This window comes from Lynx rufus, unplaced genomic scaffold (assembly GCF_022079265.1).
Source record: "Lynx rufus isolate CCGP_SWC_20201006 ecotype Redwood Valley unplaced genomic scaffold, mLynRuf1.p SCAF_5, whole genome shotgun sequence".
Taxonomy (NCBI): Eukaryota; Metazoa; Chordata; class Mammalia; order Carnivora; family Felidae; genus Lynx; species Lynx rufus.
The window spans coordinates 156,351,896-156,420,899 of NW_025814867.1; the positions used below are offsets into that span (position 1 = coordinate 156,351,896).

At 62.4% G+C, this 69,004-nt stretch overlaps 1 protein-coding gene across 1 annotated transcript; it reads right to left on the reverse strand.

Moving 5' to 3' along the window:
- Positions 1–20,016: 20,016 nt before the first annotated feature.
- SIK1 (salt inducible kinase 1) lies at positions 20,017–28,745 on the reverse strand. Its single transcript, XM_047099605.1, has 13 exons — positions 28,590–28,745; positions 28,045–28,161; positions 25,573–25,636; positions 25,234–25,395; positions 24,946–25,070; positions 24,721–24,844; positions 24,058–24,281; positions 23,636–23,785; positions 23,045–23,167; positions 22,711–22,927; positions 21,833–22,111; positions 21,015–21,249; positions 20,017–20,620 (listed from the first exon to the last, which is right to left on the reverse strand). Exons 1-13 carry the CDS (start codon positions 28,743–28,745, stop codon positions 20,260–20,262), a joined length of 2,337 nt encoding a protein of 778 aa, XP_046955561.1. The 3' UTR covers positions 20,017–20,259.
- Between the last annotated feature and the right edge of the window lie 40,259 nt (positions 28,746–69,004).

The following is a 69,004-nucleotide window of genomic DNA, read 5'->3' on the forward strand; positions in this document are numbered from 1 at the left end:
GGACAGTTGCTATTTCGGCCCACCTCGCCTGCCCCCTTCCCTTCTGTTGGCTGCCTGGACCGTCCCAGGGCTCGGCTGCAGGGCCCTGGATCAGGCCGACGGAGAAGCTTCAGAAGGCACGGCACACGCAGGGACGCGCCGACCCCACATGCGGCCCACCCCTGCTTCCCTTTCCAGGGGACTCGATCTCAGCAAAGTGGGGAGCCCCACGCTCCAGGGTACCCCAGGGGGCAGGCGCTGGGCAACCCCACACAGGTCACTTAACACGCTGAGCCCCAACCACACAACAGGGGCCTGGGGGGTGGGGGTGGCCCACGGCATGAAGCGCCCAGCACAGCACTAGGTCAAGGAGCATTCGCTGCCCCTTCCATGTATCAGACGGAGTGACAGGGGCCCCAGGGCTGGGGGACCTGGCAGAGGAGACGGGGGAGGGGCCCTGCACTCTGCATGTCTGGGATCGTGCTGTTCACAGGCCTGCGTCTGTTCACGGTGTGTCTGAAACGCGGTGTTCAGGTTGATGTTCCAAGAGGGGTTCAGAGAAACATCGGCGGGAGAATGGGGCGGAGTTGCGCTGAGAACTGGGGAGGGAGCGTCTAAACCAGGCAGGGCTGGTGTGATCCCGGGGAGTCTGGGCCCAGGGCTGGGCGGCGGGCGGCCTCATCCATCTGGGATGAGGGCCACTGTGGCCACTGCTGCAGCCACCGGAACCCCCAGACCCCTTCTGTGAGGACCCACACCAACCCTTTGGTCCCTCAGAAGCCGCCGGGCATCCACAGCACTGCCCGGTCACTACTCCGGGGCGGAGGCCAGCGTGGGGCCGGCAGACGGGCAGTGGCCGCTCTGTGTCCCTCAGGACTGCCGGGGGCCCTGCCGGGAGGGTCAGGCTGTGCCGGGGGCCCTGCCGCCGTCCGTGCGGGGTCCCGGCCCGGGAGGGTCAGGCCCCTTCCGTGTACTGGTGTTTATCGGGCTTCTGTCGGCGTCTGCCAGGTGCTGGCCCGTGGCTGCGTGGGGTTCAGGCTCCGCGGGGGACGCCCCGTGCAGACGACCACGCACACCCAGTGTGTGATGTGTGTCCCGTCCCTCGAGGGCAGAAACCAGACCTCAGGGCACAGCGAGGGAGATGCTCGTCTTGGTGCGAAATCCAAGTGGGAGTCGCTAAAAAAACTCGCTGATCAAGATGGGCACCATTTTAGCCCAACCCTCTCCGAAGCCAGAATTAATTCAAAATTCCTGATGAACGAAACATCAAACGCCTGAACACAGGCAGGGTCCCGGGAGCTGGTGCTGCCCCTCGTGGCTCTGGACCCGCCCCTCCCGCGGCCGCCCGGCCACCAGCCCACGACCTGTGGGCAGCGGCGTCTCAGGGGTGGGGGCACCGGAGGGGAGTCCCTGGCAGGAAGAGACTCCCGCTCCCAGGCTTCCTCCGGAGGGAAAACAACATTCCAGGGATGCGGTGAGGAAGTCCCTCCTCCCGGGACTTTCCCGAAGAGCCTGGGCAAGTCGGCCTCCGCAGGTGGCCCGGGGACAGGGACACGGGGACGGAGCCCTCCGCCCTCTCTCCCTGGTGGAAGGCGGCTCCCGGGGCCCCGGAGGCCATGCGGGTGACGGTGGAACCAGTAGTGTCCTCTCACACGCTGCCCCCTTTGCACAATTACCTGCGGAGGTTGACGGTTAGCGATGAGAAAGCAGAACGTCGTTCCAGCGCGTCCGATTGCATTTTCTTTTTTTTTTTTTTTAAATTCACTTCATTTTTTTTTTTTTTTAATTTTTTAACGTTTATTTATTTTTGAGACAGAGAGAGACAGAGCATGAACGGGGGGAGGGTCAGAGAGAGGGAGACACAGAATCTGAAACAGGCTCCAGGCTCTGAGCGGTCAGCACAGAGCCCGACGCGGGGCTCGAACCCACGGACCGTGAGATCATGACCTGAGCCGAAGTCGGACGCCTAACCGACTGAGCCACCCAGGCGCCCCTGCATTTTCTTTATTACGGGTCCTCAGCCGTCGCTGCTGCTGCTGTGGGTGGATCTGAGGAAAAGGTCAAAGTTGCTTCCAGATTTCTCCAGCTGGGAAAGGCCCGGAAAGTCCCTCCCAGTGGCAGTTGGTTGGGTCTTGACTGGGGGTGGGGGTGGGGTGGCTTTGCCAAGCGTGGGCCTGACAAGAAATGGCTGTCGCGTGCAAACCGGCTCATTTGAGAAGCGTTTAACCAAGGAACTGTGGGCAGGAGTGTAGACAGACCTGAAGAAGCCAGGCGGGGATTGGGGGCTGGGGGGCGGGTGGCCTGAGTGTGTGCCGGGACGGGCAGGGCTCTCCAGGAGAACAGAACTGACGTGGAAACGTGGGGTCCGGAGCGAACAGCCAAGGAGGAATTCCCGAGACGTCTTCCGTGCAAAGAAAGAGGTGATTTTATTAAGGCAGGGGGACGGACCCGTGCACAGAAAGAGCTGCACTGGGGTTGCGAGGAGGGGTTCAGGGTGGGAGGGGTTCAGGACAGCACAGGCCTCCCGGGAGTTTTGGAAACAAGGCTTCCAGGACCCGGAGGGGCTTGTTGTTGTTGGGAAAAGGTCATTTATTACTGTTTAGTCAAAACCCCGTCATGAGACCCTTCAGATGGAGATCAGGGGGCCACATTGCCAGCATATACCTTGGGGGGGGGGTGTTGAGACAAAGGAAGTTTCCAAAGGAGTCTTTATTTGTTAAAGGAGACTCACAGGACCCTGGAGAGTGGGACCGTGTCAGGCTAAGATCGACTTTTGCCCCGAGCAAAGTGTCCTCATCCAGGCCGCTGAGCTCCCGGGGGAAGGTCACCCTGCCTGTCCCAAGGACTTGTCAATGGGCTGTACGTTGTAAGGAAATTTGATTTGTTTCTTTGCCTTTGTGTCCCACAGCAAGAACCAGTAGGTGTGGGCGCACGCAGGGGAGAGGAGTTACCCGGGGCTCTGTAACAACTCCCCCAAAACTAGCCGTTTTAAACAAGCGTTTATTACCTTGTGGTTTCTGTGGCTCAGGGATTTGGGGGGTCTGACTCAGGGTTTATCACAAGGCTGCAGCTAAGATGTCAGACAGGGTGGCATCACGTGCGGGTGTCACCGGGGCCGGAGGGTCTGTTTTCGAGAAGGTGAGTTCACACGGCCGTTGGCAGGGCCCTCGGTGCCCGGCCACTTGGCATCTCCGAAGAGCCACGCGGACGTCCTCACAGCATGGCGGCCGGGGTCCACCAGGGTCAGTGATCCGAAAGGGGGTAAGGTGGAAACCACAATGTCGCCTGTGACCTCGTCCCGGCTGCCACTCACCTTGGCACAGAGCAGCCCAGACTCCACAAGGGCCCGGACACCAGGAGCCGGGGACCGCGGGGTGGCATCTGGGGAGCTAGCGAGGGCACGGTGAGAACGGGATTGAGAGGGAGGTGCTTACCAGAGCCCCGGAGTCGGTGACTGAGGTTGTAAATGGCAGTGGAGCTAAGCAGCCCCTGACACCCCCACTCCCCCTGCACCCCACTCCGATCCTGAGAGGCCCTCCGGGGACGGAAACCTCCCTGCCGGGCTTTATGCGTGATGGCTCGCGAGGGCAGGCCACGAGGCTGGGGGCATCAGACCTGGTGGCACCTGGGCCGGGGGCAGCCGGAGCCCCGTGTGACACAGTCCGGCTCCGGCCAGGCGGGCCGTGGGCGGGATGAGAAGCTGCTTTAGACAGAGGACGGCACCCCGACCACCCAAAGTGATCGGGTGTGGCGGGGCCCGCGCAGGGGAGGAGGCCGCAAAGCATGATCGGGAGGGGCTGTTGGCCCCAACAAAACCGCTCCGTGTACACCCCGAGCTGAGGCTCTGAGACCCGTCCTGCAGAGAGAGAACACGTGCGCTGTGGCCTCGCCGCCTTTTCCGCGGTGGCGTTCCTCACCCTCGAGACTCCAGAGAACCCGTTACGGTGGGTGGGGGTGCACTTGTCTGCGTTTTTAGCCTGGGGAAGGAAAGGAGAGGCTGAGGGCGGAGAGAGCTGCAGACCTGCGTGAATGTCACGCACGGAGGTTCCAGGCTCCCCGGGATCAGACGACGTCAGGACCCGATGCATCCCCGCCCTGGGGGTGGGCTCAGCAGAGGGAGAGCCTTGGAAGCAGCCAGCCCCAGCGATGGCGGCGGGGAGTGTTGGGGGACGCTGAGGAGACACACGGCTCGTCCAGAACCGAATCCACCAACTCCTTACCCGCCTCTGAAAGCAGGGAGGTTCTGTTGACAACGGGGCAGCTTCAGGCATGGCTAGATCCAGGACCCCACATCATGGCCTCGAGGCTCTGATTCTCTGCCAAGGCTGGCACTGGGTGTCTGGGATGACCACAGCAGACAGCCTCCAGCATCTATGTGGCATTTTCTTTTTCTTTTTTTTTTTTTTTTAATTTTTTTTTTCAACGTTTATTTTTTTGGGACAGAGAGAGACAGAGCATGAACGGGGGAGGGGCAGAGAGAGAGGGAGACACAGAATCGGAAACAGGCTCCAGGCTCTGAGCCATCAGCCCAGAGCCTGACGCGGGGCTCGAACTCACAGACCGCGAGATCGTGACCTGGCTGAAGTCGGACGCTTAACCGACTGCGCCACCCAGGCGCCCCATATGTGGCATTTTCGACCCCACTGTAGGCCGTGGGTTTTGATTTGGAGCTGAACACTGTGATAATTGTGGGAAGGGCCTCAGGGGCCGGGAAAGCCTGCCCACCCCTGCCCCCTGTCCGTTCTGCTGCAGCTTAATCCTTCATCTTGAGGCCATCAGAGGAGGAAGAGCCACACCTGGGCAGCCGAGAGGTTTCCCAAAGATGACCTTTGTCACTTTATAATTTCCCCAGAGCCCATGTGCCCCACTCTCTAAAGCCAAGAAGCCCCTACGTGGGAGAGGGGCAGTTGCTAGTCAAGAAAGACCGTACCCATCCATGTGCCAGGCACTGTGCAGGGGGCCACGGGTGCAGAGACACTTAAAATGCACAACCTTGTCGTGAGGAGCTCACCCGGCCCGCGGGGGAGACTGCCCAGCCTCCCTCTCCCCTTGGCCAGGCAGCAAACCTCTCCTTCCTGCGGGGCTGCCCTTGCCCAGTATAAGGACAGACATGTACCTGGTCCGCCAGCCACAGCGGGTGGTTCTGCGATGCTCACGTGACCCAAATCACAACATGAGAACCCCCTCTGGGACTTGTTCCCAGAGTGACCAGAAAATCGGGGCTCACTTGGTAGGAGGCAACTGTGGGATTGTCAGAGGCCACCTCCACCCCGCGGGGAGAGAGCTGACACCCAGAATGAAGTCAGTAAAAGACAAGCAGAACCAAGACAGGGAGAGAGAGGCCGAGGCTCGAGGCCATGACCGGGGCTCCTGGATCCAGCCAGGCCTGAAGCTGCTCCTGGGAGATGTAGGTAACGTAAGCCAATAAATTTCCTATTTACTTAAGTTCATTTGAATGGAGATTCTGAGCCAAGAGAGTTCTGGCAATATAAAGAGACCAACACTCATGCGGGAATGCCAGGTCCATACCTAGGTGCTCAGGCAGGGGGGTGCAGAGGTACCGTGGAAACCAGAGGAAGGGCAGGCTGGGTCTCGGAGGATGTGTGCAGCTACCCGGGCAAAGGCTCTCAGAGAGGCTGGGGCAGGGGGGCCGACGCAGGAAGGGCTGAGGGCGACGAGCAGCGAGTGGCGGGGTGGAGGCCACGTGCGGCAAAGCAGTGAGGTGGGCATTGTGCGGACGGTCCCGCCTCTCGCCACCCCGGAGTGCCAGGTGGTCAAACATGCAGGTACACACTCATGGGGACCAAACGTAATTGGCAAATCAGTCCTTGGCCCGCATTGTCTGCCAGCAGCGTGATGGAATTGACCGACCACGGCATCTCTGCCTGGACCCCTCCCACGTGCTGACCCCACCTTCCTGTCCCAGTCTCCCCACTTAGCCACGAGGTGGATCTCTCTTCCCCTCTCCTCCCGTCTCTCTGTCCGATCCGTGGGTCCGTCCAAACCCTGAGCAGCACCCCCAGCCTCCAGCCTGGGAACCCCAGGCCCCACCTGTTTCCAGGGGCCGGTTGGCACCCTGGGATGGGGGAGGGCCGAGCCCCGGAGCCCGTCGTAGGCTGCAGAGGGCTCCTGGCAGCACAGAGCCAGGCGGGGGGCCTGTCGGGACTCCTGAAAGCCACTCCGGCCTCCGCGTAGCGTGGATTCGATGCCCAGCGTGGGCCCTGCCTGGACGAGCTCACGGGTGCCTCAACCCCGGGTCACGAGAAGTCACTGGTCTCCCCGCCTTCCCAAACCAAGCGCAGCCAGGGTGAGCAGCGAAGCCTGTCGTGGCTCCGCACCCGGATGAGTCACCCTGAGAGCGTCTGCCCCGGGGTGGAGGTGCCTCCCTCCCGCCCTCCGTCCGTCCCCACCAGGGTCAGGTCCTCAGGAGAGAAGGCCGGGGGGCGCGATCCCCGTTGTCTGAGTTCGACTCCGGTGTCCGGTCTCACCAGAGCTGTTCCCTGATGGGCCCGGAAGCCAGAGCCAGAATGGAGCCCAGTGACGGAGCCCAGCAGGGGCCGGGGGGAGGGTGGGCGCGTCCTCGTGGGGAGGAGGCCTCCCGCCAGGCGGAGCTTCCCCGGGCACGGTGCCCAGGAGGATCCTGGCCGGTCCTCGGGAACTTGGAGTCCAGCCTGCGGGACTCTATCCCCCAGAGAGAAAGTCACCTGAGTCTCAAAGTCAAGGATGAAATGCCACCTGAAAGGACTCCTGTTTACGCAAAAACGCAGCATAACGTCTGTGCAGAGTCAGCCGGGCTCGCGCCGGGCAGGCCGCGACTCTGCACGGAGCCCCACGGCCACAGAGCTGTCCGCTCGAGGCGGGCCCCGCGGGCCCAGGAGCTCGCGCAGGGAGCTGGGGGCCCAGCCCCTTGGCCTTAGAGGAGCCCGGAGCCCGGAGCCCGGAGCCGGGGCAGAGCCGCCCTCCACGTCAGGGGCAGGTGCGCCTGCCAGCGGGCACCTCTCCCCCCAGGCCCTGGTCTCCAGCAGGTCTTTGTGATATTTGACCATAAACGAAGGCTACGGGGAGCCCTGTTTACAGTAAACTCTCACTTCCTCCTGCCTGGATGAGCGGGATTCCGCCGGCCCAGGAAGGAAAACCCGCGTGCGTCTGGTTTCTGGAGCAGAAATGACTTCAGGCTTCACCCCCCCCCCACCCCCACCCCCACCCCCACCCCCGGCCTCCTCGGGTCTCGCTTCGCACAGACCCTCGGCCTCTGGCCTCCTTCGGGACAACTTGCACGGTGGCGACCACGGCACATTTTTCCCTGTGGCAACGGAGGTCTCGGGCTCGGGAACGCACGCGCATGTGCCCATGCACATGCACACACGCGCAGGCTGAGCCCCGCACACGCCGGCACTCCCTCACGGCAGGGCTAGCACAGCCCAGCACACCCGGCCTGCACACCTAGCCCACACACCCGGTGCACGCTTGGTGCACACCCAGCCTGCACGCCCGGCCTGTGCTGACGCCATCGGCTTGGCTCTCGTGAGCTCCAGGATCCCTGGAACACGGTGGCCTGATGATCAGGCACAAACGGGGCCCCAGGGGGCGGAAGGCCCTGCTGAGGGCGAGAGCCTGTCCTAGCGACAGAGCGCCCAAGGCACTAGGGACCGTGAGCTACGGAATCCGGTCAGCCCAGGCCATCCTGCAGCCCCAGAGGGGACAAAGACCTGCTGTCCCTGGTCCTCCCCGAACACCGGGCACAGGGTAAGTGCCCTCCTCTTCCTCCGATGAAGGCCAGCTCCCTCCCTCATCCTGCACTGCAGGGGGGAAGTCACCTCCCCGTGGTCACCTCTCCCGCTGTGGTCCCATCCACCGACAGGAGACACCCTTCTCCTGCCGTGAGCTCACCCACTTGGCCCTGTTGGTCAACAGCGCTGTCCCCAGGCTCGCGGGCACCTGACCAGGAGTCACACAGGCCAACACCAGCTGATGAGCTGGACGTCCTGAGTCACCGACTCTCTGAGGCTTCCTCCTCTGCAGCTTGGGGACAAAACCTTTGCTCCTTAAGCCTGTGGTGGTGACCCAGTCCGAACAAGCGGGGCGATGGGTTTCTGCACCCCGGCCCACGTGCGTGCACGTGCAAACACATCACCGAGCAGCCTCCTCCAGCTTAAATTCTGCCCAGCCTCCGGGCCAGCCCCTCCTGTCCCCTGGTCCCTCTCGAGAACGTGCATCCCACTTGGGGTGAAGCAGCAGGAGGGGGGTGCCGGGGCCCCGGGGAGGGCTTGGGGTGCAGGCACAGCACCGGTGCCCTCTCTCGTGCTTCCTGAAGGCTGAGTCCTGGGGTTCAGCTTCCTCATCCGGGCACCGGAGACATGATGCCTGCCACCGAGTGGGTGTGAGGGTGAGTCACCAAGTGTGACAGCCAGCATATCACCAGAGGGCATCTGGGGGAGAGAGCACGGGGGTCTTGCCCCCCCACCCCAGTCACTGGGGCTGCTGACCCTGGCTGGTGGGGGCTTTGCCGACCTCAGTTTCCCTGAAGCTCCCTAGGCCTTTCCCGGGGAATCTCCTGCTGTCCCGACCTGTGGGCACCTCCTGAGAGCTGTCTCCGGCCACCCTGGGCTCAGGGAAGTCCTGGAAGAAGGCTTTCCTTTTGGAGTGACAATAACGAGTATGCTCCCAGGAGCCGACGGCGCCCCCCCTCCTCATGTCACTTCTCTGGGCACCCCTGTCACCTCTGCCCCAACTCCCACCGCCGGTGAACCACAGATGAACAGTCTTCCTGGGGCCAGGGCCGCCTGGACGCCGGGGTGTGATGTGATGAGGGGGTGTTGCCCCGAGGCGCCCTGACGGCTCTCCTCGGCGAAGGGGGGTCTCCGTGTGTGTCCGGGGATCTGGCTGCCCGTGGGCTGGGGGCCCGCTGCTCCTCCCCAGGGTCCCGAGGCAATAGCAGCACAGGGCCCACTGCCTCTGCTGCCACCGTTCCCGCGCTGGGCACTTGTGACCTTCTGCCGCTCAGGGAAACCACTTCCCTCTCCTGTTTTCATTTCCCTTTTTCCCAAGGAAGGGAGACCACCTGCCCTTGGCCCAGCGCAAGCCCTCAGCGAGGGCAGCCGCACCCCCGGGCCTGGTGTGCTCGGCTCCGAGGGGGCCTGGCGCCCAGGGCCAGCAGGGAGCTTTTGGGACTCAGGGTCCTTACCCACAAGTCGGGCGGGCTGTCACCTTCCCTCACAGAGGAAGGGACTCAGAGCCAGGAAGCGCCCATTGAGTCTGGCTGCAAGGGTCCCACAGCTCTGGAGCAGGGCAGGCGGGAGGCGTGGGGCAGCCTCCCTGCTCCGTGGCCTTCCTACCACCCCTGCACCAGGAGACTCCCCACCCCTCACCGCCCCCAGGTCACCCCAGCACAGCCGTGGGGTCCCACTGCAGACCAGGGCAGACACCCCCACCTCAGGCCCCCACTGAGGCCGGGAGGTGGCCCCGGGTGGGTGGCCGGTCTGCTGGCTGAGCTCCCGCCCAGCCCCTGCTTGCTGGCCCCACACGGGGCTCTCTGTAGCCACTGGGGACCGTGCTGGCCCCAACGCAGGCTGCCCACCCCCCACCTCCTTGCCAGGCCCCTTCTGTGGCTGCGGTCTCCACTCCTCCCGGGCTGGCCCTGAGTGGCCAGCTCTCCAAGCTCTGGCCTCCAGTGACCCCTCCACGTGCCGGCCCGGAACACCTGCACCCACCCCGCCGAGCCTGAGCCCGCCTAGTTGGTGGCTGCCTCAGCCCCTCAGCCCCGGGGCCTGGGGGCAAGGCGGCCAGTGGCTGAGGTCCTGCAAAGCCCAGGGGGAGACCCCCAGAGCCATTCCACAGATAAAGCCCGGGCCTCTGTTTACCCAACAGCTCCACAAGGATGAACAGTGTTGGCTGGCCCGGCAGGGAGGGGCACCCCACGTCCCCCGCTGGGGTTCAGCCTTCCAACCCCAAGCTCGGGCACACCTTGACCCTCCCACGGGAAAGCACGGGACTGTCAGGCCCGACTGTCAGGCTGGAGGGAGGAGGAGGGGTCCGCAGGGGACGGGGGGCTGCGGTGCCTCTCTAAAGATGCCTCTGTTCCCTGCACGGGGGAGGAGGAGGGAGTCGTTCCATCGGGAAGGTGCATCAATACTTGTGGACGGCACGGTCACGGAGCATGGACAGGGCGGGAACCGAGGGCACAGAGGGGCTGCCTGCCCAGGAGTCCCTGGGACTTAATGCCGGGCCCTCTGCCCTTTGGAGGTGGGCACTTGCCTGTTTCGTCCTCCGTGTCAATTTCCCGGGGCCACTGGATCACAGGCCACAGACCAGGGGGATTTAACTCCACAGAAGTTTATTCTCTCACAGGTCTGGAGGCTGGAGGTCCAAGATCAAGGTGTCGGCAGAGCTGAACCAGCTCCAGAGGCTCTGGGAAGGGTCCCTCCTGCCTCGGCCAGCTCTGGTAGCATCTGCTGGCCCCCGTGTTCCTTGGCTTGTGGCCACACCTGTGTCCACCTGTCCCTCCATATGTGCCCAAACTCCCTTCCTCTATGACACCGGTCCTATCAGGTAGGATAGGAGCTTATGGCTCAGCTCAACTTGATTAACCTGCAAAGACCCTGTTTCCAAATAAGGTCACATCCACAGGTTGGGGGGTTGGGACATCAACATATTCTGGGGGACACAATGCCACCCACAATACCCTCTTCTTAAAAGGGAGGGAAGAATAGAAAGCATCACAAATAGGGACTTGCCTCTGGCCTGGGGCCCTAGCCATTGGGTCCTGCCTCCAGGCAGGGTCTCTTGGTGGTGGGGAGGGGGTCCACAGGGCTGTGAGAGCAAAGAAAGTGGGGAGTCTCTCTTGGGGAGGGCCCGGAGAGTCCCATCACATCACCATCACCGTGTGGCTCTGGGGTCTGGCTGTCAGGTAAGCTGATGTGCCCATCACCACTGCTGACGCTGTGGGGACAAAGTCTCTGTGCTTCCAGCCTGCCCTGTGCACGAGGATGAGGCTCTGGCCCCCTGAGCTGCAGGAGAAGCCTCAGGAATGGGAGGGAGAAGGGGGGCCCGGCTCTGAAGGGGTCGCAGCCTGAGAAACAGCAGCCCGGCCCCCACGCACCGGCTGCTCCCCCGCCAGCTGCCCCCAACCGAGGCGAGGGGAGCAGTGACCCCGCAACACCAGAGAGCCTCAGATGACAGCTGTGCCCCAGCACCCCTCCCCTGTCCTGCTCTGACCCCTCGCCACTGACCACGGGCAGCCCAGGGCGATGACCAGCCTCGACATCACCAGACCCCAGGGGCCTTCTCTTGACGGGGCTGGCGTCGGTAGGGTGCGTGTTGGGTGCACCCCTTCCCCCACCGCAGGACCTGGCTGTGCACCCCATCCAGAGGCATCTCCGCTGCCCCGCCCAAGCTTTACCGCCCCCGACACACTCTGGCCACCAGCCCGCGTGACCTGCCACGTACTCTTGGCCCCGTGGCCTCTGGGTGGGGTGGCTGTGGCGGGCAGTACCTCCCTGACCCCTGGCTCTCCCCTGCACCACCCAGCAGGTCCAGGGCGCTGCGAGCACTCGGGGCTCCCCGGTGGCTGAGGCCACGGCACACCTGCGGGAGGCGATAATCACCGCCCAACTCAGACAGGCAGACGACTTGGCCGCCGTGCCTGTTCAGGAAAATTAACTGGACCCCATTACGGAGACCCATACGGAGAGGGAACTTGCCCAGTAAGTGTCTTAAACGCACGGGCCCAGAATGCTGCAGCACAACCTGCCTGCAACTTGGGGCCCAAGGGAGGTGGGCAGGGTCCCTAGGAGCTCGAGGTCTGCAGGGCTCCCGGGTGCTGGCCAGTGGGACTCCAGCCCCTCCAGCTGGGCTCCTATCCCCTCCATCTATCTATCATCTTCCACCCGGGGAGTCCCACCCTGCTGTCAGGAGGGGCCCCGGCCGGGGCTGACCGGAGAAACTGACTGGCTCTGTTGTGCCCTTGTGTGGCCCTGCACCTCAAGGCCAGCGATGGCTCGAGCTTGGAAGGCTACCCAATGCCCGCTTGGGGGGTTGGACCCACCGCAGAAGCCTTTTCTTTCCCCCACTCGCTCTTTGGGGTCTTCTGATTGCCCAGTGAGAGGAGACAGACAGCGGGGGCACCAAGGGACCAGGGCCGGAAGCCAGTCTCCGCTGACCTGGGGCTGAAACCCCAGCCTCAAGGCCTCGGGGCCCTGGCCCCACCCTCCCTGCCCAGCGGGAGCTGAGACCTCGGCAGCCAGGCTGCAGATGTGAGGAAGAAGCTTCCCAGGGACGAATCACAGCAGCTCACGTTGGCCCGGTGTCCTCTGTGTCCTCTGAGAGCCTGGGGCACGTGCTGCTGTTGGCCGAGGGGCAGGTGGAAGGAGAGGCCACGGGCACAGCCGCACAGCAGGGAGGTACTGGCTCCACAGTCCCGTCAGAACAAGGGAAGTCCTACGGACAGACAGGGCCCGACTTTTGTGCCAGGCGTGGAGCTTATGGAAAAACGGACTCTCCTGTCCTCGCGAACGCTTTATCTCCGTACCCGCCGGGTAGAGAAGTTGTGCTTTTCACACTCCTGTCGTCGTTATCATAGAAATAAATGCTATACGAACACAGTTCTGCAAAACACAATGGAACTGGGCAGCTTCGTGGGAGCCCACAGCCTCCCAGACGCGAGGCGTGGCCGTGTGTCCACAGTGTGACCCGCGGGAGGTGGGCAGGGTGGAGGTGTGCCGCACCCCTTCTCCTTGCGGAGACAAAAGGGAGCAATCAAAACCCAGCCCCGCAGAAGACATGACAAGCCACAAAGGAGAGACAGCCCGGAAATGCGGAGCAAGACGGCCGACTGGGACCCGACATGTTAGTTATGTGCGCGGTTAAAGGGGCAAACACACCGTGTAAAGAGCAGAGATGGCGGACTGGGCTCCCATCCGAGACCCCAGGTTGGACCATCTACAGGAAACCCACCGGAAATAGAAAGACAGGCCGCATGTGTGCAAGCAGTAGATAAAGCATCGCGCCCACACGGCGCTGACCGTACGGAAGCCAGACAGCGGCGAAAACACCAGAACAGACCTCGGAACAAGGGGGATCCACGGCCAGGAATCGCCCGCAACGGAAGCACGGTCAGCTCGTCCAGGAGGCACAGCAGTCCTAAAAAGTAGGCGGGGGCGCCTGGGTGGCGCAGTCGGTTAAGCGTCCGACTTCAGCCAGGTCACGATCTCGCGGTCCGGGAGTTCGAGCCCCGTGTCGGGCTTTGGGCTGATGGCTCAGAGCCTGGAGCCTGTTTCCGATTCTGTGTCTCCCTCTCTCTCTGCCCCTCCCCCGTTCATGCTCTGTCTCTCTCTGTCCCAAAAAATAAATAAAAACGTTGGGAAAAAAAAAATTAAAAAGTAGGCAGCGGGTAAGGGAGAGCTTCAGAGTGCGCGCGGCTAAGACGGACAGGGCGGAAGAAATGAACTCGCAGGTGTAACTGGTCGTCTCCACACCCGTCCCGCAAAAACAAATAAAAAAGGAAGGCAAAATCAGGAGGATGTGGAGAACACAAACATCGGTCTCACCCAGCTTGGCTTCCCTGGTGGTTATGTTTACAGAACATAAACAGCAGCGCACCGGAGGGTCACCCAGCGAACCTCGTGCCCGTCCACAGAACAAGCCTCCGTGACACAGAGGACACGGCTGCAGATCCCGCAGATGATAAGAGGGGCCCGAGAGAATACGACAGAACTTGGAGAACTAAATCCGACAGCCCAGAAGAAATGCGCAAACGCCTTGGAAAACACAAACTTCTGAAGCTCGCTCGAAAGTGGAACGGGGAATGTGCGTCGCTCTAAACGCAGTAATGAGATCGCATGTGTGATTTACAGCCCCCCCCACCCCCCAACGCGGCTCCCGCCCCAAGCGCTCTCACTGACGAATTCCACCCAACGCTTAGCAGAGAGAGAATTCCGACCGTACACAAATATAGAGACTCCATACAACTTGTAGAGAATGACAGGCTGACTCGAAAATTTATACGGAAATGCAAAGGACCCAGAAAAGCAAAACTCTTAAAGAAACAAGAACAAAATGACAAGACTTACACTACCCGACTCATCAAGACTTCAGAAATCACTTGATTTCTGACAAATGTTTCAAATTAATCCAGCAGGGGCAAGGGAGCGTCTTGGCAATAAATGGTGCTGGGACAACTGGCCATCCACAGAGGAAAAATAAGCCTCGACCGTTGTCCCAAAGCGCAGGCAACATTCATCCCAAAGTGGGTTGCAGATGTGGACCAAAAGCTAAAAGTGTGAGAAGCCTCCAGAAGGGAGCACAGGAGAGTCCCTCCACACCAGGAGCGGGGGTGGAGATCGCTTAGGACACAGGAAGCACCAGAAAAGAGAAGGTGTGTTGGACGTCATAAAATTTAAAACTTTGAACTCCTCTCTTCCAACGAAACGCAGGCCACAAGTGGGAGAAATATTCTGTGTGTGTGCACAAACGTGTATGTGCACATGCACATGGATAGATCTGTATGTATACATGTGTGCAGATACGTATACATGCACGTGTATATACACACACACGACGAAGAAACTCATATCAAAACATATAAGGAATTCCTACAACTCAATACTAAGAATTCAAACAACCAATTAAAAATTGGCAAAGACACGGGCGCCCGGGTGGCTCAGTCAGTTAAGCGTCTGACTCTTGGTTTCGGCTCAGGTCATGGTCTCAAGGTTCATGGGATCGAGCCCCGTATCGGGCTCTGTGCTGACAACGCAGAGCCTGCTTGGGATTCTCTCTTTCCCTCTCGTTCTGCCTGTGCCCCCCGCCCCCAATAAATAAATAAACTTTTTTTTTTTTTTAACTGGCAAAGACTTAAGTAAACTTGAAACCTAGAACGGCCCATAAGCACGTGAAAAGATGTTGGCCATCACTAGCCATCAGGAAAACGCAAAATAAAACCACAGTGAGGGACCCCTGCAGGCCTATCAGGGTAGCTAACCGGGCCCTGTGAGTGCTGGTGAGGACGAGGGGCAGCCAGCGTGCTCTCCCGCTGCAGGGGGGACTCGCGTCACAGCTCGGCAGCTTTTACGACGTTGACAGCCATCGTGCCACGGGACACGGCCGCTGTGCCCGTATCCCCACTACCCGAGAGAAAAGAAGGACGCGCGCACAAACACTCGGACGCGAAGATTCCCAGCGGTGGCACCCGCGGCAGCTCGCACCGGAAACGGCCCGACTGTCCGCCGACTGCGGAGGGACCACAGACGCTGGCCCAGCGAGCGCGGCTCCGCAGCGAGAGAGGCTGAGGCCCCAGCGGGCGACCCCTGCACGAGCCGCCACGCGATCGGAGGCGCACGCGGCATGGACTGTCTGCAGGAAATTCTAGAGAGTGCAGAACTAGTCCACGGTGACGGAGAGCAGGCCACGGCCGCCTGAGGCCCGGGGAACGGGAAGGGCCCCTGCAAAGGACCCAGGGGCTTTCTGGGAGGCCGCGGTGACGGGCGGGCTGGGTTTGGCGGCGGTGGCTGGCAGAGCTCCTCGAGCCACACGCTCAGTCCGGATGGGTGAGTCCCGCTGTGTGTCCCCTGCAGCTCAGCAGAGCTGGCTTGTTCTGGGGACGCGCCGTTCCGTGGGAGGCTCCCACCCCGTGCTCCCCACAGTCTTCGATCCGTGGTCCAGTGGGACCTACGAGCCCCCCGCTTTCCTTGAGCCCTCGTGGCCGGAATGGACACCCTTGGTGAAGGCAGGAAGACGCCCGGGTCCACGTTTCCGACACCCTTGAGAGGAACGGCGGTGCCTCGAGCGAGCTGGGTCCACCGACGCTTCCTCCCTCCCGGGTGCCCCGCCGCTCCTGGCTGTGGCGACGTCTCAGGCGCCACTGTGCTCGCGGAGCGCCCGCCGTGTGCCAGGCGCTGTGCGAAGCGGTTCTCGCAGTAGGTGGTGTTCGCTCAACCCCGAGAAGTACACCGTGTGGTCACGCACGCCGTCTTGACCAGGAGAAAGCCAGGCATGGCTCGGCCCTGTCCGCCGCCACAGGCCTGGAAGACTGCCGCGCGGATCACATCCAGGCGCATCCGACAGCAGAGGCCACCTTCTGGGGCCCCCGTGCTCCTCTGCGCGCTGGGCTCAGCTGCCCTTGGGTCTGCCGCGGTCACGGCCCCGGGCAGTACCCGGACCCCCGCCAGAGCGACCAGGAGGCGGAAACTCTGAACCCCCGGCGTGCCCGGCACTCAGGTGTGCCAAAGCACAGGTGAGCCTGGCCACACCCCAACGGAATGGCACACGCACAACACCACACCCCGGGAGCAGCGCCCGAGTGGGCGAGGCCCTCGTGGCCCAGAGCAAGATGCAGGCGGAGGGGCCGGGCGAGGGTCCCCAACAGGCTGGCGGGCCTGGGCCAGGCCCATGGCCGCCCTGGCCCTCTCTCCGAGGGGCCGGAATGACTCCCGAGCGGATCACCCGGCCCGGACGGATGGTAGCCCCACGAGACATCCGCGGGGCTCCCCAGGCGGGGGGCTCCGACTTCCAACCTGGGAGTTCCAGAAGCGCCACTTAATGACGACGACGACGGGAGTGCCCCACAGAAACAACCCAGTGTGAACTTGGGATCTCAGCGGGCAGCGGTCCGGCTGCTCGAGGTGTCCCTAGGCGTGGGACGGGATGCGGCCGGCCCGTAAGGAGCCCAGCCGGGGGGCCGTGGGCCACGCGTGTTGGTTGCACACCCGTTAGTCTCTTCCGAAGCTGGTGTCCCCCTCGGGGACCCCCACTGCCGGGGGTCGCAGGGCCCACTCGGGGCGCACACGGCGAGGCCGAGCCCCCACACACGTCAGGGCCCCCCAACACCCAGAGCCGCGGCTCGGTTCTGGGCGTTGTAGCCGTTCCCACGCAAGCAGCATAACCACCCCACTGCCGCTGCCAGCCCGGCCTCCTGCCCACAGCGCGAGTGCCACCCCGGGCTTGAGTGGTCGGGCCGAGGGGTCGTCCCCACGCCGGCTGACAGACCCCGACTCTTCCGGAGACCCCTGCGGGTCCCAGCCTGCTGTCCTCTGTCCCGTGTCCTGCTGTTCCGCCACGGGGAAGCTTCTTGTCCACGTCGGGCCTCTCCCCAAGAGAATCTATTTCCTTCTCATTATGGTGAGACGCGGTTAACGTCAAAGTTACCACGTTAACCATTTTCAAGTGCCCAGTTCTGTGGCCTTCGGTCCATTCACGTTGCCATACAACCGTCACTTCCATCCATCTCCAGAACGTTCTATCTTCCCCACACTGAAGTCTGTCCCCAGAGAGCACGGATTCTCCCTCCCCCTCCCCCAGCCCCTGGCTCCCACCCATCCCCCTTCTGTGTCTACGGTTCTGCTGCTCGAGGTCCCTGGTGTAATGTCCTCAGACTCATCGTGTTACAGCAGGCGTCGGTCGGTTCCTGTTCTTTTTATGGCTACTCTTCACGTGCCACCGGACGTCACGTCCATCGCCTTGTCAACGTGTGCGTGGCTGCTTCCGTCCCTCGGTCGCTGAGTCGCCGTAATGAACAGAGGCGCCAGTGGGGTCTCTGCCAGAGGTCGGGCCCACGCCCACCAGTGGAAGGACACGGTGGCTCTCACTCGGTGGGGCTCTGCCAGACCGCGCCACCCTCTCCCTTGAGCAGCCCACGCGGGTGCTGATGGCAACCTCACGCGTCTTTGTTTTTGGTGACGACCATCCTAATGCGTGTAAAGAGACTGACAAACTTTCTTTAACCCAAAGGTATTTGCCAGGGAATCAAAATGAAGGGACCCCTGTGCCCTGTACGTCTCTCTTATTGCTAGAAGTTCGTAAAGCCGGTTTGAAGAGACTGGGAGAGTCTGGCCGTGAGGGTCTTCCAAATGCTCGGTTCACAAGTGGATTCGCTGAGCGTTACCGGGGAGGGAGGGAGGAGGAAGGAGCGTATGGCACCCTGGGAGGGGAGGAACCCACTGGAAATAGGCCGGGCTGGAGATGCCACCCGGGGACGGGGGACCAGCGGGGCCGGGGCGCGCTCAGCCCCAGGCCGCCCCTTCCCGCGCCCTGCCCTGAGCGCCCAGCGCCCGGTGGGTCGCTACTTCCGGAGGAGGGCAGCTCCTGGCGGCCGGGATGGCGGGGGAGCTGGTGCCACCGCCCCCTCTCTGAGATCTGGAACCGGAGGGCGGCGGGAGGAAGCGGCTGGGAAGGACGGCACTCCCACAGAGACGAGCACGGGGAAAAGGCAAGGTTCTTCCCCCAAATATTTTATTTAAATATTAAATTAAAAAAACATACACCCGCTAATCATTTGGCATACATTTCTCATGTTAACATAAGAAATAAAATAATTAATTCCGTTGCGGTAAAAAAAAAAAACCAAACAAACCAAACTTTGTACACCTTAATCGGGCGCCGTGGCGCCTTCGCACAGGCTACGGCCGCCAGTCTGCGCACCGGCGCTGTGGAGAAAGTACAGGACGCACGTCGCACACACCTAAACACAAGACGCAGAGACACGACTCACAGCCGGAAAGAAAACCTCCGTGAAAGTAAAGTGCTTGTCACGGCTCCGAGGCCTTTGATCTGTGGCGTCACGACAGCAAGGAGTCTAACGAGGGGACCCCGGTCTCGGGGGGAGTCGGCCGCGCCGCCTCTGTGGAGGCCCGGACGCCCCCGGGGCCCTCGTCACAAGTCAGCAGGAGGCTTTGGTGATTTCTCTGTGGCCAGGCGCGAGGACAGTGCCTTCCCCGACTCTCCGGCGACAGCCACGGGGAGGTAGCAGCAGCGGCCGTGGCAGGGCCGGTGGCCCGTAGCAGGAGGCCTGGCAGGCGCGGACAGGCGGGCCGCGGCGCCCCCCCCCCCCCCCCCCCCCGTGCACGCGGCCGGCCCCCTGCCCTCTAGGAGCCCGGGGCGGGGGGGGGGGGGTGTCCTCGGCTTCTCCCAGCGCCCTCCTCTCCCGTTAATACTGTAGGTTGTAAGAGCCAAAGTGAGCTGAAGGCACCTGGGTCGGGTCGAGGGACGGGGACTGACTGGTGCAGAGGGGGCCGGGTGGCTTCTGACCCGAGTTCACCCGCCAGGTGAGGACGCGCCTCGTCTCCCCCCTCCGCGCCGACCTGGTGCCGGTGCTTGCTAACGTTACCAGAGAGCAAAAGTGACACCAGGAACACAGAAGTGTAGTAAAAAATATAAAAAATAAGTAGTGTCTATCTGTCTGTTTATATACATGGACAGTATCTGCTTTAAAAAAGGAACAAAGCTTGAACAACACTGATCTGACCTCTCACTGCGGTATTCTCGAACGAAAGCCTGACGTGTGCGGCCCGGATGAGGCAGGGCTACCACGGGCCACGGCCCGGTGGCGGCAGGCGGGCGGGGCCGCACACCCGTGACCCCGCTTTCCGCCCGTCCCTGCCCGACGGCCACACCTGGCCGTATTGCACACCCCCCCCCCCCCGCCCTGGTCAGTTGTTCATTTTGGACCCTGATAATGAAATGCATAAAAACTTAAATTAGCAGCGGAAATAAGATGGGCAGCAGGAAGAAACCTCTCCGGGGCCCTCCGAGGCACGTGGGGGACTGAAGCCACGTGATCCGGGCCGGAGCCCCAACCTCAGTCACCCACGGCTTCTAGTCTCTTCCTACGGCTCCTCTGAAGGATCCTGGAAACCGACCTCGAGCAGTTGATAAAAGTTCTCATCTAAAATAAGAAAACACCGTCCTTGGGGTTCTGATTTCAGGGTAGAGAATTCCAGGAATTTGTAGATTATTTTCTCCTGGGCCGGCCAACAGAGCCTTTTTAAAAAAACTGATACATAAAAGTAGAAAGTTCACAGTCCTCGTTTTGAAGCGTAAATGTTTCGGGGAGTGGAGAATCGTTCACCAAAACAAACAAAAAAGGCTACCAAACACACACGCACGCACGCGGATGGACACGCGGCCCACGCCACGGTCTCTCCCGAGGCAAGCCCCGCGTGGCCCCCGTGGCCCCCTCCCGCCGCCCCGACCGCAGTGGCGCTGGCCAGTCCAGCCAAGCCCTGTCGCCTCTCGCCCCGCCGCCCTCCTTCCCCTTCCCGTCCGCCCACCCTGGCACGCCCCTCAATTATTATTTTTCTTCAGAAAGTTTCCAGGCCCTGCTCAGAGTTGCATTTGCTCAGTGCAAGGGAAAAAGTAAAACCGAGAAGAAAGTAAAAAGCCAAAACACCAAACGTATTGCTTGTTTCGCTTCTAGAAACTTATTGGCTTCGAGTCCGGAAACGTCTTCACATACTCTGAAATTATTGCTTCGAAGGGCCGGCCGGCCCGAGCCGCAGGCGGGGGGGGTCCTCACTGCACCAGCACGAAGGTGCCCAGCCGGCCCGAGGTCAGGTCCTCTATCTCGCAGTCCGCCTGCGGCAGCCCCGCGGCCACAAAGCTCGGGGGCAGCGTGGCGGCGGGCAGCGGGGCTGTGGCGCTGCCGATGTGCAGGTGGGTGTCCAGCAGCTGGGCCGCCGCCGCCACCGGGGAGCCCCCCGCCTGCAGGAAGCGGGGCGGCAGCAGCGGGCCGGGCGCCAGCCCCAGCTCCTTCTGGAGTCCCGACACGAGGAGCGCGCCGTCGCACGGGGCGAGGACCAGCGGGGCCGGGGGCGGCTGGGGGGCCTGCTGGCAGCCGGGCGGCCCCGCCGGGTGGTGCTGGAGCTGGAGCAACCTGGAGGGAGGGAGGGGGCGGGTCAGCCGCCGGCTGGGGCTGCTCCCCACGCGCGAGGCTGTGCGTGACTAATCCCTGACATTTCCATTCTCCGTCTTGCTTCTGCAGCAGCTCAGAGATGCCAAGCAGACGCGACGTTCTTATTCGCTGCCCCCCCCCGCCCCCCACTCACGGGCGGGCCTCAAAGTGAGGAAGGCCGACTGCTCCCCCCCTCCGCCCCCATCCGCCGGAACGAGGCCCCACCGGCGGATCCCCCCACACTAGGGGCCGGCAGGTGCACGCGTCTGATTCCGCGGAGAGGGCGAGGAGCTCCCGAGATCAGGTTACTCCAGAAACCCAGACGTCCCCGAGCCCTCCCCAGGGGGCGGTCACGGGAGCGAGGCGGGGGGCGTACCTCTGCTGGTGTAGGACCTCTTCCAGCAGGCTCCGGCCCTCCCGGCTGCCGGCCCCGCCGCCGTGCGGGCCCGGGCTCGGCGCGGGCAGCTGGAAGGCGCTCAGGCCGCCCCTCGTGGCCCGGCTGGAGGAGGAGGGCGGGCACACCTGGCGAGCCAGCCCCTTGATCTTGTTCAGGCCCAGGAGCCCTTTGGCCCTCGTGCTCTTCCTCAGCTGCTGCCGGAAGGCTTTCAGCCCTGGGGGGTGCAAAATCGAGCCGGTCCGTGGGTGGCCCGCAGACCCCGGGCCGGCGTGAGCAGGGAGGGACCCCATGCAAACGTGAAGGCGTGAACGGATGGCTTTCCCGTGGGGGTTAAGGGCACTCTCTGGTCATCCGATCGGATGACCCCTCCCGGGGCTAAGTCCTCTTTTCTTCAGAGTTTGATTTGGGGCAGCAGCTCCAACCCCGAACGAGTCTGGGCAGGGGTCCTCTGTGGACGGAGGCACGAGCGGGGCGGTGGGCTGAGGGAGGGAGCCCAGGCAGGCAGGTGGGGGCTGCCTCTGTGGAGGGTCCCTCCCTGACCTGTCCCCTCCTCCAGGTGAGGCGCTGCGGCCTGGCATCCAAGTGTCTCCTGGGCTTTTAGGACCGGCCACTAGGAGACCCTGTGAGTTCGTCCCAGAAGACGGGGACATCTAGAGCTCCCTGGCCAGAGACTCGGGGCGCGCCATCTGCACCGGGACAGGGTGGCGCCATCTGCACCGGGACAGGGTGACACCCTCCCAGGGGCACACACAGCACCTTCTGGGACGGGTGGAAGGGGAGCAGGAAAGGTTAGTCACCTTGAGTGAGCGAGGTGTCCGACGCCCTCCGGCCTTCCTGGAAGCTGATGGGGAGCAGAGTGACCCCTCCTGGGGCCCCCTGAGCCTGCAGCACTGGGGTGGCAGACTGGGCCCCCAGGAGCGGTGAGGCCAGTCTGAGAGGGGAACAGGTGCCCACCAGCCCCTGGGCGGCCAGGCGTCCACTGAGCCCCGCTGGGCCGTCGCCGGCCGAGAAGGTCAAGCAGCTGTCGGAACTGGTGCCCTCCGAAGGGCTCGCGGCGGAGGAGGAGACGACGATACCTGCAGAAGAAGCACGCGCTCCTGAGGGGCCTGACGCTCCCCAAGACCAGAAGCAACCCACCAGCACCCAAGTTTTCACCGGAAGTCAGAGGAAAGAACGGGCACGGACACTTTCTCCGTGCCTGGTGCACAGCCCCTGGGTCTTGGGACAGCCCGTGGGGCCAGCTGACAGGGGCAGACGGCGGTACTGGCCTCCCTGTGCCTACCCTCAACATGGGGCAGGAGTCTACGACGGCCAGAGGCTGTCAGAGGCGTCTGGGAGCCATGATGGCGGCCGGCCACCTTGAGGGTGCGGCTGCCGCCGTAGCTGACCGGTGGGGCTCAGACAAGGACACACGGGGGCCTGGGCTGCGGACCGGCCCTTCCGGCCCCCGGGGGCAGCTAAACCCCAAGCTGTCCTGCCACCGAAGGACCACGTGCAGTCTCGAAGTAGGATCTGCGTGGCCTCGGGGCCAGAGCAAAAGGCAAATCCGGACAAGGGCAATCAGACGCCCACCAGCCAATAAGGTGCACTCTCCATCGGCCGGTCAGAGTCTCCACCGCACGCCCGCCCCCTGGCCGGTGCCCCGGGCCGCGTTCCTGCCCCACCGGGCACTTACACGGAGGGGCACTCGGGGAGAAGCAGGTGGAGACCTCGGCCAGCGTGTGCCTCCGGCCTGTGCCGCCGGACAGGGGCTCCTGCGGCTCCCGCTCCTCCTCCAGGCCCTGGCCCTGCCTGACCTCCTCACTGATGCTCGCGTCTAGCAGGCCGCTCGGGGAGATGGGGCGATTCCGGAACACTCCGTTGCAGTTGGCGTCCAGGGGGCAGAGCAAGGGCTGGGGGGACAGACACAGACCCGTAACTCCTGGGGCTCCATGGGACGCGGGCGGGGGTCGTCACCACGGCTGGAAGAGCCCCTCCCACGCGACGGCTGCCCAGTGTAGATCACACACCTGGAGTGAGCTGAGGGGGTCACAGTCCGTGTCCGCCTGCAAGACAGACTGCCCGAAGGCCTGGGGCTGTGGGCACAGCAGGGAGGGCTGGAAAGAGTCACCAGACAGGCCTTCCTGAGGCACCTGCGGGCAGACAGAGGACAGACGTCAGCAGGGAGGTAGCTTTGGGGACAACCGCAAACAGCGTCACTAGGAAGGCCCCACTGGCTTTGCCGCGGGGCTGACAGGTCAGTCACCAGCTGCCCGGGCTCAGGACATATGCACCTTCCTCTCCAAGGCCATGCCGCCCAGGGTGACCAGGGGAAGGTGTCAGGAGGCCAGACCGGGGACAGTTAAGGAACAAGTGGCTGCAGGGTAGTGCCTGACCCGCAGCGGAGCGGCCGGCACCCCCTCTCCTCCATGTAGCCTCTGGTTCGTGGCTCCCACAGGAACCCCCCCACCCCCCATGCCGCATGGGCAGGAGACGGCACCCGGGGGGCCGGCGGGCTCAGCGGGCGTCTCAGTCCCGGGCCCGTCTGGGTGAGGGACCGTAACTGGCGGGCGTGGGGGTGCACAGTCTGGGCAGAGCTCGGGAAGGAGGCTCCCCCCCACCTCAAAGCCGCCGAGATCCGAGCTGCGCGGCCTCTGCTGCCGGGCCAGGCCGGGCCGCGCCGACGGCTGTGTGTGCCGATGCTCCTTCAGCCGCTCGAGGAGGAGGTAATAAATGGCAGCAAAGTGGTTGTAGCTGCTGTTCTGCAGTGACTGCAGGAGGCACAGGGAAGCGGGGTCAGAGCGGGGCGACAGGGCTCCGCGGCGGGCGGTGCCTCCGACGCTTCCCGAGCGGCTGAGGCTCCCTGACAGGCCTGTTCCCAGGGTTATTCCTGGGTGGCCGAGAATATCCTTTAGAGGAGTGGACAGCTGGCCCTTAAATTAGCCCATGCTCCCGTTTTAACTCGACTGGCGAGTGCCTGCGTTTCCTCGGGGTGAGCGCCTCTCCCGTCCAAGCCCGCGCGAGGCCGGGCGGTGGCCCTCACCTCCACGGTCCTCTGCCGGTCGATGCCCAGGGCGTGCATGATCCCCAACACCTGCTCGTCGTAGCGGCCCAGGCTGGCGTTGTAGCTGAGCGCAGAGAAGGCCGTGCAGGCCTGCCGCGGCACCGGGGGCTCGGCCTGCATCCACCTGTGCTGCCGGATCTGGGCGATGGTGATGCGCTTGCTGGGGTCCACCACCAGCATGCGGCGGATCAGCGTCTCACAGTCTGGGGGGTGAGGGAGGCCCGCTGAGCCCGGGCGGCCCCCCTGCGTGCTCCCCCCACCGCCCCGCCGGGGACCGGGCTCCCCTCCCGAGCGCGACACACGAGCGACCGTCCTAAAGGACGCTGAGACCGGGGCGGTGGCCCCGGGCTGCCGCTCAGGACCTGCCGCCAGGAGAGCCAGCAATCGAGGGGACGGGGTCCTGCCGACCTGCCCCAGACCGAGGACCAGGCCGGCCGGCATCCCAGAGACTAGGCCCTCTCGGGGGGACCGCAGAGTCGAGGCCCCCCGCCCCACAAGTAGGGCACTGAGGAAACACCCAGTGGGCTGGGCTTGTGTCGCAGGCGGCAGGGAAACAGCCCGCGGTAACGCGGCGCTGACTCACGGACCTGACGGCACTCCCAGACCGCCCCCTGTGCAAACCCCTCGTCCCGGGTCGCCCACCTTGAGACATAAAGAACGGGATACGGAAGCGGCCCTCCAGCACCCGCTGCCGCAGCGCCGGCAGGTTGGGTCCGTCGAAGGGGAGCGACCCGCACACCAGCACGTACAGCACGACGCCGAGGCTCTGCAAAGACCACACGGACGGCCTGGGGTCAGCGCCCGCACGCCCGCGGCCGGGGCCCTGGCGTCTGACGCGCGCCGCCCACGCGGGCTCCTGGCTCCTACCCAGATGTCCAGCTGGGGGCCTTCGTACTCCTTCCCCTCAAAGACTTCTGGGGCCGCGTACGGGGGGCTCCCACACCACGTGGACAGGGGCTCTCCCGACTTGTAGAAATTCCCAAATCCAAAATCTGAGGGACAGGAAAACGGACGGTGAGGTCACGGCGGAAACGGCAGGGCCACGGACACAAAGGCGCGCGCGCCCACAGCGGGGGGCCTCGTGGGCCCTTAGGAGACCGCGCTTCCCGGGCTCGGGGACCACCCCCTGCCCCCCAGCCCCGGAGGGCCCCTTGCCTGCCAGCTTGATGTCCATGCTGCCGTCCAGCAGCAGGTTCTCGGTCTTCAGGTCCCGGTGGACGATGTGGTGGCTGTGGCAGTACTCCACGGCGGACAGAATCTGCCAGAATTTCTTCCGTGCCTCGTTCTCGCTGAGGTGCCCGTTGGAGGTCAGATAATCTGAGGAGTGACAAGCCGAAGCTCCAGCCCTAACGTCCAGAAGTCTGGCCATCGTCTGGAGCGCGAGTGAGGAAAGCCGTACGACTTAAAGACGGGCAGACCCAAACGCCGGAGGGCGGATGCCTGACCAGCTAAACCCTCCGCTTTCAACAGACGTTAGACACAGGCGTGACTTACCAAACATTTCTCCATTTTTCGCGAATTCGGTGACAATGTAAAGCATATCCTTTGTCTCCATAACCTAAAAACACAAAGACCTAACGTTTAACCACACGGGAAGAGAACATGCCAACGGCATAAATAATCTACTCGAACCCCAGTAAATTTTTAACTTCCCCGAGGATGAGTGTATCCATTATCTTTAAAAAGGAAAGAAAATAAACACTTCTGTGTTAAAGAAACAGATACGGGGGTTCCTATTCAGGAAAAGAATTTAAAACATCAGAGGTGAATTCCTCACTAACCTGTCTATCCGAACGCACTAGAACCTTCCTGTATCACCGTGTTAACGCAACTGCCTCACCCACCCGCCGGCTCTGTGAGGCCTCAGAGGTCTGACACCGCAGCATGCACCGCTAGGGCTTTCTTCTAGCAGCCTAGCAGGCAACAGATGATTCGGGCCAGCGCAGGCTGAATAACAGATAACGAACACCCCTTCCCCCCTGCGTTATTGACATGACGAATTGGGCGCTGAGAAGCGGGTTCCGCCAGGTTAAGCTACGAAACTGCTCTTTATACGGCAAACCCCTCAGCATGTGTCAGTAGCAACAGCCGAGGTCAAACACACCCTGCAGGCTCACTTACGGGTCGGGAATTTTACTTCACTGTGCAAACAATTTTAAAAAAGAGTTGAAAATACAGCTAGCTAAGAAACAAGGTAAATTTCGCATCTTTGGTCCTAAAAGAAGGAAATCCAACTCCTTCCCAGGCGTTTTACAAGATTTCAAAGGGGGACACAGAGACAACACGTGCTCACAGGAACAGATTTCTTTAGGGTCCGAAATACGGTGTTTCCGTAAAAAAGACACTCTAAAGGCAACTGGTTTAAGCCGTAAATCTAACAAGACAGCAAACACAGTGTGTGTGACCAAGAATCTCCAATGTCCCGAAGTGTCCTGGCCCTCTATGTGTGCGGTAGAGGCCTGAGCAGGAAGGCCGAGGTTCGTCCCTCTCCTCAGTTCAAAAGAGAGCCGGAGAAAGAATTAAGAGTAAACGTGTTTGGGGTGTTGGGAAACCTCCAGGCAAGAGTGTAGTGTCTCAGCAAGGTTCTGGGGCCTGGGCCAGCTGGATGAGAGTTAGACACCAGCGTAAACCCCCGAGGAATGACACGCATTGCTGTCCCTATCACGTCCGAACAGTTAAAGCGACCCAGACAGCACCGAGAGGTTTCACTCCGCGAAAGGACCTCTCGCTCTGATGCTGGGGGCGATGTGCTGTCTAACTGGGCTGCTCCACACAATGGGCCAGCAGAGGGACAGGAAGACCAGGAAGGTACACTCTGGCTCATCCCTCCAGCAAAGTCAAAAACAGGGCTCGGGCCACTCCTGCGGAAACAGGCCAGGCACATTTCTCAGGCACTGACATCAGCGGCCGCGGAGGAAACTTCTTATCAAAGCGGCACAACTAAAAATGACACAGAAACAAAACACAAACCCGAGCGTATGGTGGAGGGCTGATGACTGCACTCAGTGACTCTAAGTGAACTGTCATTCAGGGGAACACAAGCCCGGTGACACTACTTCCGTGGGACAGTTTTCTCTTCTAACGCCCTCTCCTGCCACGCTGCCCGCCGAGCCTCGCCGTGGGCACACACACACCCGCACCGTCCCGTGTTCCTCTCAGATTCGGGAGGCTTCACGAGAATCCCCAGAAGGAACTTACACCCGGCACAGCTGGATGAAATACCGAGCATTTGCAAAAAACGTAGCAGCCGGCATCTCATCTGCAGAAGTGGTCGGGTAAGAGTTGCTTTACTGCGCTCGTTAAATCAGCGCTTGTAATATTCCAAAGGTATGATTTATTAGTTAAAACACGGTAACGACAATAAAGTCACAAAACAAACCGACAGACGGATAGGGCGAGGCATGTTCTTAACGCGGATTCAATGACAAGTTCTCTGTTCTCACCACGGCAAAAGTATTTTCATCTCTCCGTTTTTGACGGAAGAGTTGAAACGGGAAGACAAATGCCTTTACCACTGCCTTTGCAAAGAGTTCACGGAAACTGGTAAACGCAGCCGGTTTTAAAGTTGAATAATCATCTGCAAAGGGGGAAGCGTCTCCTTCCACTAAAATCTGTCCTATGCTAAATGCTTGACATGAGACAATACCCACGTCTGGTTGTTTGTTTTCTTAGGAAAGTGAATCTAACAACCGACCTCTACGCATCTAAAACTGGAGCGAATGACAATACGAAATAAAATTTTAATGAGGCAAATCTCAATTATGATCCAAAAGCAAGAAAATAATTGAAAACGCATCTGAAGAGCTTACAAAAATCAATCTATTTACCTTACACAGCCAACCCCCTGCCTCCCACACACACCCAAAGAGAGGGGCAAAATTCAGAATCGCAGACTTATTGTTGAAAATAAAAGGTAATAAATACACTTGCCAGAAGTAACAGCAAAACGCAAACTTGAGTCCTTACCTGATAAAGCTTTATGATGTGAGGATGATTCAGAAGCTTCATGATCTGAACCTCACGATATATTTTCTCCAAATTACTGGAGTCTAATCGAGTTTTATCGATTATTTTTATTGCAACCTACAGTTTAAAAGAAAGGATATTTTTGTCCCCAAACAAACGCCTTTCATTGACACGTTTTGTTTTTTGCAGCTTAATTTCTGTAACACTTTATGTCCCCAAAGGTCACAAAAAGTTGGGGGGAAAAAAAAAAACAAGTCACCATTAATGGTACTTAAAGTTAAGGAAGTATCTTAAATGTCTTCTAGCTCACTTTACAGGGCCTCGGCCTGGATCCCAGAGCCCCACACTCCTGGGTCATCCGGTCATCACTCTCTCTGCTGTCCCCTAGTATTTGTCGAAATTATTCAGAACCATAACATAAAGCATTTTCTCCTCGTGGAACTGAGAACTGTCAGCACTGAGACACTGCACGATGAACCCTGAGGGCAGGGAAACCACCCGGCCGCCCCCAGGGAGGGTCCTCACAGGCCAGGTCTGGCACACACCTGGGTTTTGGTGACTCGATGCCGGGCCAGCTTCACTACGGCGAAATTGCCCTTGCCCAGGGTCCTCTCGACGTCGTAGAAGCCCACCCGGAGGGGCTTCTGCTGGCTCTGGCCGGAGCCCGCGGGGGCCGCACTCAACTCCGACATGATCACCATGGCTCCGGGGCGCACCTGCGGGCCACCCGGGAGCGCACTCAACACCGGACCTGCCTGACCCGACCCGGGGGGGAGGGGGGGGCGGCGGCTCGCGCTCCCCGCCGCCCCCTCACTCTGCTCCTTTCTAAACACCTCACCTCGACCGGCACTTGCCCGCTCCCACGCCCGCTCCCACGCCCGCTCCCGACACTCCGGCTCCCAAGACCCCCGGCCCTTCGGGCGTGTGGACCCCCTCCACCCTGTGATCCGCGGTCGACTCCATCCCGACCCCCCGACCCCCCAGCCCCGCGGGGCGCGTGGGCCCGCTCCCACCCTCCCCGCCCCCTGCCGGTCCTCTGCTCCATCCCGACCCCCGGCCCCCCAGCCCCGTAGGGCGCCTGGATCCGCTCCCACCCGCTGCCCGCGGTCTTTCTCCATCCCGACCCCCGACCCCCCAGCCCCGTAGGGCGCCTGGACCCGCTCCCACCCGCCGCCCTGGGGACACTCCATCCCGACCCCCAGATCCCTTCAGCCCCGCGGGGTGTATAACCCGTTCCCCCGCCGCCCCCCCGCCCCGCCGCCCGCTCCATCCCGACCCCCGACCTGCAGCCCAGCGGGGCGCGGGGCCCGGCTCCCACCCCGCCGCCCGGGATCCGCTCTACACCGACCCCGGGCCCCCAGTCCGGCAGGGTGTGTAACCCGCTCCCACGCCGCCTGCGGCCGGCTGCATGCCGATCCCCGGACCCCCAGCCCCGCAGGGCGCCGGGACGCGCTCCCACCCCGCCGCCCGCGGTCCGCTCCATCCCACCCCCCGGAGCCCCAGTTCCGTGGGGCCGGTGGACCCGCTCCCACGCCGCCCGCCCCACAACAAAGGGGAGCCCGGCGGCGGCGGCGGGGCGAGCGGCGTCCCGCTCCGAGACCCCCACGCGCGCGCCTTCGGGCCCCGGAGCCCGGAGCGGCAGTCGGAAACCAGAGCCCGGGAGCTCCGGAGCCCCGGCCCGGCCGCCGCGAGCCCGGCGGCGGCCACCCCGGCCTCGCCGCCGCCTCACCTCCGCCGCCCTCCGAGCGCCGAGGCCGGGCCGCCGCTCTCCCCCGCGGCCCCCGCCGCCCGCTCGGTCGCTCGCGCTGCTCGGGCGCCTGCTTCTCGAGCGCCTGCTTCTCGGGCCGCCGCCGCCGCCGCCGCCCGGGCCGCGCCGCATGTCAGCTCTGAGGCCGCGCGGCGCGCTCGGGCCGCACGCGCCGCCCGCCGCGGGCCCCGCCCCGGCCCCGCCCCGGCCCCGCCTCCGGCCCGCCCCCGGCCCTGCCGCGCCGGCCCCGCCCCGCCCCGCCGGCCCCGCCCCCGCCGCCGCCGCCGCCGGATTGATACATCCCCATTGACGTCGCTTTGACGCCAGAGCGACGCGCGGCCGAGCGCCAGGCGAAGGGAGAGCGGGAGATCGGGCGGTTGCCAAGAGACTGGCGGCTCTGACGCGCGCGCTGATGGGGCCGTCGCCCTGGCGACCGCGGGGCGGTGACGTCAGGGGCGCCGGCCGCCCGAGGCCCGCCGAGGCCCGCCGTCCCGCCCGCGCTCGCGTTCCCGCCGGCGCGCGCCCCCTACCGGGCGCCTCGGGCGCTGCAGGCGGCTCGGCCTCCAGTCCCGGGGTGCAGTTCTCCGCCTGCTAGCGCGCGCAGCCGCCCTGGCGCGGCGCCCCCACTTCTCGCGCTCTTCCCAAAGGCTTGGTTCTGGGGCGCTTCCCAACCCCCCGGAAGTGCAGCACCGCGGTTGCTGCGTCCTCTTTGGACCCGTAGTCCGGGGTCCCCGTTACCGGGGTACAGGGCCCCGATTTCTGTCGAAAGTCCTCGGACTTGGCACCTCTATTAGGAGAAGTAGCAGGTGGGGCTCGGGAAAGCTCGCAGACTCGCAGAATAGGGCCACACGGGATGCCAGGTGACAGCCCGCCAGCTCCCACTCCCCGAATTGCCCCCCCCCCCGCCGCATCCCAGAGAAGCGCCAGCACCCCCAGGGACCCTCTGGGGCTCGGCAGCTGCAGACACGCAAGACCTGGGGGCAGCCCAACTCCGGTTACCTTTGTTCTGCACAAATCTATTGTTTAGCGAGTGAGAAACTTAAACACAGGAAACCTGGGCAGCATCTTCTGGTACGGGGAGCCCCGGGTGGGATGGGTCGGGTTCTCGTCCTGGCTTTGCCCTCCGCCCCCGCAAGGTGCGCCAGTGGCGTGGTTCAGCCCGCCCGTTCTCCCTCAGATCTGCGGGTCAGCAGCTGGTGACGGACCAGAGGAGGCTTGGGGACCTTTGTAAGGGAATCCACGGGCTCTGCTTTGACGAAGGCACCCAGGGGGATGGAGAGAGGTGGAAAGGCCCAGAAGGCCGGTTTCTCGGAGGGCCAGAGGTGTCGGTGGGAATGGGTTCTGCCCACCGAGGTCTTCAAGCTCTTGGGACCAGCTATGGGGAGCCCAGTTAGCAACACCTTCAGTGAGGTGGTGATGGTTCTCCGACAAGTCCCCGATGCTCTGCATTCAGACAAGGGGAGGACTCTGCTCCTGGGGCCGTGGAGGGGTGGGGGGGCAACAGGTGGGGTCAGCTCAGGCCAGGACTTCCTCCTTGGCAGCAGTGGACAGGGAAGGTCCTGTGGACTTAGTTACTTTCCTCTGCTGCCTGTTTCCCCAGAGCTGCCGGGGACAGTCCTGTGCCCCCCCGCCCCAGGACTGGTGCCCGGCAGCCTATTCCCTGTTAGAGAAGAGGCCGGACAGGATGACAACGGCAGTGGGCGACAATTGCCGTTGGTATTGCTGTTCACTTCATGTCCCCTTATGCCTCATCAGAAAATAACACGTTCTCTAGGGAAGACAGAGGCTATGGGTGAATGACATTTTTTGAACATTAGGCATTAGGAAGGCAGTGGTTTGGGATTTAAATTTTACGTCTAGCCTAGAATCATTTTCCCTTGTGTTAAATGAAAACACTATTTCATGGGAGGGGGTGGGGAGCAAAACTTAAGTAAGATGGATGCAGAACTTAGAAGCCTTCTTCCAGAGGCTTCCATGCGTGGCCTGGAGAGGTGGCTGGACTGGTGAGGACACCATGTAGGACTCGGATGTGCTTCTCCTGATGCACAGCCACCAGCCAGACCGAATATTTCCCAATCAGCCCTCCCTGGGCGGTTCTTCGTGGGTCAGTTTGTTTTGAAAGGCCTTTCGGGGACACCAACAATTCCAGAATTTTCCTTAGTCTTTCAGAAGTGCCCTGATGATCTGTCCCAGCTATATCCGCCGAGAATTTGGAGGAGTATTTTTACTTTCTTCCGGCTGAATAGTTCACAACTGCTTTTCTTCCCTTCTGGGGGGCCCACTAATCTCCTAGGAGAGCAAGATGCAGAGATAAGAAACCAGGGATCTGAATGCACTCACCTGCGGCCCCTCATTCTGTGACCCCAGGACGTTCCTCAGGCTCATCCAAAGGGACGCCCAGCAAACCGGGGCCCCTCCACCCCCTCCCGTCCCAGGTCTAGCCAAGTCTTTTGAAAGGTCATAGGTGTTTGCAAACACCTGGCTGGCTGTTTGGAAACATTGTGTCATCGCTGAATAAAAACCTTCAGCCCAAAGAGCCAAAGCTGCCTTCCCAGAGAAGGTCCCTGGACCCAGGTGCACTTGTCCCTTAGACCTAGTCCTTCCTGAGCTTCCAGCCTTCTGAACAGCCCCGTGTGGGCCGTGGCCACCCCTCCGCCCCAACCCTTGGGTGGAAAGTCTGCTCTGCAGAGAACGCAGGCAGGGCAGAGGCAAAGTCTGACCCCAGAACGGCTGCCACCTCTCCCAGTGGGACTCTGGCTGGCACCCCTGGGAACTTGCCGTTGACGCGTCTCTGCTTCCAAGGATCTTCGATTATTCTTTGCATCCTTGGCACACAGAGGCCATAATTCCTTCCAGAATCCTTGACTTCTTTTCAGATTTCTCGTCTTGCACGCTCTGTGTGCGTCATGAGGGGGGGATACACAGTGTGTGCTCCAGGAGAGGTAAGCAAACAATGGGAGGACTCCGCCACTCGCCACAACGGAAGAAACGCTCTCAGCGTCTGCAAGGATAGTGTCTGTTTTGTAGATCTTCGCAGATTCGGGAGAATCAGGAAGTCGGTTTTCTTTTCCATTTGGAATTTCTTAAGCCTGCCTTCTCATGGCAGTCTTTCTGGAGTTCACCTTCCTCTCCTCAGGTCTTGAGACAGGAGACCCAGTCGGCAGCAAGTGGGTCCCTTCGATATTCACACTTTCCTGGCTGGTGTTCTAAACCCGTTCCCTCCAGATTAAAGGTGGTGGGGACAGCAGCACCCCTTGTAAGGTGGCTTTCCCCTTGTCGCCATAGGAAGGCGAGGTGATTTTCTTCCTGGACACTCTCCTCCTAGATACTCAAGGTCCTTCTCTGTCCTCCTGGCTGTCTTGTTTGGTTTTATGTGGTTTATTTAAGGGGTCAGGCCAATGATTTCACGTATCAAAAAATAAGATTGGCTGCCAGCAGCATTCTCGGGCCTCAGCGTTGGCCCCGGTCCCTTCTGCCGTCTGTTACATTTGCAGAACTTGACATGGACACAGGAATAGACACTCCCTCACTGCCTCAGGGAATCAGTGCCCCTGGCCTTGGGCTCAGCAGGTGGGAAGAAAGCACTCACCCTCCTCCGTGGACACCTCGGCTCCAAAGGTATCACCTCCTACGCCACGGTTCCTCTGGGTCCGTGACTGCCTCGTTGGTGCTCAGGTGAGGCCCTCCACAGGCTGGGAGAGGAGGAATCCTGGGTCCTGGGGACTCTGGGACTGGGATATGTGTCCCGAGAGGTCCCAGAGAGGGAGCCATGGGACAGGCAGGGCAGAATTCTAACACACTGGGCTTACACACATACACACACACCAGCAAAAACTTCCTATTAGCAGACCAGCTCTTGAATCCAACGTTCTAGGACTCTGGTTCCCATTTCTGTCTCCCACCAGTGAGTCCTCACTGATAATGGGGCTAATGGGGCTAATGGGGCTGCCTGATAGAAAGCAAGGCTGTGGTTGGTGCCACACCCGAGGACCCGGCAGGCCTTTGGATGTCTGTCTCCTGATGGGCGTTCTGTAGACAGCTGTCTTAAGGAGACTGGGGTGGGAGGGGACGCAGGACTGGGCAAGGGAGCCGCAAGGACCTGAAATGTACCTATCGCGGGCTCGTTTAAGAAAAGCAACATCTAGAAACCTGGTGGGGGGTGGTCACATGTCCTGGTCGCGTTCCCAGAATAAACCAGCTGTCCTCAGGTGGAAGGAAGCCGCACCTGTAAATGCCTCAGTTCCCGCCGTCTTACTGGCGGTCCCAAGCAAGTGGGGAGAAAAGTTCCCACTCCTCCGTGTTGTAGAGCAGAGGCCTCTGGGGTGCCCTGACCTCGTGCAGACCAGGCACCGGGCCCAGGAGCCACAGTGTGGCCACACCCCTCGTTCTGGGCTTTCCACAGGGGCTGCACAGAGCTCCCGGACCCCTGCTGGGAGATGTTGGACTTCTAAGCAGTGATTCTCATCTGACTGTCATCGAGCACGCTATACTGTCTTCTTTACGGCTGTTCACTCATTCAGAAACGATGGGAGTTTCTACTCTTGGTCAGAACTGTGCAGGGGTGTGCCCGGGCGCCATGGACAGTGACGGATGCGCTGGCAGTGACCGAGCGGGGGGCGGGGGGCGGGGGGCGGGTCTGAGAGGGAGGGGAGGTGGCGAGGCGTGCGGTGCCTGGGGGGTCCCCCCTCAGGCGTCCACCCAGAGTCACGGAGCACCTGCCGTGTGCCACGCATATTGGGCACGTGAGCACAGCAGGAAGGGGACAGACAAGGTGCCTTCTCTCCAGGGCAGATGCCTCATTAAGAAGACAGGCAACAGGATAAGGCGATAAGGTGATGGGCAGAGGGGTTTGGCAGGCATCCCACGGGGGGCTCCTTCCGTCTTCCCGAGAGAAGGTGGGGACACAGAGCAGGAGGCCGGCGGAGGCAGCTGAGGAGAAGCCGGAGAGGGGGATCCAGGCAGCTCCGAGGCTGGAGAGGCAAACGTGGGTGGACATGCTCAGCATCGTCAAACGTCCGTCTGCAAATTATTGCACAGGTGGCCTTGTGACTTTTCCCTGGAGGTGCTCGGGTGAGGACCGTTGTGGCATAAGTGGGTATCTGGGCTCAACCAGGGTTGGGGCATTGCCAGGCGAGGAGTGACGGCAGGGAAAGCAGCCAGGATGAGGGGAGAGGAGGTTGGGATGTTTGCGTGGAGCCGACCCATCCTGGGTGTGGCTTCCCCACGGGGGAAGGAGGGGGTGAGGGCAGCAGGGGTCCGCTGGGCAGCACAGGAAGTGTAAGTCGTTTGCCCAGCCCAGACCCTGGGGCGGTGGCAGAGGACCCCCCCATTCCGGGTGTGAGCCGTGGGAGGAGGGACAGGCAGTGACACAGAGGCCCGGACACTGGGTCTCTGTGCGGCCTCGGGAGGGATCCCAGCACGTTCAGCGGTGTCTTCTGGGCACACAATCGATAGGAAATTTAGAAAATGCGCAAGTCCGGAAAGATGAAAACAGAAAACCCTGGCCATGCTACCGGCAGTGTGATCTTTTTCCATCCAGTCTTTTGATGAAAACCGTGCGGAGACCCTGTTCCGCCAGCCTTCTTCACCAGCCGCGGACGGCAAGCGTCCTGCCAGGCGTTACGGAGCCATCAGAGCGGTGGTTTTAGCGTCTGCCCGGAATTCCGCTGTGGAAGTGGCCGTGTCGTCCCCGATTTAACCCCTTGTTGTCCTCCCCTCCACGCGGACATCGTGGTTCCTGTGCTACGAGGCTTTCCTCTGACATTCCCCGGGAGGCTGGCTTGGGGGTGATGTGGCTGTTGGAGAGGCATCCAGGGTCAAGGCTGGACACCTGGCCCAGACAGCTCAGGACGGCGCAGACCGTGGGTGGGGGGTGGTCCCTGGAGGCCAAGGGCAGAATTTCGGGAGCCTCAGGGCCTGCAGACACGCCTGGGGACCCGCAGGCACGGGCCACCGCAGCAGAGCTCAGGAGCACCTCGTTCCCCCATTGCCAAGGCGACACGGAGGCCTCTGATTGCCCAGGAGGAGGCCGGCTCTGCTTCGGGCCTTTTCGTAGCCTGCAGAGGTGTTTTCATCCCCTCTGACCTGGTTTCCATGGTTTCCGGCGTTGTTGTTGCGTTGTTTGTTTAAAAAGAAAACACACAGACTTACGTCACGAGGAGGCAGAGACGTCACGGCCATCAGCTAATAAAAATGACCGAAAGCTAGTCCCCAGACCACGCACCCACAGCGACGTCTCCCCAGTACGGCGGGACAGCTAATGAGCCGTGCAGAGACGGGACGTGGAACGGAGCGGGACAAAGTCTGGGGCGTCGGCACCCCGCGGTCCTGCTCACGTCTCCGCGGTGGTCCCTGAGAGACCAGAAAGGACAAAAATTTGGTCGGGGAGAAAACAAGACAGCTCAGGCCACAGCTACTCAGCCAGACCGGGAAGAAGGTCCAACCGGATCCCGGGGCCGGGGACTGGTTAGTGGCAGCCGAGCAGCGGGAGGAAGCTGGCCCGTCCGCTCCGGGGCCGGCCCGCAGCCCAGCTCCCGCTGTCCCCCCTCGATGGTGTGTGGTCCCAGGGCCCTCGAGTTGACGTGAAGGGTGCCTGAGAGGCTTTGGAGAGCCCCAAGTGCAGGGAAGGCCCAAGACGGACAATTTAAAACAATAGGGCAAGCTCAGTAGTGGGATATTCCAGAGAAGCTGGCAGCAAGGGACACCTGATCTTGGGCCCGTAGGACTGTGGGGGCTGCGGGGGTAGCGGGACAGCGGGGCCGGGGGGCCGTGTGGTGAGGGAGAGACAGAGCGTATGGCTGGGGGAGGCGCGGCCGAGCAGGGCAGACTCGTGCACTGTAAGGCAGCTGGGCAGGGGCATGGGGGCAGTGAGCCAGAAACAGGAGTGTGCCGTGACGGGTCTTGTTTTTCCGTGGCCCCCGACCCTGACCGCTCCCCGTCTCTCTCCTCTGGGAGTGCCCTGCTCCGGGTCCCCCCGCCTAAAGCTGAGCCACTCAGAGAGAGAACCCGGACAGCGGCTGCCTCCCCTCCCCTCCCCCTCGCCAGTCCCTCCACCCCTCCGGGGTGCTCCCCCAAGCTCCTGGGCCCCAGGGTCGGCGCTGGGACCCTGCCCCTCCCAGGCCTGAGCCGGCATCCCCCCAGAGTGGTCCCCGGGGACACTCCACAGCACCCCCGGCCCCAGCCGTTGCAAGGCATCTAGGACGGGCGCTCTCTCGCCCTCTGCCCCCAAACCAGATGCGGGAAGGGGAGGAAGGGTGAGCGGGCAGACATTCAGGTTCTAGAAACAGAAGTCCTTGGCTGGATTCCTACGGGCTGCAGGATGGGCTTCAGCGGCTCTCAGGACCCCCTTCCTCCTGGTGATTCGGGAGGCTGTGCCACACGCCCCATAGCCCGTGTTTTGAAATGCTGACGGTGAAGCTGGGTCATTCAGGCCGACGCAGCTCACTCTACCCCGCCCCACCTGTCCAGTGTGTCTGAGGGTGCCTGCCTGGGGCAGGGTCCCCTGGATGTGCTCCGTCTCAGGCCTCCATTCCAGGAGCCCCTCTCCGGTCCCAGCTGACACTCAGTCCTAGTCTGAAGGGGGTTGACTCATCCTGGCTGGTGTCCTTAGCCCTTGGGTCAAAGGCGACAACCTCTAAGCCTGCTGACCTCACCTCTGAAGAGGGTGGACCCTCCGCGCACTGAAAGCCAGCTTCCCGGGGCAACCAGAGGGCTGGGCCTCAACCTTGAGTTGTTTCTATACTGGCTCATTTACATACATACCCCTCACGTATAGGGGTGAGGCTAGAACAGGTGTCTAAAGACTTCTACACCGGCACAGAGTAAGCTTTCTTTCTTCGAGGAGGTCATGCTGAGTGACACGGGCCAGTCACCAGAGGGCAAATATTCTACCGATTCCATGCGGTCAGATTCGTAGAGGCAGAAAGGAGCACAGTGGTGGCAGGGGGCCTGGGAGTCGGTGTTTCGCGGGGACAGAGTTTCTGGTTGGGAAGATGGAAAGTTCTGGAGACGGATGGCGCTGAAGGTTGCCAAGCAATGTGAATGATTGTTTTTTGAAAAATTTCTAATGTTTATTTATTTTTGAGAGAGAGAGAGAGGGAGAGAGAGAGAGACAGAGCTCGAGCAGGGGAGGGGAGAGAGAGAGGGGGAGACACGGAATCCGAAGCAGGCACCGGGCTCTGAGCTGTCAGCACAGAGCCTGACATGGGGCCCGAACTCACGAACCGCGAGCGCATGACCTGAGCCGAAGTGGGACGCTCAACCAACTGAGCCACCCAGGCGCCCCGGCATTGGGAATTACTTAATGCAACTGAACCGCGCACTTAAAAATGGTTAAGGTGGTAAATTTTATGTATCTTTTATCACAAGAAAAAAAAAATTAAAAAAAAAAAGCCACGTCCAAGGGTCCAGCAAGACCCTAAAGCACCACAGGACCACCCAACGGCCCTCCACCCCCTTCCTTACAGACCAGAGGCCGCCTGTGGTGCCGAGGCAGGCCCAGAACGGGTGCCCTCAGGCTCGTGCCAGCCACCAGGGAGGTGTGCCTCAGACCCCGCCTGCCACTCTCAGCTGACGCCCGCAAGGGCTGTTCCCAGGAGCCCAGAGCAGCTGGGGGACACCGCGCCTTGGTCTTCTCCACCTTACCCTTCCCTCCTTACCCTTACCCATCCAGAGTGAGTCTCCCCAGAGCCACACTGTTCCTACAGCGGGAGCCACTGCTGTCCCCTGCTACCTCTCCCCCGTCGCCTGTGTCCTGCTCCGGCGACCCTGCGTTGAGGCTGGAAGGGCCCAGAACCAGGGAGGCAGGCCCTGCTGAGCAGACGGAGGCTGGGTCCCAGTGCACCTGCTGAAGGACCTCCATGTACGGGAGGCGGCCAGGCTGGAGGCGGGGCTTTGGCTCACCCTGGACCTGTGCAAGTCTCAAATAGCACAGACGGACTGAGCCCCTTCCCTCCACCCTGGATAACACGCTCCTCTCGGGACCACAGCATCTGGACACGAGCTATGTGGACAGGTGTGTGTGGGTGTGTGTGGCTTGAAGGGCTGTGGTGTAGGTGTCCATAACAGTGTGTGTGCAATTTAATGTGTGATTTTCAATATCCTTACTAAGACAGGTTCTTGCTTTTATGTTTATGGGCCATTCGTATTCCTCGTGACTATCAGGCCTTCTTTCCTGCCCTGTTTTCTATCAGTGGGTTTCAGCCCAGACTCCCTTGGTTGCGAAAAACAGAAACGCAACCCAAATGGCTTTAAGCTAAAAAGGAAAGTTCGTGCTTTCAGGTTAGGCTTCAGGCTGAGTTAGATCCAGGCGCTCGTAAGAAGTTTCTCTGTTCTCTTACATCTTGCCAACTCCATCTCCCAGCTCAGCTGCCCTGTGTGGCCCTTCTTGTTTTCCATCAGCACATTCCGTCTTGTAGCAGTGATGGCCAACACCAGGGGAGAGCCTGCCTCCTGCTCTGCGGTTCTGGCTTGCAGCCCAGGGTCCCCCTTCATCGGCCCGGACTGGGCCACACGTCTGACCTCTGGAGGGGAAGTGTAGGTCAGCCCACTGAGTCTCACGGGCTAAAGGTGAGAGAGGGGTGGTTCCTGAGGTGTTACCCGAGGAAGGAGCCACGGATGCCTTCGGGGGAGGAAATCAAAGCAAGTCCCCGAGTAAGGCAAATGCTCCTTATTTGTTCTGAGAACTCTTTACATATTGAGGATGTTAATCCTTTGCATCTTTGTTCCACATATTTTTCTCAAGCTCGTCTTTGTGAGTCTCTTCCTGGAGGCCAGTGCTGCCTTTTGGGTTGTGTCACTGCTCGGGCGCCCTTGCCCTACAGTGTCCTTGTGTGATGACATTACATGAGGGGGGTTGGTTAGGCCACATTCCCCGGGTGTAAATGATGCCATCCAACAGAAAAGGAGGAATAAAAGCGTGGCTAGTACTTCCGTGAACGACTGAGCATTTGAAAGCTTATCTGGGCACAGACGTCACGGGCGAAGGCTAGAGGGAAGGAACCGCCACTCACCTAATAAAAGCGTGGCCGCACCCGTAACAGTTACTGAGGTCACGCAGTAAAAGAAAGGGCGCCGAGGACGGACGGTGCAGGTGCAGGGCTCTGGGCCCTCGCTCGCTCTCGGCGACGTGATAAGGAGCGTACTTGGAGCTCGTTAACCTCGTGACCGGGCTGTGGCCTACAGGCAGATAGAACGGGCGGCCTGACCCTCCCGCAGGCAAATCCCAGGCAGGCCCTGGCTCCAGGGCTCCGGAGGTCCAGCTCCAAGGCACCCTCCCCCCAGCCGGCCCCCTGCCCTCCCCTCCCCCACGCCCTCCCTCTGCTCCTTTCCAACCTTTCCAAGGGGTAGGTTCTGAAGTGCCGGGGAGGACGGCCCGGTGCACACTGTGCTTCCCCACCCCCACCATCAGGCTCCCCGACTCCCAGGCCACGTCGTCCTTGCCGTGAGCTTAAATTCAAGGGTAACAGAGCGCGGCCGGGGCTCCCGATAAGGGGCTTCTGCACGGCTGCCTGCCGGGAAGGAGTGCCCTGGGGCCGGGCCTGCGGCAAGGAGAGCAGCGGGGCGTGGGGCAGGCTCATGGGGCACTTGTGGCCCACCTTGCTGCCCGGAAGGACGCGTCCCTGGAGAGCCAGCCCCTCAGGGTGCGGGCCAGCTCTGCTGGGGGGGGGGGTGCCCCTTTCCCAGCCTTCTGCCCGGGAAGGAGGGGTCTTCAGGGCTGACAGAACAGCCCAGGGAAGTGACTGCAGGGACCGGGGGAGGGGCCTGAGGCCTGTTAGGATGGGCCTGCCGGCTCGGTCCCCTGGCCGCAGGGAGGTCCCCGGATGGGGCTGGGCCCGGCCGCCCTCACGGTTGGGGTCTTGGCCTCGCAGGGCCAGAAGGCTCGCCGAGGAGCAGGGCAGACAGGCCCAGGCCCAGGCCCAGAGGCATCCTCAACACCATCAGCCGAGGGGTGTGAGCGTCCAGGAGGGAGAGGCTGGGCAGCCTTGACAGGAGGGCCGAGCCCAGGGAGCGGGGCCCAGGCGGAGGTGGGAGGGGGCCGGCGCCCGGAGGCTGGGTGAGAGCCGGCAAGGAGGGGCCGGGGTTTCCTCTAGGCCTCTCCCCGGAAAGAGACCCCTCTGAAGGCCCCCGAGAAAGAGCCTCAACCTGACTGAGTCCCGGGCCCCCTGAGGCGCGTGCTGTTCAGAAGCCCCAGTTTCTTCCAGACTGACTGTAAAATCCCGGGAGAGCCAGCCGCCGCCACACGGGGCCAACGGGAGTGTCTGCTTAGACGGGGACGCGGAAGCCCGGTGAGTCCCCGCTGCCCTGTGTCCAGGCTCCCAGACCCCCCCCTCCCCGGAACGAGGTTGCGTCCTCCCCCACCCCGCCACCTGACACCAACAGGCTCCGGCCGCTGCTGCTGAAGGGGCGTCTGACTCAGGGATGGACCTGTCTCTGGCCGCGGCCCAGTTCTGGAGGTGCTCAGCGCGCCCTCCTGAACGCCAGGCGGGCCGCCGCCATGCCCCCGCGGGGGGCAGTGAGGTCACCGTCTCTGACCCTTGTCCTTCCGCCCTGCCTGAGGGCGCGCTCGGTCTGTCTGAGCTCCAGGAGGACAGTTCCGCCGAGGGGGCTGGGCCGCAGCGCCGTGGCCGCAGCCGGCCACAGAGGCACCGTGTGGAGGTGCGGTCTGCACACCGGCCGGCAGCCTGTGCCCGCTCGGCCATACCCCCTCAGCCACCGTGCCCCCTGCTCCCTGGGATCCCTGGGATTGCCTCCAGATGAACCACCCCCACCCAAATCCTGGCCTCAGGTCTGCCTTTCGGGGACCCCAAACCGAGAGCCCTTGACTTTGCCCCCAGCAAAGGGGCCCGACGCCCAGGCCACTCCGTCTCCTCCCAGGGCCAGCGGGTTCGGGTTCGGAGCCAGGGATGGGGGAGCGGACGTCGCTAGGCGTGTGTTGGCTCAGCCACAGTAAAGAAACGCCTCCGAGAAGGGGAGAGGGAGGCGGGTCCCTCAGCCCCGGCCTCGGCCTCGGGTTCGGCCACACCGTAGGGAAGGCTCCCGGCCCCCGTGAGGTGGCCCTCCGTGGGCTCCTTCCCCCTCTCGGCGCGGAGCCCAAGAATCTCCACCTTATTTAGATTCGGTTGGAAATAACTTCAGCTGCAGCCCTCGGCTGATTTAATCAGGAGAGAAGTGTGGAATTTCTTAGAACGCTGCTGGTGATGATGTTACCCGCCTGCCCTTGAAAAGGGCTCTTAGCCACAGCTGCGACCTTGTGGGAACTCAGTGTGGGCCGTCCCCACCTGAGCCTCCGCAGGGAGGCGGGGAGCTGGGAACCCTGGGAAAATCCCAGCAGCATGCCTGCCCCTTCCCTGCTGTGACCGTCCGGGAGCTTCCTGGGGAATCCACCTTCAGGGAACCCGACATTTTCAAATCCAAATCTATGTTTATTTATTTATTTTGAGAGAGAGAGAGAGAGACAGAGAGAGAACACGAGTAGGGGAGGAGGAGAGGGGGAAGGAGAGAATCCCCAGCAGGCTCCGTGTTATCAGGGCAGAGCCCGACATGGGGCTCGAACTCACAAACCATGAGGTCATGCATGGCCTGAGCCGACGGAGCCACCCAGGCTCCCCGCAAATACAAATTTAAATGAAATGCAAGTTACTGAGGATTTATTTTCTTTGCATAATGCTTCCCAAAAGGATTCCCTTAAACATGACCTGACCATTGAATACTCTTTAAAAAAAAATTTTTTTTTAATGTTCATTCAGTTTTGAGAGAGAGAGAGAGAGCACGAGTGCAGGAGGGACAGAGAGAGAGGGAGACACAGAATCCCAAGCAGGCTCCAGGCTCCCAGCTGTCAGCACAGAGCCTGACACGGGGCTGGAACCCACGAACCGTGAGATCATGACCCAAGCTGAAGTCGGACGCTTAACCGACTGAGTCACCCAGACGCCCCTTGAATTCTCTTTTAAATGCAGCTTTCCTGGACACAAGTCACTGCAGATCAGGCATCCAGCAACATGCTAGGTGCCCGTGGAGACGAAGGGGGCTGGGATGGTCCCAGACTGGCACATGTTGCATTGAAGGCCAAAGCATGGGGCTCTAGGCAGTGACGGGCACATTGGACACTCTGAGGACAAATCACAAGGCGCAGAGGGACCGTTGCTTCTAGATGCTTCCTTGTTGTGGACAATCTGCCGAGGCCAGGGCAACACAGCACTGTCAGCACAGAGCAGGGCTCCCCGAAGTAATCACGTGGACCTCGGGAGGGGTGTGCGTCAGGCCCGCGGTGGGTGGGGAGCCGCGGCAGAGCTGAGCCGGGAGCACAGGTGGGGAGGACTCTGCCTCACCAAGGCCACCAGCCTCCCCGGCCTGGCCCCATAGTGACGCCCCTCGAAGGAAGGTCAAAGGGCGATTTCCTCCCCCCTGGCGCGCAGTGGGACCAGAGCCCCTCGTTGTGGGGGTGACGTGCCAGCCTGCCGCACCCCACTGGAGTGCTGGGGGGATCACCTCCCAGGAGCGAAATTCTCTGTAATCCGTGCCACGCGGATGCATCCGTGTCTGGGCGGCCGAAACACAGCACAGCCTACCGGGCGGCTGCGACGGCACCCGCTTTCCCAGTTCCCCGGGGCCAGAGACTGGGATCCAGCTCCTCCCGAGGCCTCTCCCCTGGGCGCGTGGACGCCGTCTGCCCCGTGTCCTCCTGCGGTCTCCCCTCTCAGAGGACACAGTCATACGGGGCCAGGCCCACCCCAACGGTCGTATTTTAGCCTCATCACTGCTGGAAAGACCCCATCTCCGAATGCAGTCCCGCTCTGAGGTGCGGGGGGCCTGGGCTTCCACACATGCATCCGGGAGGGACACGCAGCCTATGATGACAGCCTGAGCGGTGGGGACTTCTGTAGGACAGCGGCTGGGAACTTGCTCTCGTGCCTACTGGACGACTGTGTTGTGTCTTGTTTGAAGTGAAGGGGAAGAAAATCAACATCTCTGCTCGGAGTCGGGGGCCTTGGGGAGCACGGGAAGAAGACAGTGGACAAACGGGGACTTCTCAGCCCCTCCGCTGTGTCGCCACCCCCCCCCCCAGGGCCCATGGCTGCTGAGGGGAGGAGGGGCAGACCCCTGGGGCTGGGGCTGGATCCCCCTCAGGAGCACGCAGCCCGCACCCCAGGCCCGGCCCAGCCCAGCCCAGCCCAGCCGCAGGGCCGTGCTCCCGCTTTCTTAGAAAGGCCTGTTGTGACAGCCGCGTCCCCCCGTGCAAATATCCCGCCAGGCCGGTCTGCGGCCCGAGTGGAGCCGATCCTGCTCCTTGTCTCCACATCCAGTGAAGAATAAATTGAGCCACAGCCCCTACGCACCAGCAGCCCTGCTCGGGGGTCCCCGCCAGACCCTTGTGGAAGGGGGAGCTCCTTCGGTGCCCCTGAGCGTGTTTGGGCCAGGCAGGGAGTCCCCAGCCTCCCGGGAAGGCCCCCACCAGCCGCCGTGAGGCCAGCGGTGACCAGGCCGTGGCTGGAGCCAGGCGGAGGGGAGGACGGAGCCCTGGCTGTCCCGTGCTCCCCAGCCCCGCGGCGGGTCCTGGAGGACTGCCGGCTCCCAGCTCCCCCCTGAGCCATCCCTGCTCACCTCCTCCCCACACAGCGGTGAGGAAGCACCCCCAAGCCCCACCTTGCAGGGACGCAGAGCAAGAGCGTGGGGGCAGGGGGTGTGCTGCATTTCCAGAAAGTTCTTTCCAAGTGCAGAGTGATCTGGAAACCCTGGGGATTCGCTCTGATTGTATCAGGTTTCTCATTGATTACCAACGAGTCAGGGGCTGATGTCAGCAAGGCCCTCAGCTCCAGGGGAAGGAATTCAGTTGACCACTTCTGCCTGTGCTGTTTCCTCCCACGAAACCCCAAAAAATGACCTAGGCAAAAGTCAGGCCTGGGTTTGGCACAAAATGTCCTTTTCAACATAGCCCTCCTGTAGCCCGACTGCAGAAGCCCAAGGCCTCCGGGCCTGGACCCCACCAAAATCAGCAGGCGTGGCATTGGGGAGCAGCCCAGGGGTGCCCCAGGGTGGTCCAACGTGTCCTAGAGTAGCCCAATGTGGCCAGGGTGGCCCAGCGTGGTCTGGAGTAGCCTAGTGTGACTCAGGGTGGCCTGGCGTGGCCCAGGGTGGCCCAGGATGCCCCAGTGTGGCCAGGGTGGCCCAATGTGTCCTAGAGTAGCCCAATGTGGCCAGGGTGGCCCAGCGTGGTCTGGAGTAGCCTACTGTGACCCAGGGTGGCCTGGCGTGGCCCAGGGTGGCCCAGGATGCCCCAGTGTGGCCAGGGTGGCCCAATGTGTCCTAGAGTAACCCAAAGTGACCAGGGTGGCCCAGCGTGGTCTGGAGTAGCCTAGTGTGACCCAGGGTGGCCTGGCGTGGCCCAGGGTGGCCCAGGATGCCCCAGTGTGGCCAGGGCGGCCCAATGTGTCCTAGAGTAACCCAATGTGACCAGGGTGGCCCAGCGTGGTCTGGAGTAGCCTACTGTGACCCAGGGTGGCCTGGCGTGGCCCAGGGTGGCCCAGGATGCCCCAGTGTGGCTAGGGTGAGGCTAGGGAGGCCCAGCGTGGTCTGGAGTAGCCTAGTGTGACCCAGGGTGGCTTGGCGTGGCCCAGGGTGGCCCAGGATGCCCCAATGTGGCCAGGGTGGCCCAATGTGTCCTAGAGTAACCCAATGTGACCAGGGTGGCCCAGTGTGGTCTGGAGTAGCCCAGTGTGAGCCAGGGTGGCCCAGGATGCCCCAGTGTGGCTAGGGTGGCTCTGAGTGGCCTAGAGGAGTCCACTGTGGCCCAGGGAGGCCCGAGGTGGCCCCAGGTGGCCTTGGCTCAGAGGCTGGCCCTCCTGCAGGCTGGGGCTGCCCTCCCTCCCTCCGCATGGGGCAGTCTCAGGCTCTGCTTTGGCCTTGGACCAGAGAGGGCCCCGTGAGCCCCACAGCCTCGGCTCCCCGCCCTCCCCACTTGTGAGGCGTGTGGACTGAGGGAGACCCGTGGGTGGGTGTTTGTCCACACCCGCCGTCCAGCTCTACACCAAACTCTTCACAGCATCGTCCCCTCGTTCACCCGCCAAGAGCCCTCGCCGCCCATGTCCACTTTACACGGGAGGAAACGGAGGTTCAGAGGCCCGGGACTCTGTAGGCCGCCGGTGGGAAGGTGAAGCCAGGGTTCACACAGAGCAGAGGAGGGGCAGAGAGAGGGGGAGAGAGGGCGAATCCCAAGCAGGCTCCGTGCTGTCAGCGCAGAGCCTGACGCAGGGCTCGAGATCACGACCTGAGTCGAAATCAAGAGTCAGACGCTTAACCGTCTGAGCCACCCAGGTGCCCACAAAGCTAGATTTTAAACTACTGCGTGCACAGAGAGCAGTCAGGCCTGGCCTGGAAATTTCCCACCCCCTTGGAATAGCGTTCTGCGTTGACCAGCGTGCTCTGGGGTGTAATCGCTCGGGTCCCCTTGGCCCCGACGGACACCGAGGTGTGAGCTCCAGGCCCCGGAGGCCTCTGCAGTGGGGGAGCGTTGCCTCCATGGCACCTGGTGGGAGCTGTGCCCTTGCCGGTGCCCCACCCCTGGGCCCTACTGCCCACGTCCCTTTCTCATCCTGGACAGGGTCAGCCACCGCGAGGGTCCACAAAGGGGAGCGGGCCACGGGGCAGGGCTGTTTCGTACGTACCCCTGGGGTCTGCCCACACCCTGGAGCCACTATCTGAGCACCCCTGCGTCCCCGCGAAGGGGACCCCTGCCCCGAGATGGACCCCAGGACCAGTGAGATGGGCAGCATCGTCTGGGCCAGCCTGGCCCCCTTCGTGCTCGCTGCTGGAGCCTCAGTCTGGCTTGGGGCCCTTGTATTTCTCATTTCCATCCTCTGTCCAACGTGGCATCACCCCTCTGCTTCTGTTCCAGCACATTCTGGTAGAGCGGCTGCCAGAACCACACAGCCAACGCTTCCGCGGCCCGGGATCCCGTAACAATCCCTCACATTCCCCTCCTCCATGCCGACCAAGCAGGCCGGCTGCCCCCCCAGAGGCGTCCTCACCTGCCGTCCTGTCCTGCCTCCTCCACCCCCGCTGCCGGCCGTGACTCAGCATCCCTGATCCGCAAAGCTCTGTCCTCCGGAGAGCGGCGAGCGGCTGGGCTCTCTGCCGGTGCTGGAAGCCAGCCCCTGCGTCTTCACGTTCCCCGTCACTCAGACTGTCCCTGCCCTCCCGAGTGCAAGATGCCCCAGGAACCCCCGGGGTCTGAGAAGTCAGCCCCAACCCGCCCCCTCCCCACCACATTGCCCACTTGACTCTCAGGGACCATTTCCCAGAATGTGCCAGAACAGGAAGGCAGCAGTGACAGAGAGAAGGGACAGGAGACCCAAGCGTCTGCTCGCCCGAGCGAGGCCGCTCCAGGGGGAGACGTGCACCCACAGCCCGGGTCTCGCCAGGGGCAGGACAAGCATGGGACTCTCTCTTCCAGAAGCACAGGCCGGGAGATGCCCGGCCCTGAGGCTGTTCCACAATCCTCAAGAGCAAAGAGCGGAGCGCTCAGGCAGGAGGGGTCGAGACTCTGAGCTGGCGTCGTGATCGGTCACGAAGCTGGCACGGCGGACTCCTGACCCCAGCGCAGACGAGGTCACCCCCCTCCGGCCCAGGGGATGGTCGATGTCGGAGCAAACGGACATCCGAAGCGGCGGTGCTGGAAGCCGGCCCGCTCAAACCAGACTTCGCCCCGTTGGTGTCTCCTGGGACTTCCCGGCAGGACACAACTTGCCGGGCTCTGCAGAAAGGCGAGGGGTGGCTCGGGGATCAGCAGATACGACCTCAACATGGTGGCAGCTCCCTTTCTGGTCTGAGTCCCCAGCACCCGAACCCGGAGCCCCAGGAGCGTCAGGAAATAGGTGACCCCAGGGGGAAGCCGCACACCAGCCTCTCGGAGCCTCTCCACCTGCTGCCGGGCTCTTGCTCTGGGGGGGGGGGGGGTGATCCTGCAGGAGACAGGGAGCACCTGTGCCCTTCCGAGCAGAGGTGCCCGCCCCCCTCCCCACCCACCCCTACCCCCACGCCCCCGCAGACCCCGACCCCTGTGGCTGTGGGGGCCTCTGGGCCGACAGCCTGGTCACGTGGGGCCGACGGTTCTGGGTTTGGCTGTCGACTCGGGCTCCCGCGGTGGCAACTCTGGGAGCCGTGCAGCCACAGACCCCTCACCCTGGCCAGGCCACCCAGGCCCTACCCGGCACACTGTCCCTCCACTGCCCCAGCTTCCTCCTGTCCCCCCGCAGCCTCTCCTGAGGTATCGTTCACCACACACTTACTTACCGTGTGTATAAAACGCAGTGCACCTTGTGTCAGATAGAGTGTTCTGGAGCGCCTGGGGGGCGCGGTCAGCTAAGCGTCCGATTGGCTTGCAGTTTGCGAGTTCGAACCCCACGACGGGCACTGTGCCGACAGTTCAGAGCCTGGAGCCTGCTTCCTAGTCTGTGTCTCCCCCTCTTTCTCTGCCCCTCCCCCCGCTCGCTCTCTGTCTGTCTCTCTCTCAAAAATAAATAAAGATTAAAAAAAATTTTTTTTAAAAGAATGTTTCATTTTGCTTGACTCTGAGCTGATATGCTGTTTGAGGCCTGGAGCTTTTCTCATTGAGTTCTTGGATCACATACGACGGTAGGTTGAGCAATGTCCCCATCCCCTGCCTAGACTCATGTCAACTCAGAATGGGACCCTATTTGGAAACAGGGTCTTTGCAGATGTAATCAAGTTAAGTCTCCGTCACGGTGGAGCAGGGTGGGCCCCGAACTGATGACCGGAGTCCTTCCAAGAAGAGGGAAATTCCAACATGGCGGTGAGGCCACATGAACAAGCCAAGGAGCCCCCGGAGCCCCCAGAGGCTGGAGAGGGCAGGAAGGCGCTCCCCTAGAGCCTTGGGAGGGAGCTCACGGCGTGAACATTCCTGGTACCAAGGGAGAGAAGTTTCGGTTTACGTGACGTCGAGAGCTGACGACGGAGGTGACGGAGGTCAGAGGTCAGAGGAGAGGTTACCCTGGGAGAGTGACTGGGAGGGGGCACGGGGCACGAGGGGCTCTCAGAGGTGCTGGGGGCTCCATGTGGATCCCATTACAGAGGTGGGGTCTCACGGGCGTAGACGGGTGAACGTGTAACCAGCAGGACACAGGACGTGCGCCTTTCACGGTGCCTGAGTTACACGCTCAGCTTCAAACACGTTCTTACAAGTCATTCTGGGAGTGTGCTCCTTTTCCAGAAGCCAAAACTTCCTGGAAGACGCTGATGTGAAGCTGTTAAGCAGACTGTCCAGGGCCTGCCAGGGAGGCCCAGGGTCCCCCGGGGGTGGAGGGAGGCCCAGCCACCCAGGTAGCTGCAGCGGGAGGCCGGCGGGGGACCGCGGCCCGGCACCTCCTTCCCTGGCCTCCCTCGCGGGCTGCAGCCCAGCAGGGCTGAGCTGGGCTGCGTGTGTGGCTGTACAGGTGGTGTTGGTGGCTCTGGGCTCCAGGAACCTGATGCACCTGCAGCCCCCGGGGGACAGCGACCGTGCTGCCAGATTGGCCAAGGATGTGGACTCAGGTGACCCTTCTGCCTGGGAAGGAGAACGAGACAGGCCACGTGAGCTAGGTGACAGAAGCCACGGGGTGCTCGAGGGGTGATGGGAGAGACAGGGCCACACCCACGGACGTGCCCTCCCCCAGTCGTGAGCCCGGTCCAGCCAGAAGCCCTGCTGTGTCCTCACCAAATGGGAACCCAGCACGGATCCTGGGCTCTTGGACTCAGTTTCCCCTCCTGTGAAACTGGGGAAGCCGTGAGCCCCGCCTCTGAATTGTAATGACAAGGAAGCTATGCATGTGGCAAGCACTTGCGTGGTGCCCGGAGGTCACCGCCGCGCCTACTTTATAAAGAGGTGAGGAGCGATGCCTTCCCGACACCGGCTCACCCGCCACCAGGCGAGCCAGCAAAGCCTGGCATTTAGCAGAACCATGTGGGTTTTTCTGCTAACAGCCCAGACCAAGCCGCAAGCCCTCACTGTCTGCGTGCTGATAACAGGGTCCCCACGAGCTGGGACCCTCGCTGCTGTGTGTAGGTCAGCTTCCGCCGGAGGAAGGCGGCTGCCCGGGGCTTATCTGCCACACGGGTCTGGATGCCTTTCTAATTCCGGGCTTTCCAGGCAGCCTGGGGCTCCTTAAATGGCCAAACGAGGCCCGATCGTGGCTCTGCTCTGTGTTCAATCACCTGCCACATTCTGCTGTCCCCCAGGAGATGTCTCCAGGTGGGAAGGGTCCCTCCGGCCAGACCCGCGGGCGGCCCACGCCGTCCCACACAAGCGGCCCCGGAAGGAAGGAAGCCGCCTCCTCTGAGCACTGAGAGCCTGGGCACCCGGCTGCACTTGGCTCCGAGCGCACCCCTGCACCCGGGGCCAGACCGCACAGCCGGCTTTAGCAATCCACACCCGAAGAGCTCCCCCTTCCTCTTAAAAAGTCACCTCCACTCCCCGCTAAAGAAAACACACTCCTGAAATCAAGGAAGAGTCTAATTGGAAAGAGGTGATTAATCTCAAGGGTTCCAGGCAGCGCAGAGGCAGGTGCGGCCAGTCTGGGAGGGGGGGGGTCCCAAGCAGCCCCCCCTCCCGGGAAGCAGCCGTGAGCCACAGCAGGGAAGGCCCGTGGGGCCGTGGGGCCAGGGGACAGCAGTGAAGACGGTGACTGTGCGCCCGAGACTGCTCTGTCTTCGGTCCTGGTCTCGGGGTCCACAGCCCCCTTCTCTCTCAAGTGCCCGGTTGGGGTGGCGAGTCACCGAACCCCTCCGGGGATGTCACCCTCCGCGCGTTGCAGGGGCAGACAGACCGCCTCCGCGTCTCCTGGGGGAGCAGCGGTGACGCGGGACGAGCTCCCAGTCCCGGCTGGCCGTCAGGAGGTCCCATCCCAGCAGGGAGGTCCCCGAGCTACAGGGGGCCTATGCTTGGCCAGGATGCCCCCGGGTGCCCAGGGGCTTAAGGGAAATGGAGAGTAGGCCCTCTTCTAGGAGCCGGGGGGACTCAGTCCTGACGAAGGGGTCAAAGTGCCCCCGTCCACGTCACCCAGGGCCGGTTTCAGGTTCCCCTCCGTGAGAACTCCGGTGCACGGCCTCCAGATGGCCGTTTGAGGGGTCACGTCCCCGGGGCCAGGCCCACTCTCTGGCGTCCCCGGGGGCGGGGCTGGATGGGCCCCACTCGGCGAGCGGTCTGCACCACTGGTCTCCTACGTGGTCAAGGCTGATAGGGCGTCATCACGGCAGCAAGATCCTGGCTCTAAAGAAAGGCCCCCCTCGACACTGCCCACACGGGGGGGCAAGACTGCTTGCAGGAGCCCCCCGAGGCCCTCGGGCCGGAGGGCTGGTGCCCCGCCTACCCGTTTTCGCCGCTCATCCTCGGCACCCCTCCATCGCTTTCGTGGCCCCCGACTCCCACTGAGGGACACGTGTGCCCCCGTGGCTGACCCCATCTCTGCCCTGCAAGGGGTGCAGAGGTATCTGGAGTCACATCGAGATGGGAGGACACATCCCTGTGAGTGCTGGGGGTGCTGAGTGTGGCCCCTGTCTGTCCATCCGTCTGTCTGGAGTGGTGCCCTCCAGCCTCTCTCGTCTCGTCGGGCCCCTGCCTCCGCAGGATGAAGGGCCGGAAGAGCCAGCGGCCCCCGCCCCGCCCCCTCCTCCCTGGCTCAGTGGTGTTCCCTGCACCCGCCCCCTCCCTCCTCTGCCGTCTGCCCTGGGGTCTGGGGCGTCCGCTTAGACCACGCTCAGGGCTCCGTGCTTTCCCTGCTCGCTCATCAGCGCTGCAACGCTGGGGCCGGGGGGTGGGGAGGAAGATCGGCTGCCGCAGGTGCCCTGCGGCCTCGCTCTACCCTTCCCAGAAAGCCCTGGAAATGCAGTTGTGTAAGGCCCGACACACGCCAAGCCAACTCTCCCGAGTTCCACTCTCCTTTCTGAAGAAAGCCTTCTGTCCAAGCCGCAGGAAGGCGGTGCAGCGAGCTCCAGGCAGGGAGCCTCCCCGAAACAGGGCCCAGTCCCTGTCTGCTGAGTCTGCCCCTAACCCGACCCCCCGGCCAGGAAAGCCCGCCGGGTCTTGACCCCCTTCTTTCTGGAAGCATCTTCCCAGTGAGGGGGAGGGACGGATGTCCTTGCAGCTTTCTTCCCTCCATCCAGAACGTCCCAGAAGACCAGGGTCAGTCGTCAGGGCTTGAGCATGCCTCCCACGTGCCAAGTGCTGTGCTAGAGGTGGGGGGTGTCCCGGAGAACCCAGGCACCCCGTGTCTTCCAGGAGCCTTTAGCCCAGAGGAGGACCCACCTGGGCCTCGGCTGTAACCGTTGGCGCCCAAACTGAGTGGCTGCACCACGGCTCTCTCCCCACAGGCCTCCCCTGCGCTCCCGCCTCGCCTCCCTGCCCCTCCTGCCCAGCCCAGCACCTGCATGCGGGCTCCCTCCAGGGGAGGCTGGAAGGAAAGGGGGTCCCAGGGGCTGGAGGCCGGAGGAGGGGACAGCAGGAGCCAGAAATGACAGATCAGCTGTTATTTTGTCCCCTGCCCATGACACATTCTGTTCTCAGGCACATCCTTACACAGGGACACGCACATCCTGGGAGCGTGGTGAACACTGTCCCAGGGCCCTGAACACAAGTCACACAAGGCAGAACTAAGAACCCTGGACAAGCACACACACCAGGCACACATTCCAAGTCACCTCCCATCACGAAGGGTCCCAGGAATTCGCCTGTCCCGGCCCACCTCTCGGGACACGTGTCCCCTCCCAGCGATCCCGTCCCTCCTGCGGAACATCCTGAATTGGGCGGAGAGAGCGTGGGGCAAGGGTCGCTGGCCCTTTCCCGTGATTGAGGCCTAGAGACCGGCCGCTGGGAGCCCTGGCCACCAAGGGACACGGTGGCCACCGCCAGCCTGCTTCGGGGGCGGGGGCCTGAGAAGAGCACCATCCCGGGCACTGAGGTGGGGGGGACCCCGCCCTTGCAACACGGCTCCGTTCCACACCCCTGCTGGCCTAGGCCACGCGTGTCCCCCTGGTGTTAGAGTCCCCAGGGAGGCTATGCCTTCTCAGCAGGCAGCCAAGAGGCCCCACCCACAAGGAGCCCCGAGCGGGACCACGGCGGGGGTCACAGAGACCCCCAGCGCCCGGTGGCCTGCCTGCTGATTACTCCCCGTGGGGGCACAGAGGTGACACAGGCCCGAGTGCGACAGCTCACACAGAGCGGAGATGAGGGCATTTCCCGATGACCTTCTCCTCCACGAGCTCATCAGCCACGATCTCCCCGTCAGGGCCTCCCGGGTAGAGACGCGGGGCCCGTGGGAGCAGCTCGGGGCACGTTTCTCCGCGCAACGCTGCCAGATGCGGGGTTCTGGGCCCCCCAGTTCTGGGGCCAGACGCCCGACACCCGGGGTCAGCAGGGCGGCTCCAGGCCCTCCCTGCTCCTGGCGATCGATGGCCGTCTTGGCGCTCCTCGGCTTGGGGGAGCCCAGCTCCGCTCTGAGTGGAAGGGGACTGGGTGTTCCACGCCTGCCAGCCAGGACCAACCCCCCCCCCCCCCCACACAAGCAGTGCTGGTCTCGGTGACCATGGCCTCGGCTGGGGGGGTGGGGAGCTCGGCCCTGTTTGAGCCCCGGCCACGCAGCGGGCCTGCCCCCCGACATTCCCTGCTCCCTAAAACCCTGTCCCGGTGACGCAGGCAGGCCACGGCGACGGAGCGGGGCCCGCGAGGACCTTCCCGGACAAGGGCGCCCACCGCCAGCCTCTGCCTTCTCAGTGCGTCTTGAATGGAAAATCTTCAGAGGTCCTTTCTCAAGATTAAAAATAAAGCAGAATCTTTTGAGGGGTATTGTATAATTATGAGATTTTTTAACCTGAAACAACAAATAACTGAATTTGTTTCTGTTTCATTCTAAAAGGCACACCATCCCGCGAGGCCCTGAGCATTCAGGGTGGTAGTTGGGGGTGGGGGTGGGGGGGAACCGGGACTCTCGGGACACTCAGGACAGAGGGGTCTGCAGGCTTCAGGGCCCCGGGCAGCAGTGCGGCGAGGGGAGGCTGGGGAGGGGTGCAGCCTCTCCGTGGCGGGTCAGGAGGCCTTGGGCTACCCTGGGCAGCAGCCCTTCTCCTGGCATGGCTCACACCCTCCCCTCTGTTTGTGGGGTTGCTCTTTCCTTGGGTTGAAGAAGGCAGTCGTGGGCCCACTTCGCAGATGGAGACACCGAGGTGCAGGCAAGGTTCGTGCTGGGCCCCAGGTCCCATGACCAGTGAGAGGCAGAACGGGGACCCCTTCCTCCTCACCTGTCCCACATCCCCCCCAGCATCCCCTCCGTGGCCCATCCTCACACCCCCTGCCCTGGACTGACACCCACAGTGGAGGTGACTGTTTACCCGTTAAGTGGTTGGAACACCTGGGCTTCCATTAAGACTCCGAACCAAAAGAGAAAAAGAAACGTTTTAAAGATCGCCGAAGTTCTGAGAAGCTGAATTGTCGGTCTGTGTTCCAGGGACACCTCCGCGTCTCCGCCTCCTCGGCCCGGGGCGCCTGGCGGCGGAGGGCGGGGAGGTGGGGGCTCGTGGGTCCTCCTTTCGGGGTACGGGGGACAGCAGTGTGCACGGTGTGGGGGGACGGCGCGGGGGGGGGGGACACAGGCCGGGCCCGAGGGGCGTCCAGCTGGCCTGACCGCGATGGCCCTGGGGTCCTGCTGCGCATGGCGATGGGACTGCACGAGGAGAGCCTCCTGGGTCACTTGGGAGCCCGAGTCACTCAGGGGGCCTGAAGGGGCCCAGGCCAGGGCAGCGACCGGGTACCACCCAGCCCCAGCCACAGCACGAGGGGCCGGGGACCACCAGCACACAAGCCCCTGGGACGGGGAGGGACCGTGGCGCCCTTTGTTACGAGCCCGACTGTCATTCCTGCCGCGGACCTCGTGCTTTCCAGACAGAGATAAGAGTGTCCTTGAGGGAGTTTATCTTAAAAAGACCCCTCAAGGGGCGCCTGAGTGGCTCAGTTGGTTAATCGCCCGACTCTTGGTTTCAGCTCAGGTCGTGATCTCACGGTTTGTGAGTTCGAGTCCGTACCCACAGCCTGGAGCCTGCTTCCGATTCTGTCTCCCTCTCTCTCTGCCCCTCCCCGGCCCGTGCTCATGCTCTCTCTCTCTCTCTCTCAAAATAAATCAATAAACTTTTAAAAAATAAAAATAAATTGAAAGACCCATCCCGAAAGAAGCCCTAAGCAAGTGACAGAGCTGGAGGACGGGCCAGGCGCCCAGCAGGTGCCCACGCGGCGGTCATCCGCGCCCGGGTGTGAGGGGCCACGTCTCTGCCATGTGCCACGCGTTCCCCCACGTCAGAGCCAGGGAGGCACAAGGACACAGGCCCAGCCGCCCGCTGGGAGGGCTGCCGAGGCCCAGGTGCCTCACTGGTCCACTGGTCGCACCGGGGGTCACAGTCAGCAGGGAGGCCTGGCTGGAGGGGAAGCCACCCATCAGTTAGCTTCCACGAGGCAGCTCTGCCAGGCCCATGGGTTGCTTGTTTCTTCTTTTTTAGCGTTTATTTTTATTTTGAGAGAGGAACAGAGCACAGGTGGGGGAAGGGCAGGGAGAGAGGGAGACACAGAACCGGAAGCAGGCTCCAGGCTCCGAGCTGTCAGCACGGAGCCCGGCGTGAGGCTGGAACTCACGAGATCGTGACCTGAGCCGAAGTCAGACGCTCAGCCAACTGAGCCCCCCAGGCGCCCTCAGGCTCATGATCTCTTGGTACAGAGAGTCTGTGCTCCACGCGTTACACAAAGTCAACCCGTGCCGCCAACCTGGTGGCCAGCAATCACGCGCTTCACCAGCGACGTGGAATCCCTCCTCCCAGTGACCCCCTGCCCTTGCCCAGAGAGCTGCCCTGGGCGGCCCACGAAGCTCCGTGCTCCAGCAACAGATGCCCAGCAGCCACCCCCCACCCGCCGGGTGACTCTGGATGGTTTGGGCTTTGCTGGTCCGGCTGAGTCCACAGCAAACCACCCTGCACGCCCCTCCCCTCGACTGGGGTCAGTGGGTCCCCCAAACATTCCACTAATGCCACCGCCATCGCCAACAGCAGCTACACCGACCCAGTGCGTCTACATCACCACCGTCAATGCCACTGTCACAACCCTCGGCTCTGGTGGGGAAAGCCTGGCGCACAGAAATGCCCGGCATTCGTTTGCTCATCGACACCCGGGGTCTCCCTTCGCATTGAAAGTCCTCGTGGCCAGCCGCCGGCCCCACCACAGAGCCTCGCCGCGTCTCAAGGGCTGTGCTGCCAGCCGGGCGCCCCGCCCAGCCCCGGAGCGGTGGGGACCTCCGGGGACCAAGGGTCCCGCCACGCCCCGGCAAGCAAGAGGGTGACCCAGATGGCCCCCTCCCGCTGCCTCGCCCGTTGGAAAGGCTTCAGGAAGGGGCACGCCGCAGCCTCTGCTCTGGGGTCGCTCCCTCCAGCCCTCTCATCATTTTGTCCCTCAGCCAGCAATCACCGAGATGCCGCGGCTCATCCTCCAGTGCCCAGGGGCCACCGCCCAGCCGCCACACACATGCACACGATGGGCATGCAACACACTCACCCAAGACACACACAGCACACACGCACCTCCCGGCACGCTCGCATCATAGACACGTGCACACTTGTGCTCTGATACTTTGTGCATATGTGCATGATGCTGTACCCTGGTAAGTTGTCCTGTTGAGACCCCAGACTATGGCCATCCCCTCTGCAGGGTCAGAAGAGACTGGCCCAGTGGCCCGTACAGAGGAGTTCTATCTGCTGCTAGGCCTGGAGAAGCTGCTGTCCCTGGAGAAGCTGCCGGTTCTGGAGATGCTGGTGACCCTGGAGAAGCTGCCAGTTCTGGAGAAGCTTCTGTCCCTGGAGTAGCTGCCGGTCCTGGAGAAGCTGCTGACCCTGGAGAAGCTGCTGACCCTGGAGAAGCTGCTGTCCCTGGAGAAGCTGCAGGTCCTGGAGAAGCTGCCAGTTCTGGAGAAGGTGCTGTCCCTGGAGAAGCTGCTGATCCTGGAGAAGCTGCTGGCCCTGGAGAAGCTGGTGACCCTGGAGAAGCTGCCGGTTCTGGAGAAGCTGTTGTCCCTGGAGATGCTGTAGGTCCTGGAGAAGCTGGTGACCCTGGAGAAGCTGCTGACCCTGGAGAAGCTGCCGACCCTGGAGAAGCTGCCGACCCTGGAGAAGCTGTAGGTCCTGGAGAAGCTGGTGACCCTGGAGAAGCTGGTGACCCTGGAGAAGCTGGTGACCCTGGAGAAGCTGCCGGTTCTGGAGAAGCTGGTGACCCCGGAGAAGCTGCCGGTTCTGGAGAAGCTGCTGACCCTGGAGAAGCTGTAGGTCCTGGAGAAGCTGGTGACCCTGGAGAAGCTGCCGGTTCTGGAGAAGGTGCTGACCCTGGAGAAGCTGCTGATTCTGGAGAAGCTGCTGGCCCTGGAGAAGCTCGTGACCCTGGAGAAGCTGCCGGTTCTGGAGAAGCTGCTGACCCTGGAGAAGCTGCCAGTTCTGGAGAAGCTTCTGTCCCTGGAGAAGCTGCCGGTTCTGGAGATGCTGGAACCCTGGAGAAGCTGCCAGTTCTGGAGAAGCTTCTGTCCCTGGAGTAGCTGCCGGTTCTGGAGAAGCTGCTGACCCTGGAGAATATGCTGACCCTGGAGAAGCTGCTGTCCCTGGAGAAGCTGCCAGTTCTGGAGAAGCTGGTGACCCTGGAGAAGCTGCCGGTTCTGGAGAAGCTACTGACCCTGGAGAAGCTGTAGGTCCTGGAGAAGCTGGTGACCCTGGAGAAGCTGGTGACCCTGGAGAAGCTGCCGGTTCTGGAGAAGGTGCTGTCCCTGGAGAAGCTGCTGATCCTGGAGAAGCTGCCGGTTCTGGAGAAGCTGGTGACCCTGGAGAAGCTGCCGGTTCTGGAGAAGCTGGTGACCCTGGAGAAGCTGCCAGTTCTGGAGAAGCTTCTGTCCCTGGAGTAGCTGCCGGTTCTGGAGAAGCTGCTGACCCTGGAGAATATGCTGACCCTGGAGAAGCTGCTGTCCCTGGAGAAGCTGCAGGTCCTGGAGAAGCTGCCAGTTCTGGAGAAGGTGCTGTCCCTGGAGAAGCTGCTGATCCTGGAGAAGCTGCCGGTTCTGGAGAAGCTGGTGACCCTGGAGTAGCTGCCAGTTCTGGAGAAGCTGCTGACCCTGGAGAAGCTGTAGGTCCTAGAGAAGCTGGTGACCCTGGAGAAGCTGGCGACCCTGGAGAAGCTGCCGACCCTGGAGAAGCTGCTGTCCCTGGAGAAGCTGCAGGCCCTGGAGAAGCTGCTGTCCCTGGAGAAGCTGCAGGCCCTGGAGAAGCTGCCGGTTCTGGAGAAGCTGGTGACCCTGGAGTAGCTGCCGGTTCTGGAGAAGCTTCTGTCCCTGGAGTAGCTGCCGGTTCTGGAGAAGCTGCTGACCCTGGAGAAGCTGCTGGCCCTGGAGAAGCTGGTGACCCTGGAGAAGCTGCCGACCCTGGAGAAGCTGCCGACCCTGGAGAAGCTGCTGTCCCTGGAGAAGCTGCAGGCCCTGGAGAAGCTGCCGGTTCTGGAGAAGCTGGTGACCCTGGAGAAGCTGCCAGTTCTGGAGAAGCTTCTGTCCCTGGAGTAGCTGCCGGTTCTGGAGAAGCTGCTGACCCTGGAGAATATGCTGACCCTGGAGAAGCTGCTGTCCCTGGAGAAGCTGCAGGCCCTGGAGAAGCTGCTGTCCCTGGAGAAGCTGCAGGCCCTGGAGAAGCTGCCGGTTCTGGAGAAGCTGGTGACCCTGGAGTAGCTGCCAGTTCTGGAGAAGCTGCTGACCCTGGAGAAGCTGTAGGTCCTAGAGAAGCTGGTGACCCTGGAGAAGCTGGCGACCCTGGAGAAGCTGCCAGTTCTGGAAAAGCTGCTGATCCTGGAGAAGCTGTAGGTCCTAGGGAAGCTGGTGACCCTGGAGAAGCTGGCGACCCTGGAGAAGCTGCCAGTTCTGGAAAAGCTGCTGATCCTGGAGAAGCTGCTGGCCCTGGAGAAGCTGGTGACCCTGGAGAAGCTGCCGACCCTGGAGAAGCTGCCGACCCTGGAGAAGCTGCTGTCCCTGGAGAAGCTGCAGGCCCTGGAGAAGCTGCCGGTTCTGGAGAAGCTGCAGGTCCTGGAGAAGCTGCCAGTTCTGGAGAAGGTGCTGTCCCTGGAGAAGCTGCTGATCCTGGAGAAGCTGCCGGTTCTGGAGAAGCTGGTGACCCTGGAGTAGCTGCCAGTTCTGGAGAAGCTGCTGACCCTGGAGAAGCTGTAGGTCCTAGAGAAGCTGGTGACCCTGGAGAAGCTGGCGACCCTGGAGAAGCTGCCAGTTCTGGAAAAGCTGCTGATCCTGGAGAAGCTGCTGGCCCTGGAGAAGCTGGTGACCCTGGAGAAGCTGCCGACCCTGGAGAAGCTGCCGACCCTGGAGAAGCTGCTGTCCCTGGAGAAGCTGCAGGCCCTGGAGAAGCTGCCGGTTCTGGAGAAGCTGGTGACCCTGGAGAAGCTGCCAGTTCTGGAGAAGCTTCTGTCCCTGGAGTAGCTGCCGGTTCTGGAGAAGCTGCTGACCCTGGAGAATATACTGACCCTGGAGAAGCTGCTGTCCCTGGAGAAGCTGCAGGTCCTGGAGAAGCTGCCAGTTCTGGAGAAGGTGCTGTCCCTGGAAAAGCTGCTGATCCTGGAGAAGCTGCCGGTTCTGGAGAAGCTGGTGACCCTGGAGTAGCTGCCGGTTCTGGAGAAGCTGCTGACCCTGGAGAAGCTGTAGGTCCTGGAGAAGCTGGCGACCCTGGAGAAGCTGGCGACCCTGGAGAAGCTGCCGGTTCTGGAGAAGCTGGTGACCCTGGAGAAGCTGCTGGCCCTGGAGAAGCTGGTGACCCTGGAGAAGCTGCCGGTTCTGGAGAAGCTGGTGACCCTGGAGTAGCTGCCGGTTCTGGAGAAGCTGCTGACCCTGGAGAAGCTGTAGGTCCTGGAGAAGCTGGCGACCCTGGAGAAGCTGGTGACCCTGGAGAAGCTGCCAGTTCTGGAAAAGCTGCTGATCCTGGAGAAGCTGCTGGCCCTGGAGAAGCTGTTGACCCTGGAGATGCTGTAGGTCCTGGAGAAGCTGGTGACCCTGGAGAAGCTGCTGTCCCTGGAGAAGCTGCAGGTCCTGGAGAAGCTGCTCGTTCTGAAGAAGGTGCTGTCCCTGGAGAAGATGCTGACCCTGGAGAAGCTGCCGGTTCTGGAGAGGCTGCTGTCACTGGAGTAGCTGCCAGTTCTGGAGAAGCCACTGACCCTGGAGAAGCTGCTGTCCCTGGAGAAGCCACTGACCCTGGAGAAGCTGCTGTCCCTGGAGAAGCTGCTGATCCTGGAGAAGCTGCCATTTCTGGAGAAGCTGCTGACCCTGGAGAAGCTGCTGACCCTGGAGAAGCTGGTGACCCTGGAGAAGCTGCCGGTTCTGGAGAAGCTACCACCTCCCACCCTTTCCTTGGCTCTCCTAGAAGGTGGCTGGGGCTTCTCCGGCTGCAGCCCTCCTGAATCCTACGAAGAAAATCATGCTCTACACGAACTGCACCACCTGAGGAAAGTCAGGACCAGTTTGTACAGACTCGAGTGCAAGAGAAGAAAACTACCAAAGAAACCCAGCTGAGTCCGCACCTTTGCCTGGCCCTAGAATTTCACGCACCACGTCCTCTAAAAAGAGTCGGGTCGGCTGAGTGTGTGTGATTCCAGCTCTGTGACGTTCTGGAAAAGGCAGAGCCATGGAAACAGCAAACACGTCAGGAGCTACTGGGGGTCGGGCGGGGAGCAGGGAGGATTTTCGGGGCAGGGGCTCCTCTGAGTGATTACGGGATGGGGCACACGTGTCACTTTACACGTGTCAAAGCCCACCCCAAGGAGTGAACTCTCCAAGGAATGAACCTGGACGTGGGCCACGGGCTTCAGTTAATAACAGGACATCGAGACCAGCTCGTGGGTCTTAAGCAGCACACGTAGCGCACTTCCCACAGGGGAAGGGGCGGGGAATCCGTACTTTCCCTCAAATCCTCTGCAAAGGGAAAACTGCTATGAAAGAAGTTGAGTCTATTAATTTGAAAGGAGGAGGAGGAGGCTGAGGCCCGGCCACTCCGAACAAACGCAGCGTCTGCAGGCTACCGACTGCCCCGCCGAAAGCCTCCTGCACCCGCACAGACACGGCCCACCCCTGGAAGCTGGGCTCGACGGTCCGAGCCCGACGGTCCGACCGGCTGCCTGGCCACAGTCCCTGCAGGCGGGTGGGGGTCCCGGGGACTCCGGGCTGAGCCTGGGGCCGCCTGCTCATGTGCATTTGCCTCGACAAATCCCCGCGTAGCTTCGCGGTGCCAGGACCTCCACGTATGGGGCACCGCACCCCGGGTTTCCTGTGGCCGGGCCCTTCTGCGACGCGGTGTCGGGGCCTCCCGGGCGAGCCTCACTCCAGGCCCTTGGCGGCTCACTCGGGCCGCGAGTTGTAGTCGTAAGGGGAGGCGCCGTGTGCACCGACCAGCCTGCCCGCTGGAGCCCTGCGCCCGCCGCGAGCCTGGGGCCAGGGCCGAGCCCTGTTGACTGAGCCCAGCCCACGCCCAGCACCGCCGCACCCACGGCCACCCTCGGGCCGGCCGGCTCCTGACTGCACGGCCTGGGGAGGGAAACCTCCCTCTTTCTTGCGTAAGGCCCGTTTTTCCCAATAAACTCCTTTTCCTGAGCAAGCAACCCACATTCCTCAGCCTCTTCTCTCCAGATCATTCTTTCAGCCAGCTTCTTCTCAAGCCGGGTTCCAGGGGAGAAGGAGGCCCTGACCAAGAAATGACCCCGGTGGCCATGTCCTGGATTCACCCAGGGTGGCGGGAGGCCGGGACCTCGCCCAGTGGGGAGAGAAGGTAATCCGTGGGTGTCACGGGACGTGGGCTTGGCTCCCTCCCGGGTCCCGGGGCAAGGGCCCCCAGCTCACCCACCCCCCCAGCAACTGCTGTTTCTTACGGACGCACAGGTGCAGGCCCAGCTTCCGCTGGCCCACAGCCCGAGGCCCAGGCAAGCGAAGGACTCCCCGCGGTCCTGGGGGTGGTGGCAGGCAGGCGAGAGGAGGCTGTGTGTCGCCCTGAGGTCTCTGAGGGGCCAGCCTCCGGGTGACCCGGCTCTCGTGTCCTGGTGACGGGTCAGTTGATCAGTGACCTGAGTCCACTGAGAGACGATTGAGTCGCAAGCCTGTGTGATGGACGGCGGCTGGGCTCACTGGTCTCTCACAATATATGCAAATGTCCCGTCATCGTGTCCTACACCTGACACTAATGTCATGCTACATGCCAGTCGCATCTCAGTAAAGAAAAGACCGGGGCGCCTACGTGGCTCAGGGGGTCAAGCGTCCGACTTCGGCTCAGGTCACGATCTCAAGGTCTGTGGGTTTGAGCCCCGCGTCGGGCTCTGTGCTGACAGCTCGGAGCCTGGAGCCTCTTTCGGATTCTGTGTCTCCCTCTCTCTCTGCCCCTCCCCCGCTCATGCTCTGTCTCTCTGTCTCTTTCTCAAAAATAAATAAACATTAAAAAAAGAATGGGACATCACTGTCTTAGCTCTGGCTGCTATAACAAAAACACCACAGGCTGGGGGCCTCAAACAATAGGTTGTATCTCTCACAGTCCTGGGGCCCGGAAGTCCAAGGTCAGGCACTGGTGGATCCCTTGTCTGCTGAGAGCCCGCTTCCTGGCTTGTAGCCCACCTCTCCTTGCCGCGTCCTCACGTGGCAGAGAGAGAAGCAAGCTCTGTCTTGTGTCTCTTCTTATAGGGGCACTAACCCATTCACGGGGACCCCACCCGCACGGGCCAACCCCCTCCCAAAGGCCCCACCTCCAGAGACCATCACACCGGGGGAGGGATTTCAACATATGAATTTGGGGGGCGCAAACGTTCAGACCGTAGCAATCATGAAAGCTTGGTGACCACCCTTCTGGAGAGTTCACGTGGCGGAGAGGCACCTCGCTGCCCCCAGGCCATGCTGCCCTGACACTGAGTTCCAAGCCCACCGGCCGCCCCGGCCACGGTGGGCAGGCAGCGGCTGAACACCCATGACGTGTGCCCGGTCTCCAGCCAGCTCTGACCCACTGCCGGCCGCTGTCACCGCGATGGCCTTCCACACATCGCAGTCTTCCCAGGAGCTGCTGGTGCCACCCCAGTTCTGGGCACTACGTCCCCAACAGGACAGAAATGCCAGGGTCGTGTTGTCAGTTCTGTCTTTTAGAAATTACCCAGCAACAGAGGGCTGGGGACTAAAACCCCCTGACACCCCTCTAGACACCCTGCAGGGGAAGCCGCAGGGTGACAGAGTGGCCCCCGACAAGGGTTCCCCGGCACACCTTCCGAGCTCCAGCCACAGACAGATCTCCCACGCAGACACGCATTCCCCACGTGGCATCCCTCTGCAACAGAGGTCACAGGGGAGGCGCCTGGCTCTCCCTCTTCCGGGAATGAAAATGCGGAAGTTTTTAGGAATGGCAGGAATCACAAATTTCACCCAAAGGACGCTCTTTCTTTGATGTCATTTCAGATCACAAATCACAAAGTCCACGCGTGATCGGTCTTTGGAAATATCCAAACACGGGCACAACGTGGAGTGGTTTGTTTAACCGGCGCGTGGCCCACTCTTCCGAGAATCGCTTGGTTCTGTGGGGCCTCGGGCACAGAACTCTGGAGGCGGCCGCGGGGGTGGGGACGAGTGTAGCCACGGCCTTCCTCCCTGGTGTCCCCCCCCACGCGGCCCGGCGCTGCATCACCATCGAGTCGTAGGGCTGGGGTTCTGCTGAGTTCACTCACCCCGGGCAAGAGCTGGGGAGCAAGTTACATAAACCAGGCAGGCAACCCCTGGCCCTGCTCGGACGCGGGACGCGGGCCGGGGCTCTGGGGTCAGCTCTACACCCGGGGGGCCTGTCCAGGCGGCGGAAGGCTCGCCCACCCGGAGTCAGGGACGCACTCCTCGCATTTCAGTCCCTGGTGGACGCTTCCTTAGCTCTGCTCCTTGGCTTGGGAACAAAACAGAAAGCCAAGCGGACATTTCAGGTGTCCGGAACATTCCGGAGCTCTGGTCCCATTGCTCAGGGCCAGGAGCACAGGCTGACCATATCCTGACCTCAGGACGGCTCCTTGAAGTTAATGTTGTTTTTTTTCTTAGCTAAATCCCTTGCATTAAAAAGATTTTTTTTTGAGATTTCCGATGTTTTCCCTCTTAATTCTCAAAGTATTTATTTCAGGGCCAAACTCCAGGCTTCTAGCCCTTGGGAAACCCCATTGTCTGAACTCGGACCCGAGGATCCCAAGAACAGGAAAGCAAACCCCATACACGCGTGTCGCACACGCACACCACACACGCGTGTCACACACTCGCACACTACACGGGCACACCCACACACATCCCCTCAGCCTGCCCAGACACCTGCACACCCACGTCCGTGTGCCCCCCCAAGAAGCCTCTGGCTCCAGGGGCATCCACGTGTCGCCCCACGAGGCTCTGCACCCCCAACCGCCTCCCACCGTCCCACCCCACGACCCTCCCTGCGCCCTCTGAGAAAGTGGGGGCCTCCAGCCGCCCCGAGAGCCTGGTTCCCCCGCGCCCTCCCACCCCGGGGAGCCCCTCCTCACTCCCTCAAGGGGACCGGGTAGGGGCTCCCCTCCCCCCGGCCCCTTCATTGCCACAGCAGGCCCCCCGTCCCCCCATCTTCCGTGAAAACCTCACGCTGAAATGTTTGCTTGCGGACGATGCCCCTCCCCGTGACGTCCCTCGGGGATCCTCGGACCCGCCCCCCCCCGGGGCCCTGGCACCTGCCCCTGCCGCTCTTCCAGCTCCACCCTGGCTCTCGGGAAGGCCAGCGTCCACCTGCCTCGCCCTCCCCACCCCACCTGCTCAGCCTGCTGGCCTCACCCTGCCGCCCTCCCTGCCCGCTGGGCCCGAGATGGGGTCATCCCCAGGCACCGCCCTCCCGCAAGCCCCGCCTCCCAGGCTGGGCCCTCTGGGGCCCCCGGACCGCATTCTACCGACCCTCCCGTCCCCAAGGAGACATCGTAGGGCCACCTTGGGGTGGACAGAGTCCACAAAGGCACAGAGGAGGGGAGCATGAGAAAGGGCTGGAGTGTGTGTGTTTGTGGGGAAGTGTACATGTGGTTGTGTGTGTTACGTGTGCATATGCATGCGTGTGCTAACTGTGCACGTGTGTGCCGAGTGTGCGTGGGGTGTGTATGCCCGTGTGTGCTACGTGCACACGTGCCACGGAGGACCCAGCATGTGGGGGCAGGGAAAGGAGTGAGGGGTCCCACGTGCCGGCTATCGGCCTCTCCTCTCTAGTCCGACCCGGCCCAGCCGACCGGCCTCGCTGGACCAGAGCCGCCCAAGGAGAGCAGGGGCAGGGACACCGAGCCCTTGTAGGTCCCCTTCGTTTAGCAGCTGGAAATGGCAGGAGCCCCAGTGACGCGGGGGAGGACTTGGCCCTGAAGGACACAACTGCTCCCCAGCAGGGGTGCAGACCACTCCCCGAGGGCACGAGGCAGGGCCGGAGCCCCTCTGGCCTGTGAGGCCCCCACACAGGGGACCTGGTGGAGCGGCCGGTGGGGGGGGGGCGCGGGGACGAGCGGTCAGCTGGCGGCCCCGCTCAGCGCCCAGCCCCCCAGAGGGACAAAAACTCGGAGAAAGACCCCAGCTGGGACGGTGGTGGCCACCTGCGGTCGAAGACCCTCTGCTTGATCCGCACGGCGACGCGCCTCTGGCACCGGCATCGTCGTCCCCGTGAGCCCGCTGACCCGGCTGCCCCTCCCCGGGCGCAGGCTGGCCCCCGAGCTGGCGGAGGAGGCCCCCCAGAAGGTGAGCGGCGATCGGGCCGATGCTGGCCCTGGCGGGGTGGGGAGGGGAAGGGGCCACGCACAGACCTCACCGGTGGCAGGGCAGCCCAACACAGAAGCACAGAGGGGGCTCCTGGGACGTGGGGCAGGCCCGGTCCCCTCTCTGCTCACGCCTCCTGTGCCTCTGCAAGCCCTCGTTTCTTTCCCGTCTGCCCCCTGCCCAGACTGCCGTTCCCCACGGTCACATCACCTAATGCCGCCGCCCCCCGGTACCTGGTGCCAGGGGGCCGTCGACGTAAGGGAGTCAGCGAACGGTGAGCACACTGATGAGGGTCCGTGGGGCAGGGTTCGGGGAGAGGCCGGAGTGCGGGGCCGGGTCAGCTGGACCTCGAGAGCTGGCAGGAGTCGCTGGGGCAGGCAGGCGCGGGCCCGGGGTACGGATGGGTGGCAGGCGGCTGGACGGGGTGCCCGACGGACACGCAGGGGCACCCGGGTGGCGGGACTCTCGTGTGCACAGAGAGAAACCCAGCTTGCAGGGGGCTTGAACCAAAGGCAGCTCTGGGGCACGGGCACCGGACGCTGCAGGACGGGCACGGCAGCCTGGAAGCTCCCGGCAGGCTCTCCACCTGCCAACCCTGGACCCGGGGGACGGGAGCCCTCACCCGGACCCCTCCTGCCCCGGAGCTTCCAGCGGCACAGCGTCCTGCGCTCCCGGGGCCGCGGAGACGCGTCAGCGCGGCCCCCCTGACCCTGCACCCCGACCCCGGCCACGCCAGGTAGCGCCTAACGGGGCTCCGTGGCGGCCCGAACGGAAAGGGGGCCGTGCGGCGAGCGCGTGAGTTCCCTCTCTGCGGCGCAAGCACGCGGACGGCACCCGTGGCCTCTGAGAGACGAGACGCGCCCTCCCACACCTCGCGCCCCTTTTGCTCCCAGAGTGATGACGGGCGTCATTCTTCACGGAAACGACTTCCTGGGGATTCCGAGCCGGCAGGCCCCGGCTGGCCGCGACATGGATGTATTTCCTGCGCGTGGACTTGTTTATAACCTTTGCGCGGTCCTCCCACGGCAGGGCCCCTGCGTCCCAGCGGAGACCCCCCCCCCAGAGGTAACGGAGCGGCTTCGGACGTGCCCGGAAAAGCTGCCTGGGACTCCCCCTGACCTGTGTGTGTGGGACCCGGTGTGCGTGCACGTGTCTGCGTGTGCTCCTGTGTGAGTGTGTGTCGCTCAGGTGTGCAACGTGTGCAACGGTGTGTGAGGTCATGTGCGTGTGACCGCACGCATCCGCGTGTGGGCACGTGTGTATGCACCCCGTGGCACGTCTGTGCCCGTGTGTGAGCGTGTGTGCGTGTGTGATGGTGTGCGAGCTTGTGCGTGTGTGAGTGTGTTCAGTGGGTGTGCCTGGAGCGTCTCCGCTCAACGGCAGTGGGTTGTCACACGCTCGGCCTTCTCGGGGCCCCTCCTCTCCTGAGCCCCCCATTGGCACGGACCCACCTGACCCAGGTGCACAGGCGACTTCTCAGCTCCTCTGGGACGGGCAGTCCCCCCCGCCCCCTCGGCTGTCGGGGCCAGGCAGGCTCGTGGCCCGAAGGGCAAGGAGGTCGGAAGGGCCGGGTCCCCTTGCCGCCCTGGGCGTGCGAGGCCGGAACTCCCAGGCACCACTCAAAGAGGGGCCCCTGTGGCTCCAAACCCGGGCTGCGCGCTCGCGGGCACACGGGCGCTTCCCGGCACGGCCGGGCCAGCCGTCTGTCCTCCCAAGGACACCGGTCCCCCACGGGTTCCAGGATTCAAAGCAGAGAAGCCTCTTGCCATGCGTTTGCTCATGACTTCTTTTCTTCCCCCAAGAAAGTAAAAGGAAACAGGTCTTCCGACTATTGTGCTGGCGACCGCGTCCCTCCGAGTTTATCGCTGCCAAGAGGAAAGCCTGGGGCTTCGCCTCCGGATCAAGGCCCCACGGCTTTGGAGCTTTCCCACAGATGCCACTTCCTTCACCACCCGGCCCAGAACGTGCCCGCCGGGCAGGGAAGGAGCCAGAAGGCTCAGCCAGACACGCGGCAGCAAAACCATCCTCCGGTGGCATCCCAGGGCCGCGCCTCGACCGCCCTCTTCTGTACCCTCGCCTGACCTCCCCTCCCCGGGCCCAGCTGTAAGACCCTCCCCTGCGCCAGCCACCAGCCCCCCCTGCCGGCACCCTCCCTCCTGCCTGCACACGCGAGCCAGCTCTGCCGCCCGGATCCCCTCCCGGAGCTCTCTCTCGGCGCTGCACTGTCTACGCCCCCCGTTGAGGAACGCGGTGTAGACAGTTCAGCAGGTGGACGTGTTTCCACGTTAAACCACAGGGGCCGTTCTTACCGCTGGCCTGGAGCTCGGCTTCTGAACCCCGGCGCCCCCAACACGCATTCGGTGTCCACAGTAAGAACCTTCTTGACGCTCCAAGAGATCAGCTGGCTGGAGCGTGGCCCTCACGGGCCAGGGTCGCGAGCCAGGCCCGTGTGGACCCCGACGAGCTGGGCAGTACGTGAGCCGTGAGCTGGTCCGTGTTCCCGCAGCTCCCAATGTATGGGAGGCTGGACAGGAGTGGAGGCTGCCTATGTAATAATTAACCGCTATTTACTCGATTTCTACGAAAACACGCACAAAGCTTGGACGCCCAGGACGGGCAGATCACAGGGACAGCCGCCGGTTCCTGTCATGGAAACGCACCCCCAGATTCAGGGCAGACGATGGGCTGGACCAAACCCCACAACCGTCCCAGAAGGTGGAACGGAACCGGGAGAGGTCAGCGGTGGGATGCCTGCGGGCCCCGCGGGCCCAGCCCCCGAGAGGTGAGCGGGGCCACAGCTCAAGTGGACACGTGTGGTTGTCTCCTGGCCGCCCGCTGCTCTCCGAGCCCTGCGGTGCTTTGGGAGGGGCGGAGACCCGCGGAGAGTAAGACAAGGCCGTGTGTGGTCTCCGATGCGGCTTTGTGACTGGGGCAAACCCCTCCCGGCTGGAGCCCGGCCCAGGGAGCTGCCTCTGGAGCTAGTTGTTGGCAGTGCCCCCCTCCCCAGAAGCCCACCAGAGTCGCCCGCTGACCATCCTATCACTGGTCCTTAAATGTAAGGCTTAAGATACGAATGACATAGTTTCCCGGGACTTGATTAACATTATATTTCTTGCGGGGCGCCTGGGGGGCTCAGTCGGTTGTGTCCAACTCTTGATTTCAGCTCAGGTCATGATCCCAGGGTCGTGAGATTGAGCCTCGAGTTGGGCTCTGCACTGACAGCGTGGAGATTCTCTCTCTCTCTCTCTCTCTCTCTCTCTCTCTGCCCCCCTCCCAAAATAAAAGTTTAAAAACAGATTACGTTTCCGGCTCTCAGAAGGAACGGAGGTATAATGGCCTGAGAATCTCGCGCCAGCCGCACCCGTTAAAACGGCTGAAC

Coding starts and splice junctions, on each gene's coding strand:
- SIK1 (XM_047099605.1), bottom strand. CDS start 28,745: ATGGTGATCATGTCGGAGTTGAGTGCGGCCCCCGCGGGCTCCGGCCAG. Junction 22,928..23,044: donor ACCCCCTCAGCTCACTCCAG/GTGTGTGATCTA, acceptor CTGTCCCCCCAG/CCCTTGCTCTGCCCCCTGGA. Junction 21,250..21,832: donor GGACACCTCGCTCACTCAAG/GTGACTAACCTT, acceptor TGCACCCCCCAG/GGCTGAAAGCCTTCCGGCAG.